A 72,089-nucleotide genomic window follows, 5' to 3' on the forward strand; every position below is an offset into this window, starting at 1 on the left:
TAGTCCATCTCAATCTACAACTCTTACTGCATCTCATCAAACCTTTAAAAATTAAAAAAACACACACACACACACACACACACACACAACTATGTTAATGAATGAACTGCCAAACAAACAGAACAAAATGAAAACAGAGGAAATGGAGTTTGATTACCAGTGTTTGTTGGGACAGATCTCCAGTTCCCAGGGCCATTCTCTTGGATGTAAGACACTAAGATGATGTCCTCCTCTGGAGTCCATGGTCCTTTCTTGATTCCAAGCTTGTCACAACAAGGAGGTCTCCCCATTACCTCTTCTTCTTTTGCTCTCTCTCTCTCTCTCTCTGTTTTCAAGCTTTTACTTTTTCTTTTTTTCTGATAAACTTGTGTGAGTGCTTGATCATATATAGCATGGGCTAGAAGAGAAAATAAGTTTATCATCTCACCTCTCTGACTCATTTGCTTTCCTCATATGAGCCTGCTCAGATATTAAAAATCAAGATGTACTGTTGCTAGTGGAATGTATAATAGTTGAACTGTTTAATATCATGTTTTAAATTTAAATAGTACATGTATTAATTGATTGGTTCAATTTTTATCTTGGCTTAACTGGGTTTGGCCAAACTGCCGACTAAACTATAACTATTACTATTTACACCGAACTATTTAGAATAGAATCATAACTTTTAAAAGAAACTTTAAAGTTCTTGTTGAAATTCTTAAAAATTTAAAATCAAACCGAAACCAAATTTGATGAACAAACACCGAATCAGGACTAAAACCATCTTGAAACAAAAACTTTATAGCTACGAATTTATTTTGATCTTAAAGTTTATAAAACCGAAACATCAGTTTAGAATTGAAACTGAAATGAAATTAAATCAGGGTGGTAATTTTTATCACCATTTTTACAAGGTCATACATATGAATGTATAAGTTTAGGTTTTCTTGTGCATTCTTACAGTACTTGTGTACTTAGACTTTTCTTTTAATAGAAGTGTTTGAAATTTATACAAAATAATGTGTAATTTTATGTGATGTTTAAGGGCATATTTATGAAACTAAATATAAATATATATGGATTTATGGAAGGACACGTACATAAGTTGTGTGCCATTTGTCAAGATCTTTGAAATCAGATGCATGAATGAATGGATTTGTCCTTCAGAACTTATTTGATTGACCAATTGATGCAAGTTATGTCACAGGGACAAATCATTTAGCCATAAATATTTGTTACTTTTTCTTCCTTTTTACAGGGAATAGGAATTTCATGATGGTTAAATTGCGTAAAAAGTTGTAAAGCTATTAACTTTACAGGTTAATGGACTAAACTAAAAAAACAAAAGAATAAGTGATAAAGAGAATACAATCTTAGAATCAAAGATAAAGAGAATACAATCTTATCTTGGATTAATGTTGATATTTTAACTCATAAGTCATGAAATGAGAAAGAATTTTATCGCTTAGATGTATAATATAAATTTTTTAGTACTTAAAATAGATTTTATTTATTTATATAGTAGTCGACAAGGTGAGACTGCACGGATAAATTATCATTGTTTTTATACATATGCTCTTAACTGTTATATTGTATTTGTGTTTATTCATTTATTAAAAGAATTATTTACATAATAAGGTCCAAGGTACTAATGAATGCCAATTTTTGTGTGCAAAGAATCTAATTATATCTTCAATTAAAACATTTATTTTACCACACTCAAATGTATGTAAGCTTGCCAAACTATGGATTTTCATATTAATTTCTAAATAACATAAGAGAAATTTGAATATCAACATACATGTGCTAGTGAGTCCTTGTTGTACCTATGTCAACTGTTGCATTTAGTAATGTTATACGTGCAAATTGGACTTCTTAAATAGATTTATAAAATCAGTACTAACCAAGGTCATTTAACATATAGTAAGCCACCGATAGAATCAAATTTGTTATAGTATAAGTTTATTTTGTAAGTTTATTTTTTGAGATTTCATTTGTCATCTCTTGAAGAAAATAGAATTTGTTTATATGAATCATTTTTATCATATATATTATTGAATAATTTTTTTAACAAAAATATGGACAAACCCCAAGTATCAGAAACCACCATTAAGATCACTATTAAATCTTGAGCATAAGATCTTTGAATGTCTCTCTTGATTTTTAGAATATGACCAATCACTGCTAGACTATGATTTTCGTACTCATTGGATATTTATATAACTGATTTAATAAATAAAATCATATGATTAATTTATAGGAAAAATTACTTATAAGTCCTTGAGAAGTTTCAAACTTCCACTGCAGTTTCTCTGACTTTTTTATTTTCCATTAGATCCCTCCTTTTTAAGCCAACTTCTTTTTAGTCCCTCACCGCTTAGTCCACATGCTAGTGGCATGTGAAAAGTCCGAAATGCTCATTACTTTTTGAGTGAAAAAGTTGGTGGAGTTTTCCCACCAAGTCATGTCACATTAATTAGTCAGAAAAGTTGGTGGAGTTTTTCCCAGCAAGTCATCTCACATTAAATATTTTCAGAGACTTTTTCCTTTTCTTCTCCTCCTTCTTCTTCTCATATTTCTTCAACATCTTATTTTTCTTCTTGCTTTGGGTTGGTGGAGGAAACTGTGAACAAGTAAGTTCTTTTTTTTCCTTTTGTTTTTCTACTTCTTCTTCTTATTTTTCACCATTTTCTTAGTTGTGGGTGGAATCCCTACATTGTATGTGTAATGTCCAACGCTGACACTTTGACCATGTTGACTTGGATTGCTGATTTTTTTTGTTTAGACGGTGGAGCCCACCACTGGCATTTTTTCTCTTCCCCATGTCTCGCCCTCGCCTTTCCCGGACCTCGCTTTGGTTTCCCGTGAGCCGCGAGTCTTGTCAAGCAGCGGTGGTGGAGCTCTTAAGGGGAGAGCAGCCTCTTCTCCTTGCTCTTCTCCTTTTCCTTGGGAGCTTGTTTCTCTTCGGCAGAAGGCTAGAGCTCGGGCTTGGAGGAGATTCCTTTCACTGGCTAGAATAGAGGTAGGATGCTTGCTCTTGTGTTTTGATGATGATTTTGATCTTTTGGATGTTATGTATTCAGTTGGTTAGCTTCTTGTGGTATTCCTCCTGAAGATTTATATAAGCACATTTATATTTAAACCCAAAGCTCATGCTCATGTTGTAAGTGGGTAGATTTTCTACACATTCATGCTTGTTCCCTCGTGGCTTTTAATGTGTGTTATAAGTGATCATTAGAGCTTAAACACTTTCTTTAATCCTTGGTTTAATCATTTTGTTAGTGCTATGCTCACATGTGTTTATGCATGAGAGTGTGTGATCCCCGGTGATTTGGTTGGTTTGGAAGCATGGTTGATGTGTTGAATCTGCCTTTTTGCCACTTGTAGAAAATATATGCTTTTTGTTTACACTTAGTGGTGCCGGTATTTCCCGCAGCACTTTCGCTGAGTGATATTGATTAGATTTGTGTTAACTTAACCTTAATGATGTTTTTATTTCCTCTTTGGTGGTAGTCAAGTCTGGGTCAAGATGTGAGTTGGTTGCCTAAGACCTTGACTTTTTAGTATTTAATGCTTTTAAAACCTTCTAGACCTTAATTACTTTTAACATAGATCATTTTTGGCATTAACTTAACATCTAGACTCGCCATTACCAACACCCTTGTAGGCATGCTTTCTGAAGTTCTTATTTGCTTAATGTTTACAACTATAGTTCTGTAAATTTGTGAGGCTTCCAGAATCATGGTTGTCATGTTTTTGTTCATCTTATACCTGTGTGAGTGTATATTTATAGTTAGATTTATATTTTCTGTTATATTTTGTTAGTTGGTATTCTAATTGCCATCCTTGAACCTTGCATACCAAGTTATTATTTTTTACACATAGGTATTTGATTGTGCTTGACTTATCCTGCCATGATTGTAAATTCTTCCTCCGGGGCCTTAGTCATAGTTAGGCCCGGCCCAAGACTTAATTCTAAGAATAGTTTTTGTTGGTTAGATTTTTGTAGCAAGCCCCTAGTTCACTGGACTTCAGTGAACCTCGACTCAGTAGCTCGGAGCCGTGTAGGCTCTCGTGACTCGCAAAATTCGATAATTATTATGTATTTAAGTTATTTCATTATTTTTAAATTTTATTTAATTATTTATTTACTTACTTGTCATTTATTTATTTATTTATTTAATTGTTCTATTTATTCAAGATTTTTCTCTCGTCTCAGATTTCATATTTCGCGGGTTTTTAATACATCTTCATTCCCCGGCTCGCCCGACTAGGGAGGAGTAAGTCCCTAGGCATGTGCACATGTTTTCCGTGAGTAGCGCCACCCCCGACTCACGGTCGAAGATCCGGCCGGGTACGTTGATATTCCGCTCGCTCGCTCCGACTTCACGATCGATGATCCACTCTTTGCACTGCTGAATTTGCAGTATTAGCTGTGGAGATGTACATGACTGTATTTGCGTGTTTTCCATATTTTTGGATTATTTCTGTATTCTGTGTGTTTTCTGTATTCATGTATGAATTATGATATAGTATTCTACAATATCTCGCTTATCTCGTTGTTTCTGCGATCCCTACTAGGCCCCTGTGGCTCATACACTCGCGAACTCGTCCTCGCAGGAGAAGATCAAGTCTAGGATCGAAAGGGTGTCCGGGAGTGTATTTTTTTCGCTATTATCAAGATCTCCGTAGTACACTTTTCTCGTGAGTGTAAGGCTTTGTATTCTGACCGTATTTATGTTTTGAAAACTGTTGGGTTCGTCCTTGTATTCTGTAGGGATGCTAAAGCCCGTACTTGTAATTTTTCGCCTTTCGAGATCCCTATTTGTGCTCAGATCACTATTTATATTTTACTTGTTAGGGTCTGACTCGACTCGTGTCAAATCCGAGGCTCGGCACCCTGGGACCCGAAATCCCCATTGATGTCGTTGATCCGTCTCGCGGCCCTACTGTAATGGGGCGTGATAAAGATGTTTCATCATGTAGGTTTTTGAAATTTCATGTAGATTTTATCATTAATGAAAACTTTATGTGCCTTGACGCGATAAGGAGAAGGATGTGTGCTTCAATTCACAGTCTTAAGCTTATGGAAAACAGTTATGGGTGAGATATGTGAGCGTTGGACACTTGAAGTTTCTCAAGTAAGAGCGAAGTTCGTGACTGTCCCCGACGATACAAAACGCTGCCCTAATTAAGTCGAATCGCGGACTTTCAACATATGTGTCATATATACCATATTTTCAATAAATTTGTCGTGGACATCACTCGTCAAGAAGTGAGTGGGTCCGGGGACGTAAACTCGTGCTCTTTTGACCCTATCATAATACAACAATGACTGCTAGTGTTGGTTTCTTTTAATTTATGTGTTCATGTGTATTTCTAACATTTCTTGTTTATAATTACCACTTCCTGTGTATTATTAGTTTTTCATGTGTATTGTTTAATGGTTCATGTGTATTTTGTGTTATGTATTGCCCCACAAGGAGTCCTTTTTCGGACAAAGATGAATGTTGATATCAAGACTTTTTCTCCCAACATCCTCCTGCTGTGGCGCTTAGTATTGCTGGGTGTCTAAGGTGGAAAAGAATCGAGTCACATGGTATTAATTTCCGTGATTTACATCGTAGTAGTTACTATCGACCTAGACATAATGTGTCGATCATGTAATGTCGTAATAGCGGACTAAGCAGTCTATGCATAATGCAAGTGGGGTTTATTTCTACTTTTTTTCTTACAACAAAAGGTTTATGTGTAATATTATCTTGAATCAGATATGTTTTGTTGTTGTTGTGTATTACCTACATTCCATGTTCATTATATATGTTTCCTGTGTAATATCTATGTTTCATGTGTATTATCTATGTTTCATGTATATTATGTATGTTTCATGGGTATTACCTATGCTTTATGTGTATTATTTACATTTCATGTGATTTATTTTTATTTTGTTGTTTAGCGCTTCATGTTAGTGTGCATTATATGACTTTCTTGTGTAACATTCGGATTCGTATACAAATGTTGTCATTTATAAACGTATAAAAAGTATTTATACTCATTGTTTACGACACCATACATTAGGTGCAAACGTAGGTGGGGCGTTTAAGTCCACCATTTTATCATACCTCACAGACCCACCTTGACGAAGATGTTATCTTCCTTTATAGCATCGGTCTCCTAACTGTCAGCACCCTCTCGCCCAGCAAAGCCCTCTTATTGGGGAGCCATCATCGCAGGTGCAGACGACCTCCTTTGTTGCAGCGTTCTCATCCCCAACAACATCCTTCTCATCTGCAATAGGAATAATTTTCTCCGCATACCGTCAATGAGTATCCATGCGACATAACGGAGCCGTAGGAATGGGACGTCCGATTGAGGTATGTCCAATGTTTCCCCTGCTCAAAGTTGCCTATAGCAGCGCACTAAAAATACATGCATCAACACTTCTAGAATCTTGTGCCGGGATAGTCCCATATATGACATCCTCCATTATCTCTAATAACTATTCTCGCGGTGGTCATGCTTTTTGCATAACAAGCGACGAGGGTCAGTGGACAACAACACACTTCTTAAAAGCCAGGAGATTCCTCAAAAATTCTCTTCGTCACTAGCTAGCATAAGTTTTAAGAACTACAAAGCAAACACACAACAAATACAATGTCGTCTGTATATCATATACAGCTAATATATAATATACACATAAAAATGAAACATTACACATTAATTACATTTTATAAACAAGAAGCATGGATTCTACATAGGACACGATCAATATACACATGAACCAAGGATTCTAGACAGGAAGCTAGAATTATACACAAGAAGCAAGGATTCTACACATGAAGCTTATATATTACACAAATACTGGGTATTAAACACATAAAACTATTACAATACACATGAAACAACTCATTACACAAAATTAGCAAACATTTTACACAGAAAAAGATGGCACACTTATATGTTTTCCTTTGACTGATTTCAATAGCGGGAATAAAGACGCGGTCTTTATGAAACTAGTCTCCCCGTAACACATTATATGAGGTGACTGTCCCAATCGAGTTTTTTCACACTGCTAATCACCTCATAGAACTAGATGATTAGGGCAATGGCGCAACCTTTCATGTAGCGTGCGGTGGTGTACTTTCCTTTACACCGAAGTTGCACATGGGTGGCTGTTGTATACTCGTACTCATCACTACAATTATGACTAAACTGTATGACATCATTACACATGAGTTAATAAAAATACACATAAAACACATATTCTACACATGAAAGTTATTTGTTACACAGGAAACGTTAAATAAACACACGAAAACCTAATGTTTAAACAGGAAACGTTAAACCTACATATGAAGGGATAATAATACACAGATGTTTCATAAACTCTGATTAATATAAAAAATCCATACCATACAAAGGAAAAAATTACCTGTCAACAGGGGTGTTCAGGTAGATCGAGATGGCTGCTTGTTCGATTTGGTTCACTCACGAAACCCTGCATAGTTCTTCTTCTTTGGGAGGAAACCCTATTCGGACTTCTTTTGAATCTTACTGGAGACCCTAACCCTCTACTAGACCCTTGTATGGTAGCAGTGCAAGCGCCTCGCCTTCTGGTTTATTGTTTCTCAAACCGCTGAGAGACTCAAGTAGAACATGATCATAGATATATATAATTAATTTTTGAAACTCAATGTCAGATGGTATGCCTGGGAAGTTTTGAAACTTTCAGAATCTATAATTAATTTTCCCTATACAAAATATTGTTGCAATCACAGAAAATGATTGTAGATATATATAATTATCTAAAATTTGCATTATTTTAGGGCTATATTGACATCAGTTTTAGTTGACATTATTAGAGTGTTTTTTTTCCCTAAATGTTTATTTTTAATTTTTTAATAAAAAAATCTAGTTTTTATTAATTTTATATCATGTTGGTAAACTAATTTTACAAATAATTTCAAAATATGAAAGGGAAATAAAAGAAATATCAATCAGTCAATAACTAAAAATAAAAAACTTTTATTTGAGTTTTTTAACTTGAGAGGTATAACTCAAGTTAAAAAAATAAGTGACAATTAAAGTAAAAAAAGGAAAGTTTATTCTTAAATAAGTGTCAATTAAAAAAAATAATAAGATTTTAATTTTTATTTCAAACTCTAATCTAATTTTAATTAAAAAATTATAATTCATAGCCAATTTCATCATTGTTCAAAATGAGAAAAGATTGTTGCAGAGAAGAGAATCAATAAAATAATAATTAAGGGTGTTTTTTTTTTTGTAAAAAAGTATTTTATTGTTCAAAGGGCAAAAATATCATTTCAAGAACATGGGTTTGTGTTTCTCCACTTAGGGGTAATCAAGTAATTTTCAATACCATTTAACCTCATGTTTAACATCGTTTGAGGAATATAGATTAAAGTAAAGAAGAATAACCCAATAAAAGAGGGACCTTGAAGGAAAGTGTAAACTTTGAGGGATTTATTGTGAAAATGTAAATTTTATGGGGATTTTTGAATACTTTCCTGTAAATTTATATAATCTAAAAGAGCAAAAAAAAAATTATAAAATTACTTAAAAGATAACAAATAATTTAGGAGAAATGAGGGGGTCTTTGTACAAATATCACTATTCATTTAATATTCATGCAATAATTCATTTTTACAAGTATATATACAATTCTAATAATCAATCACCCTTGAGACCATCCTCTAATCTCAGCCGTTCAATCTCTAACACGTGTCACCATTCTATCAACCTTCTATCTGTCCAAACCCTAACAGCAAATCCACATCCCAATCCCATTTCCTTTCTCTTTCTCCTCTCAAGCCCGAAACCACGCCGAGACCTCTCATCGCCGTTGATCCCCCAAAATCCAACGGCCATGGTTGACCCAGACATCTCCATCAACGGCGGAGGAACGATCATCGACTCCCTCGGGATCGAGATCGTCGGCGTCATGTCCCCCGTCTCCATTTGCATGCTCCTCGTCGTCCTCCTCATCTCCGGCCTCTCTCCGCCGCCATCCTCCTCCCCTCCGGTCACCGCCGCCACCTTGGTCTATCTCGAATCCCCCTCTGATCCCCCTTCTCAGAAGCTCGTCGGTGCTCTCCTCAACGCCGCCGTCTTCATCGCCCTCGTCACCATTGCCACCTTCCTCATCGTCCTCCTCTACTACTACAAGTTCACCTCGTTCCTCAAGAACTACATGCGCTTCTCCGCCTTCCTCGTTCTCGCCTCCATGGGCGGTTCCATCGCGGCCTCCCTCCTTCGCCGTTTCTCGATCCCTCTCGACGCCGTTACCTTTCTGCTATTCCTTTTCAACTTCTCCGCCGTCGGTGTGCTCTCTGTTTTCTCCCCGGCGGTGCCGATCCTGCTTCGCCAGGCGTATATGGTGGTCCTTGGTGTCATCGTCGCCGCTTGGTTTACGAACCTCCCGGAATGGACGACTTGGACCTTGCTATTGGCCCTCGCGATGTATGATCTTGTCGCCGTGCTGACCCCCAAGGGCCCGTTGAAGTTGCTTGTTGATTTGGCTTCTAGTCGTGATGAGGAGCTGCCGGCGCTTGTCTACGAGGCCCGCCCCACCATATTCCGCTCTCCCAATCCGCCAGTCGCGGCCGCTCCGTTGTTTGCTTCCTCTATTGAGCTACAGCCTTTGCCTGATACGCCGAGTGATGAAAGATCGGTCGCTGATCATGCTGTTGTTGAGATTGAACATGCTTCAGACGAGACATCGCCGCTGGTGGGCAATGCTGATGTTGGTAGAATGCGGGAGAGTGTTTCTGGTCAACATTCTTCGGAAATTGAGATTCTTGAGACTTCACCATTGGTTGTCAATGAGGATGTTGGAAGACGAACTAATGGTGCTCAAGGAGGTCATGCTTCAGGGCCGGAGATGTTTGATATTATGAGGGGGCTTAGACTAGGACTTGGGGACTTTGTCTTCTATAGTGTTCTGGTTGGAAGGGCAGCAATGTATGATCTGATGACTGTGTATGCCTGTTATCTTGCCATCATTTGTGGACTTGGATGCACACTGATTTTATTGTCAGTGTGTCGGCGTGCATTGCCGGCGTTGCCGATCTCAATCACATTGGGAGTCGGGTTCTATTTCTTGACCCGGTTGCTGCTGGAGCCTTTTGTTGTTGGGGCGTCAAGTAAATTGGTGATGTTCTGACTGAACTTTGGTTTTAGATTGGTGATTTTCTGACTATCTTTGTTTTTTGTAGTGCTTATGTTTTCATACCCGATGAAAGATAAATGATATTATGAAAAGTTAGTTTCATTGCTCATATACTTGCTTTCTCTTTGTTTTTTGTAGTGCTTATGTTTTCATACCCGATGAAAGATAAATGATATTATGAAAATTTAGTTTCTTTGCTCATACTTGTTTTCTCTTTGTATTCTCTTCATCAGTTGGTGATAAAAGTTTAAACTTTCAATTATGGTTTGCTTGCGAAGGACAGAATTAGCAGGGCTTTGGGTTTAGTGAGGCACACTGTTTTATGTTGACAACTTCTTCATTTTTTATTTAAATTGCTTAATGTGCTGCATATGGAATCAGGTTGAAATAAATCCACCGAAATTCCTTTAGTTTTTTTAGTTTCCTTCCATTTGGTTTAGTGACTTATTTTGTGGTGCCTCAAATCTTGGCGCGATTGAGTTGCTTATTTTTGCCTGCTTATCCCTATCGACGATACTATAATTCACTTTGTCTTGAAATCATATGTACTGAAATGTTTCCTTCCATTTGTTTTTACGACTTATTTTGTGAGGCTCGTCTCTCGACGTGATCAAGTTGCTTATTATTGTCCACTTGCTCAAATCGAAAATATTATAATTCACTGTCTTAAATCAAATGTACGGAAGGGTTTTCTTCAATTTGGTTTATACGGCTTGTTTTCTGATGCCTCATCTCTCGACATGATCAAGTTGCTTATTTTTGTCCGCTTATTCAAATCGAAGGTTTTCCTTCAATTTGGTTTATACGGCTTGTTTTTTGATGCCTCATCTTGCTTATTTTTGTCCGCTTATTCAAATTGAAGGGTGGTTTATACGGCTTGTTTTCTGATGCCTCATCTCTTGATGTGATTGAGTTGCTTATTTTTGTCTGCTTATTCAAATTGAAGATATTATAAGTCACTTTGTCGTGAAGTCATACATGCCGAAGGTGCTTGCATTCTGTATCTACCATGCATGATTGTCAATGACCAGTAACTGAATTAGTCTTACACGTGTCTTTATCAAACTCGAGTTTTATTGGGCAACAAAGCATCATATTTCATAGTGGATAGCAATTTTGTGGCAAGAAATCTTTAATTTAATTGCATCTGTGATTTTATTGAAGTTCTGTGACATAGTTTGCAATATTACCTAAATCAGTCAGAAGCTTTTTGTATTATATAACCAAGTCCCTGTCTGATGCATCAAGCTACAATCTTTGCTTAGTGCAATTATGAGAATTAAGATTAACTTGTCAAAAGTTTCTTTCTATAATTTTAGTTCAGGACACGTTTGGGTTTGGTACAGTTGGCTCTGGATTCAATGGAGCCTGATTAATAATAGCAAATTCTTCATGTTAACAGCTGAAAGTTATTCATAAAAGTACAGCTAATTGGCTGTATTTGGTGTGTTCCCTTCATATTATGGAAAGCAGCTATCAGAGTTGGTTGTACAAAACAATTCAATGAGAAAAAACTATGCTCTTCACCAGAGAATGCAGAGCTTCATGTTTTAACAGTTGGTAGTTCGCTTAATATTGTGGAAAGCTATCAGAGTTGGTTGTACAAAGTAACTCAATGAGAAAAATTATGCTCTTCATTAGCGAACGCGGAGCTTCATGTTTTAGTGGTTAGTAGTTCCCTTAATAATAAGGAAAGCTATCAGAGTTGGTTGCACAAAGCAACTCAATGAGAAAAATTATGCTCTTCACTAGAGAATGCTGACCTTCATGTTTTACTAGTTAGTAGTTATTTTATGTACCATACAACCCTTTTGTTGTTGTTGTTGTTGTTGTTGTTGTTGTTGTTGTTGTTCAAGGAGGCTTTGGGACTTAGACTTGGAGTAGGTGAAAGCTAAAGATGCTGTTATTTTTCATACATCTTGCTTCTTTTGCAGCTATCTTTAAGCATCAGTAAGCATGTTGAGTTAATACAATTTCTTTAGAAGATCAAAGACATTTTTAGCTTGATAAGTTTTTTATGGATGTTGAACAAGCATGATTATCGGTCTTTTTGCAGAGTGTTGTTTCTCTGTGCGCACCTTTTATTTTACTTTTGGCTAGGTCTGCATCTAATGATTTCTTGAAGCAGTCAGGTTTGTACCCTTGGGATTGTGCTCAGAAAGGAAATGAGAGCCAGCAAGCCTGCCATCCGAAGAAACTGCTGCAAGAAGAAAATGTATTTGGTCAACAATATCAGCAAGGCAATGGTTGATGTAATAACAAAAGCAAAGGTGAAGGTGATATATTATTTTGAAGGACATTTCCTTTCATAAATATGAACTTGTATTATGCAGAAGAAGCCACTCTTTTTGCCTGCTCTTAAAATGAGTCCATCGATTGGGTTCAGGAACGTAGAAAACATTATGATAATCTTGAATTAGTGTTATCATCTTTAGAAGCCTCTGAAGCCTCTGATAATTTTAGTAGTCTTGATGATTTTACTCTTAGGGCTCTTTATAACAGACTTGCTGCTCTCCTCAAACTAAACACTGTACGTTGGGCTCAGAGAGCTCGGCTCTTGTGACTTAAGAATGGTGACTTTAATAGAGTTTCTTTCATAATCATGCTCATATTAGAAATCATAAGAATAAGATCTCAACCATTATAGATGATTATGGAAATACTCATTTAGACCAGCAAAGTACAAAGCATTGTTTTATCAATTTTTATTCTAATTTGTGGTCTTCTTCTCGTTTTGTTTCTGTTGATGATCTCATTAAAGTTTTTCCTAATGACCGTAAAACTCTTAATAATAGTGATAGGGCCATCTTAATCAGATCTGTGACTTTAGATTAGATTTATTGCACTATCAAATCCATGCCAAAAGGTAAAAGTCCAGGACTGGATGGCTTGAATATTGACTTTACTTATTTTATTGGGAGATTAAGCTATAACTTTTTTTTTTTCAAACTGCTTCTATGCCTAATTCACGGGGTAAAACATACATTGCTCTGATCTTTAAGATTGTACTAATCATGTGACATAGTTTAGACCTATTTCTCTTTGCAATGTGTGTTACAAAATTATCTCTAAAATTCTTTTGAATTGTGTAAAATGTGTTATTCGTAGCTTCATTAGACCTGAACAGAATGATTTTCTAGCTAGTTGATCTGGTTTTGATAACATTATTGTTGTGCAAGAGATTGTGCATTCTTTAGAGTATGATGCCCACAACCATTGTAGGATGTTACTTAAAGTAGACATGGGAAATGCTTATGATGTATTAGAGTGGAAGGTTGTTCTTGCTATTCTTAAGTTAATGAAATTTCTTGACATTTGGATTTCTTTGATCCATACCTGTATTACCTCACTAGTTTTTCTTTCATTGTTAATGGTCAACCTTCAACTTGGATAAAACATAATAGAGGAGTGAGGCAAGGAGACCCCATTTCCCCCTTTCTTTTCTTGTTGATTTCTCAAAATCTTTCTGGTCTTCTCAATTATGCACTGAGGTTGGACATGGTGTCTGGCTTTAACAGTAGATTAAGCATGGATTTTAATCATCTTCTGTTTACGAATGATCCTATTAGTATCATCATTATTATCAATAGAGCCTCCTGGGTAGCTGCAAGGCATTGCGAGCTATGCCTGGGATATCTACAAAGATTTTACAGGCCAAAGACCAAACCTTGATAAATCTACTATCTGTCCCCTCTTGGTGCAATAGGAAGGTTGCCGCCTCCATTAAATCTATCCATTTTATTAATTTTGGCAGCTTTCCATTTAGATATCTTGGTGTTTTGATTTCTCCGAAGAGGCTGATTACTAACCAATGCCAGCCAATACCTTGTAGATGGAGCCCTTTGTTGCTCTCACTCTTGAAATCACTCTGCTATTTCTACAGCTGGTCGGGCTGTTTTAATTAACAGCTCCATTCTTTCAATCCCAACCTATCTTTTGTCATGTTACCCTGTTCCTGAAAACATGTTGGATAAGATATCAAAAATTGCCAGAAATTTTCTTTGGAGTAGCGCTAGCAATAGTAGCAGCTTCCACGCTATGGGTTGGAGCACTGCTACACTTGCAAAAAATGAGAATGGCTTGGGCATCAGGGATCTTTCGACATGCTAGGATAGCTTTGATGGCTTGAAATGTCTTTGCTCTGCTAAATTCTGAGAACAAACTTCGGGTGCACATTCTTAATCTCAAATATGGTAAGTTTGATATTTGGTCCAGCTATAATTTTGTGAATGTCTCCTAGTTTTATAAAATACTCTGTGGAACTGCTCATAATTTCAGATCCAATTTGTGGATCAATGTTTGCAATCCTAGTGCTTCTAGTTTCTGGAAAGATCCCTGGGTGTTTGATATTCCTTTGATCCTTACACCTACCTACATTAATATGGATTTAGACCTTGAGTCTTTTAAGTATTTCAGATTTTATCCTGGGAAGTGCTTTGAAATCTGAGGATCTGAAGATGTTTCTTGGGAATCATTTGGATTGGAATACAACGGATAGAATGATGTTTGATTCCTCCTGGTTCCAACCACTGGATTTGGTTGCCTAATGTGTCTTGAGTGAAGCGTGGTCTATAGCCACTTAAACTAGGATTCTTTGTCTGTAATGGTAATTGGATGAGCTGGCACATTTTGTGGAGACTTTGTGTGGCTCCACGTGTGAAAACATTCATGTCGAGGGTACGTCACCATCGTACTCCAACATTCAACTTCCTGTATAAACTTAATATGGGCCTCAAATGTTGTGTCCCTTTTGTGAAATGGATTGGGAAACCACTAATCATAGTATTTGGAGATGCAGGAAGAGCAAGCAAAGTTGGACACTTGTTGAAAATTTTGCAGGTATAAAGCTAGGCAAAACTGAGGATTTTTCTGAACGTCAATGGATAGCCAGATGTAACCTGGTGTTTAATAAGAAGAAGCCGGTCTTCCAACAAATGTTTCATTAATCTGTCGAGTATGTTCAGGAATACTCACATTGAATCAGAGACAATATCAGGGAATTGATTCCTTCCTTTCACTTTAAATATAGTATATGAGTTTTTACTGATGCATCTTGGATTGACAACCAATCCTCTTGTGGTCTTGAATTTGTTATTATTGCTTCTAATAATGAAATTGTTTTGGCAGGGGCTACGTCAATGATCATTGAATTGAGTTTGCATGCAGAAATTGCTGCACTTAGAGTTGCGTAGGAGCAATGCAAGAGAAGGAACTTGAGACTGGAGAAGGTTTTCTGCAATTGTACTGCATGGATATGATCAATATTAATGGTCCATATACTGCTTGGAGGTTTGAAAGGGAGTTAAGCAATGTCAAATATCTCTTAAAGTGGAATCCGGCTATGACAATTGAATATATTTTCGTGGATCTTAATGGAGTGGCTGATGTTTTAGCCAATCATGGACGGCAAAATCCAGGAATTGCTTTCTTTCACAAGTGCCCTAATATCTGTATCTGGCTGTTGGAGGCTGCACAGAATTATGGTTTTATGAACCTTTATCTTTGTTACTTGTGATTTTTTTTAAGGCATATGGATTTAATCTGTAAGAATTTGTGGAGGAAACTATGAGAAACATGATTTGTCTTGAGATACCAAGATTTGCCATTAAAAAGAATGACTGCTATCAAGAGATGAAGGCCCTGCAAAATTTTAATCTTTTTTCCGTGTGTTTCTTCTTATCTGAGAGTTATATCATTTTAAAAACCTATCATTGTTTACTGTAGATAACATGGAGATGGTATTGCAGCAGCATTCAGTGCCACACGCTAGGATTTACAAAGTTTGATTTCTTGGTTCTTCAGTGGAATATGCAGGTAATTGTTTGTTTTCCTTGAATCAAACCGGCTTTGCAGTTCAATCATGGTTACCTATGTTTTTTATTTGAATCAAAGTTATTAAATGTTCAGATTACATCTAAAAGTTCTAAATTAAATGTCCATAATTGTCTTGAAAATATATCCAAATTGTTCATTTTGTTTTTTTAAACGCAAAATAGCTTGTCATTTTGCTTTTTCACCTATATTTAAATATGTTTAATTGGAGAATGGAAATTGGTAAGGCTCCTAGATAAAATGGCAATTTATTATGAGACTGTTTGTGGGAATTAATTATTTTATAAGAGCATAGCTATACAGGAAAGAAATAACCCCTAATTAGTCGGATGATTATTATTGATTTAGAAAGTAAAAAATTTACAATTAAGAAGAACAATTGTACAATTGTACCGGCACCGGGTCCATGTGTAGAGCGAGCCTCCTTATTGAGTGAGAGAGCAAGTTTTGAAATTTAAGACACAGAGTGAAAACATTTTGTGTTGACATATTAACTTTGTTTTGTGCATAATTTGGCATGTGGTTTGTTCATATTTTATTATATAAATGATAGTATATCAATTTTAAAGGTTATTTGGTTCGTAATATTTTTTTTTATTACTGAAAAAATTACTATGTTTGGATATTTGGATTAATGACAGTGATAATGTTGATATTAATTTGTGATTATAATCTTGTAATACTACTAAAAAATTTGGTAATTCTATTTACCACTAAAATAGGTGGTTATGTTAAATTATTAAGAGAATAATTAGTTAAAAAAAAATTTTGAAGATATTTAACATTTGATAATTAATTTTAGATAATATTATTTTGGAAATATTCTCACTTTTTAAAAAATAATAATATTATTATTATAATTATTTTTTTATTTACAATTTTTATTTTATTTTAACTTTAAATTTCCTCAAAATTTTTAAATACAAGGCATTTTGAAAAAAAAAAATGTAAAAAATAATTTTTAGTATTATAAATTTGTATCAATTTGAAATATTTGTAGTTAATCAAATAAATTATATTGTGAGAAATTACCACGAAATTCCTTGGTAATTTACTGAAAATTTATTTCTTGTTTTCCTGCATGTGTCTTTCTCTTCAGAAGAGTCTTCACCTTCTTCATCTTCCCAAAGTCAAAGTCAACGTGTCTCTCTCTATTTCTCTCACTTTCCCAAGTCTCGTCTCATCTCGTCTCTGTCTATTGAGATTTGAGAAGAGACACAGACAGAGAGAGATTTGGCAGTGTTTAATCATCGTTAATGGCGTTGCAGTTGTTGGTTCAGGCAGCGCTTGCTTTGTTCGGTGATAAGATCAAGGATAAAGTCTCCGACTTGCTCGCCGACCACGGCCTTTCCACCGCCATCTCCGCCTTCTCATTGTTTGGCAGCGTTGAGCCGGAGGTGGACAAGCTCCGCCACACCTACGATCGAATCCAAGCCCTCTTCAAGGACGCCGATGAGCGGCGCTACATCGAAGACGAAGCCGTCAAGCTCTGGCTCCGCCATCTCCGGGATATTCATTTCGAGGCCGATGACGTCCTTGATGAGTTCCGGACATTCCTCGGCGCCTCCGAGCTCAACTCCAAGAAGAGAAAGCGTCGATGGTATGAGTTTTTCATGTCTATGTTCCCTTCTTGTAGCCCAGGTCCGATGCTCAAGCGTCGGAGGATTAAGGGCACAATTGATGAAATCCGTGAGAAGTTCGACTCGGTTGCTGAAGATCGTGAGAAGCTTAGTTTGAGGCCTGGAGATGCTAAGAGGAAGTCTAACCAGTCAAGAGAGAGCCAGATTTGGCAATCCACAGGTTCGCTTGTCGATGAGTCACGGGTTCTTGGGAGGGAGGATGATCTCAGTGACATTGTTGCCAGGTTAACTGAGAACAGTGGGGATGATATCCAAGTGATTTCGATATGCGGGATGGGTGGGCTGGGGAAGACTACACTTGCACAACAGGCTTTTGGGAATTTAAGAATCAAAGCAACCTTCAGTTCCAGGATGAGGATTTGGGTTTCAGTACGGAAGGATTTTGATGTTGAGAGAACTACAAGGGAGATTATCGAGGCGATAACCAAGACTAACTGCAATGCTTTGAACTTTGATGTGCTGCAAAATATGCTTCTTGATCTGTTGGAAGAGAGATTTCTGCTGGTTTTGGATAATGTATGGTGGGAAGATCCGATGTTTTGGGAGGCATTGAAGGTGCCTCTTGTTCTTGCAAAGTCAAAAGGGAAGCAAGGTTTTGGTGACAACTAGAAGCAGAATTGTGTGCAACATTATGAGTAGAGAGCCTCCGATTCTTTTGAAGGGACTCAATTTTGAATCTTGCTGGTCCCTTTTCAGAGAGCGAGCATTTGCACTAAGGCAGACTGAAGATCAAAACTTGGTTGCAATTGGGAGGCAAATTGTTGAAAAGTGTCAAGGATTGCCTATGGTAGTGAAATTGTTTGGTTGCCTCTTGCAGTCAGTGACTGATGAGGATGAATGGAGGAGTGTGTTAAAAGAGATTTGGGAAGTGGAAAAGGGAGAAGACAGTATTTTGCAGACTCTGAAGGTGAGTTACGACCAATTGCCATTGCATTTGAAGCAGTGTTTGGCATACTGCTCTGTATTTCCTGTTGGTCATGAGTTTGATATGGATGAGCTTGTCAAGCTGTGGATGGCAGAGGGGCTTATCCCTCCTAGGGGCAACAGAAGACCAGAAGCTGTTGGCAACAGGTATTTCAATTACCTTTTGTGGAGATCCTTCTTTCAAGTTTGCACTGATTGTCATCAATCAAATGTAAAATACAAAATGCCCACTATGATTCATGATCTGGCACAATCTGTTAGCTCACAGGAATTTTTAAGGGTGGAGCATAATGAAAAACAAGGGGGGGATAACATTGTCCGGCTTGCATTCTGCTCTCTTAACACTGCAGACCCAGTAGCATTCAGGCAGATTTGTATAAGCAAAAGTTTGCGGACTTTTATACTACATTTGGACAGTGGAGCACTCTCCAAACAGGTTATAGGTTTTCTACTGCCAAGATTTAATTGTTTGCGTGTGCTAGATTTGAGAAATAACCAACTGGAACAATTACCAAATTCCATTGGTGATTTAACACATTTACGGTACCTTGGCCTGTACAACACTCAAATAAAATGCTTGCCTGAATCAGTCAGTAATCTGTACAATCTGCAAACTTTGAATCTCGATGAGTGCTACAAGCTTCTTGAGCTGCCCAAGGGCTTGAGTATGTTAATTAATCTACGGCATCTCAATTTGCATATTGACTGGGATAGATGGACAGAATTGAAGACCATGCCCCCTGGTATCCAGGATCTGAAGTCTCTGCAAACAATGTCAAGGTTTGTTGTGTCCGCAAAGAATGGGTGTGAAATTAGAGAATTGAAGGACCTGAAACTTAGAGGAGAACTTTGCATCTCAAAGTTGGAAAATGTGGAAAATATTGAGCATGCTGATGAGGCTAACTTGAAGGATAAACAATATATTGAAAAGCTGATGCTGCGGTGGAGTGAGGCTACACACAACAACAACAACAATAACAACAGCAGGCCGTTAGTCCCAACTATTTGGGGTCGGCTAAGGAGTGGGGCTACGTCTAATATACAAAACACATTGAGGGCAGAGGAGTTAATCAAACACCTTCAACCTCACAACAGGCTAAAACAATTAAGGATAGAGCACTATGATGGCACACATTTTCCCCAGTGGCTTGCAGATGGATCCTTCTTGAGTCTAGAATCCATAACACTCTCAAACTGCAAAAGATGCACAGTTCTTCCTGCAATGGATCAGCTGCCTAATTTAAGAAACTTGGTTCTAAAAAATTGTGAGGGATTGACGGCTATTCCTCATCTTCGCAACATTCATACTCTAGTGGTAGATGGATTGAACAAGTCAGTATTCAGTATGGTTTCTGGTCTCAGTTCTCTCTCCTCTCTCACCATTTCCAGGTGTGGGGATACCCAGGTGCAGAAAAGCTCCTTTGAACAACTTACTTCTCTTACGAAACTGAAGATCGAAGGGTGCGCTAGTCTTGTGTCAGTAGCTTCAGAGGAAGACTTGCAAACCCTCATTTCCCTTGAATCACTTGAGGTTTCTTCTTGCCATGAACTCGTGTCCTTCGCTGTTGCAGGGCTGCCACAATCCCTTAATTCTCTCCAACTTTGCTCCTGTGAAAAACTTGAATATTTTCCCATTCAGTTCAATTTATTGGCTTCTGGACTACGAACACTGACACTTAGCAGATGCCCTTTACTGAAACAACAGCTCCAAAACAATGAAGCTTATTTAGCTCACATTAATGAGAAAAACATCCAGTGATTTTCTCCAAGATGATGAGGGTGATTGTTAATGCACCAGCATCGAAACACAGTGTCAGTAGCAATATCCAGGTTTGGATGACAACCTTTCTTCTCTGGTTGTTTACATGAAATAATTGTTTCTAGGAATATGTTATGAAGAGCATTCTATTGATTTCCAGTGCGTTATGCTGCTTATCGTTCCCTGATTGCTTTGGCTCTCTTGTATTTCTCCTGATCTTTGTCATAATTTGCTGTACTTCAAATGATTTTTCTGTGACCCATATCCAGAAGGTCATTTTACTTCCTTATTAAATGCCTAAGAATAAAAAAAAAAATAAGATAAACTGGTATTTATAACATGTTTGCTAGTCTGAAGAAAAATGGAACGTAGGACTTGCAGGTAAATCCAGAAGAATAGTTTCAGTACATTTTTTTATTCATGAGGCTACATATTCTATTAACTTTAGAGGCCATGCTTCATTGCATTAAGCACACTATTGGAAGCCTATTTATCAAATCAAGTCAGTTTGTCCTGTTGAATGTTTTATTTTCTCAATTTGAAATGCATCTATTGGTTTTGATTGTATTGAACTGGAGTTCTTATCTAAATTCTACATTTTGTAAAATTGATATTATCTTAAAAAATTTAGGCAAATCAGCTTTTACAACCAAATAGCCTGATCAAGTCTCTGTAAATGTGTTGATTTCTACTTGGTTATGGATGTTTCTTGATATATCAAAAGCCGCCAGTCACATCCTTTACCTGCAAGATCTCAGTGTGCATTTTGACCAAGGCAAAAGGGCCAATTAGATTTTTGTGCATCTGTATGTTCATCAAATATGTTTCCTTAAAAGATGATTTATTTTCACTAATATTCACTTCACCGCACAAAAGCAGATGCCACTTTGCTTATGTGCTTCCTGTTTAATCAGTTCATGACATCAAAGATTGTATAAATTTCATTATCAGTTCTTGTGAAAGTAAATCTATAATCAGCAGACTCCAGTTTAAACCCTGTTTCAGTTATTGTCATTGTTGATCTTCATTTTCCACTTGTTTCATAGCGTACATCTCTACTTAATAACCATACAATAGCTGTAGAAAGAAAATGTGTGCAGAGTCTGTGTGTGTTGTTCCCTTCATGCCTCTTTCCAACAGTCTTTTATGTGGATAATCTTCAGCCATGTTATCTTTTGGTCGCTGTCTTACTTGGCTGTTCTTTTTAGCAGGCATTTGGATGCAATCTCAACGGTTTCCCAAGTCCTAGTGAAGGTGAAGTGTTTAAACTCTGGTGCAAGATTTTTGGGGTAAAGATGACTTATTAAGAGGTGAAAGAAAAATACCATATTATTCTTTGATTTATTCTTTCTGCGTGGCATTTTTGAAAAATGTTATTGTTGCAGTACTCATTTGAAGAATAAACTGAGTTGAGCTTGAGCCAAGATTTTTGATTTCTGAGACATATTTGTACTTAAGGGGTAGATTACATAACACGGATAAAAGCTGATTAATAACTAACAATTTATTTAAAAAATAGTAATTGTAGATTTTATTTTGGCATTGTATTGATGTTACTTAGTTTACTGATGAAGCATTATTGTAAATTTTATTTCGACAAAGCGCCTTGATATAATCTCTGTAGAGGTGGTGCCTGAGTTTGTGGGCCGAAATTACTGCAATATTAGTATTCCACTCTCCTTTGGTGATCACTAACATTCAATATATATATTAGTTTCCCGGTTCCTTAAGTATTTTCACGAACTTTAATTCGAGTTATCATTAACTTTTAGAATTTCAATTTTGTCTCGCAAGGTATACACATTTTTTAGGTCAAAAGTTCCATTAGGGTGTTGCTTCTTGAGAGTTATGCTGAGTTAGCATAACATATTACTTATACAGGTTTCAAAGATGTATATAAACATAATATTTTAAAAATGTAAAAACATTGATTGAATAAAGAAAAATCTCTCTAGCAGTCTGTTAGGCCAAAAACATTTCTGAGAATAAATGATAAAGAAACACAAGTTTGAGATGATAAAAAGTCCTATATGCATTTTGCTCTGTTGACACTGCATTGCATATTCTGAAGCATTCAAGTGGATGTGTGAAAGCAAACATTTGCAGGCACTTATCTTGCATATTCACAGCAGATAGCAATTACCAAACTTTATTGATGGTTTAACACACCTACAGCACCTTAGACTTTGTATGTCTCAAATAGAAAGCTTGCCAGAATCAATGAGCAGCCTCTACAATCTGCAAAAAATATGGATCTATAGCAGAAGATTTGAGTAGTTTAGCTGTCTTGGTGAATCAAGGCCACCAACTCAACACAAAAAACCAGAAATGCATGGCTTCATTTCACTGGTGGTCACAAACATTTGTAACTTATATCGATGTGATCACAAATGTTTTTTTTTTAATCGGATGGTCACATAATTTTTTTTCCGGGAGCACCCGTGACCATAAAAGCCTATTTGGAGTCTATTTTCGGCAACTTGGCTAACGTGGAGTGGTTTTTTCCAGCAATTTGGCTGATGTGGAGGCTAAAATAGCCTCTAAACAAGCTTTTATGGTCATGGATGTTCCCAGAGACAAGTTATGTGGTCATCCGGTTATAAAAAAAAACATTTGTGGCAACAGTGATATAAATTATAAATATTTGTGATCATCATTGAAATGAACCCCAAATTGTGAGGCGGTTCACCTTTCCTACAGCCTCAAATGCTTAAGAATAGATATGGCTAGGAAGGTGCAAATTTGCCATAATGGTTGGGAGATAGGTTCTTCTGGGATCTAGTGTCCGTAAGTCTCAAGCTGCAGTAGATGCACAGGTCTTCCTGGACAGAAACCACAACCATGGGAAAGAGAACATGAGAATTAAGAAATAGTTCACAATGTGTAGTTGCTAACAACATAAGAGCTATTAAACTCAAGATATTGGAATTTGGAAGCTTGAATTGCCCGAGGGTTAAGCATGCATTACTATAGAATAAAAATAAATAATTAAATCAATAAATAAGAGAGCATGGTTCTTTGTGGACAGACAAGTGTTGACAAACAACACAAGAATCAAAACACTTAACAAGAAAAAATTAATAAATAAAACTCCACACCAGAGGATCAGGGGCTTGCTGATACTCTTTTTTATTTGTCCCATTATGAATGCCCAATTTGTTAGAATTATATGTTTTATACATATTTAATTTATTATTATTATTTTTTTATTCTCATCAATTATTTAAAATGATAGTGATAAATAACAATGCATTTAAATAGATTAATAAAATTAAGAATGTAAATAGATTATTTGGGACACTAAATACTGCTAAAAATGGACACTTAAAATTGAAACTAAAAGGAGTATTTCTAAAGCAATTATGAGTGCCCCTCACAAAAATAAAATTTATATTTGGAAAACTTTTGAGTTTTCTTACAAAACTTGTGTTTATTTTATTTATTTCTTTTTTATGAAAAACCTATGATATAAATTTTACCATATATATGGAGATAATTATTCAAAAAATTGCCATGGGTGTTCTTTGATTTTGCTAAAAATAAAAATAATAAAAAAATAAAAAACCAAATAGTCTAATGGTAAGTTATTTGAATTAGGAGTGATGTGAAGATGAATCTTATGTGTTGTGTACAGTGCGGTACTATAATAACATTATCACAGTATTGTTTATTAAAAATGTTCACTAGATCTTTTGTGGGATAAGTCGTATTTTTCACTGCTCCAGAATTACAAGACATGGGATTTATTAATATGAGTTGTAATCCCTGACATATAATCTTGGGCGCACATGACAGACCGTCATTATCCCACGTATTAACTCATTCTACATGGTAAATCCATAGATGGTCATTAAGTCATATAGTTGATGCACTATTGTACCTATTTATCTCATTGAAAACCCCATTACTATAGTTAATTTTACATGAAAATAAGCATCTGGGGTGGTCCATTTTCACTTCTACAGTTCTGGCCAATGTGTTTGATATTTGTTTTTGTTAAGCATTAATAATTCGTTCATTTTTCATCTGGTTCATTTATTTTTCCAGCGGATATATAGTAGCTTCAAACTCTGAGGATTAGTTCGTGTACTCTGAAAGTGAACTTGCTCTTCTTTCTCTGCTATATTTATCTGCTTTAGGATTTGGTTTAATTATATAGAACCTAAGCCAAATATTGCATGCATAATCACTGCATATGCACCTTATCTTAAGCCAAGATATATTGCTGATAAACCAGGATGAAAGGAAAATTTTCCAAGGCAATGCATGCTCATAAGACTATTAGTTAGATTGTATGAATAACTGCAGTTCAATGAATCAAAACCTAATACTGTTGTCAAGAAATCAAATGAAACTTAGGTATGAAGCGGTACTGGTAATATTATACTAATAAATATATATATATCTATAGAATTCAAATATATTCAATGTATCAAAACTCTAGAAAGTAGCAATGAATCATTGATTTCTTAATCATAGTTCATCATGGAAACAAGCCATGAGGCCATAGTTGTGAAGTAGGTTCTTTCTAGGCTTCCACACTGTGCTAGACAGCACAGAGAAAGAAGCCATGTACTTTGCTACCTGCCCCCATTTTTCTGAAAGCAATAATGACACTCAAATCAAATCAGCATTTCATTTGCTTGTTGTTGAATGGCTTTGTTAGCAGGAAAGCTGTCCATTTTGCTTCTTGTTCTCTGAGAATGAACACTGGACTTTGTGTGTCAGTCAGTGATGAATGATTGCTTGATTATAACCTAGATGTGTGATTGCATCTCAAAATGGTGATACTCACAAGATCTTATCAGTCAAAGCATTCTAATATAATGTACTATTTTTCAACTTTCAAGAGATAAAGAGAGGAACTATGTTTGTATAGAAAACACTGTTTTCTTGCTGAATTTAATTAATAAAGGAAGTATTCTTTTGAACCATATAACTTGCTTTCAGTTTATCAATAGCCCTTCTGGTTTTACTTAATTCAATTAAAAGTATATATTTCTATATACATTCTCTGCCCATGTTTTTGAACTAGCTTTACACAATTAACCACATGTTTATGGGACCCACAATAAATTTTTTGATTTAAATATTAATGTTAGGTGGTTACGTATAAAACCTTTTATATTTTATATTTTCAGTTTCGAAACATTAACCACCTCTTTGCCTACTTCCGATTTAGATCGTCATTTAGAAAAAGAGAGATCTAACGTCATCTTTCTTGCCCTATTTGTAAGTGGTGCCGGCGGCAAGAACGGGAGAAGGGTCTCGTCATCCAGGGTTAGCTTGCTTTTATTATTGAGATAAGCATCTTTTTCCTCGGACCTTTGGCTAAATTGTAAAATTTTTATTGTTGTTTTCTAGATCTTGATTTGTTAATGTCATATGTTAGTGATGAATGGGTTAGGTTACCTTCTTGTTTAAGGACTTTGAGATTAATTTAATAGGTTTAAGATTTTCATTTTTTATAATAGCAGAAACCCCTCTTCGAGTTTAAGGGTTTAAAAGACAGAATTTGGAAGAGGGTAAAATAAGAAACTTGTAGAGTTCGGCGTTGGCTAAATGTCTGCAAAATTTAGATTTTATACATCTATAGTTTGTGAGATATAGCTTTATTAGTGTAACTGTCTCGGATGGTTTTTGTGTAGAACATGAAGATTTATGGGTACTTATTGGGTAAGGTTAAAAATATGAAAGTTGTTTTTTATTAAGTTACTGTGTCAGTAAAATATTATTGATTTAAGAGTTGTATATTGAGAGATACGCATGTTTGAAAGAGATATCTGAATTATATGTCTGTAGAAATAATCATAGATTCAATTGAATGTTGTAATTTGAGTAGTATTTCAAATAATGTGAATTTCGGATATGTCATAGTTTTAGGTGTTTACTTTTCTCATAATCTTGAATTTTGTGATTTGGGAAAATACAGAAAAAGTTATGCTAGATTCAGTTCTCAATGGGATGAGTCCTACCTAAATCATGCATTTGTTAATCTTCTTGTATATATTTCTATTCTAGTGAGTTTCTTTGTTAGTGTACAGAATGTTTGATTGCTCAAGTAGGGAGATTTGATCACTCTAGTTGAGGGTTAAGAATCCAGTGTTATGCGCAACCTTTCGATATTGTTGCAATGCTTTAGAAGTTAAGTTAGGTTAGCATAGCACTCTATTATATTTTCTTGCTGGCGTTAAATAGGCTTTTGATATCTTTAGAAATTATTCTTAAATATAGGGTATTATAAGGAAACTTGTTCGATTTAGGATTTGGAGTTTTTGGGTGTTAATCAAATAAATAAACCACATATAAATACCCATATATGTATATACATTTCGACTCTTAATAAATTATCATTTTAATTTCTTCACTTATTTTATTTAATAATTACGTATCTGTTAATTATTCAGTTTGTTTTAATTTAATGATTATTAAATTTCTGATTACTTATACTTCTATGAGTTATTAAATTATTTAGTTATAAATTCTGGTTTATCAAATGTTTATTAAATTTTTGATGGTTTATATGTTTCTGACTTATCTACTCATTCGTTAAAGTTTTGTTGATATAATTTTTTTTATATTTATTTATTTATTAAATTCTTGGTTTATTAATACATTTTTGTAAATATATGATCACTTCTGCATTTCTAATTTATCTATTCATTGTTTAAATTCTGTTTATGTAATGTTTATATCAAGGCTTTGGTTACCATGTTTTCCTCAATCATTTTAAAAACTTCAATTATTGGAGATTTTTACGAAGTATTTGTTCATGTTTGGATTAGAAATAATTGGCTTATTTAGATATTATAAAATTGGGATCATACGAATAATGAAATTTTTGTTTGAAGGATTACTCTGTACTTTGTTCAATTTGAGTTTTGATAGTTTGTTGTTTTGTGAACATGAAGTATTTTGACATAGAATTTAATCCCCAATTAACTAGGCACTAACCCTGTCATTGGGGGTTAAACACTGACCGTGTCAACATTTACTTCTGACATATAAACTATAGTTTCACACCGTTCCGTCGGAGGAGAATAACAACCTCTAATATTCTGGTTTGAGTCACCGAGAGTAAATAAATGAGCTCTGAAATTCTGACTCAAGTCACCAAGTTTAAATATATGAATTTTAATGTTTTGTTTTGGCATTAATTATTTGGGACCCATATACACTCGTTCAATTGATAATTTATATTTGTTTGAAATTTTCTGATTTATGGTTTTTAAGTCTGATATTTATTGTAAAATGTCACTCTTGAGTTTGATTTTGAAGGTACTAAGTTTTTCTATGATCCTGATATTTTTAGTGGCTGTTTACTGGGCTCCCAAGCTCATAAAGTTGTTAATTTCTTTCAGATCATAGTCAAGTTTTGGCTATATCTTAGCGGGCAGTCCAGTATCATGTTTCCTCTAGTGTAGTCAAGTTGTAAATTATTTTCTCAAATTTGTATTTGATTTCCTTGTATTTGATTATTTGTAATTCGTGCCTTTGTTAAATTGTATTTTTGCTTTGAGTCAGGTGTGTAGGCCTCGCGTGCCTGCGGGGTTCCCGCCTTGTGGGTGCACGACCGTTTGTCTGCCACGGGACCCGACTCGAGATGCGACAATGTTAGTTCATGCATACCAAACAAAACTGAACTCATGAGAAAAAAAAATAGCAAACTCTAATTTTTAAAAAAATATAATAATAAAATAAATAAAAAAAATCAATATATATATCAAAAACTAACTTGAGGACAAGTGGACAACCTATTCAAACTAGAATAAGAGTAAACAGCAGTAAGAAATAGAACAAGAACACGGCCTAATAGAAAAAAATAAAGATATAAACATATCTTCTATACAACATATATGGCCTCCATTTTATTTTTCCTGGAAAAAATAAATCAAGTTTAGAAAAGAGACCAATCAAGGATTACATCAATTCATTAGTGCATCAAAGAGGGGTCCTTGTGTTTTCTTTTGATAAGGATTGGGTGATGGATTATTGAGCAAGTAATGGGATGCTTAAGGGAACACATGGTGGTGAGTGTTTCATGCCCTATTACTTGCCAAGCCACTCATTTGCTCGAAGTTATATAAATGATTATTAGAATAGAAGATAAGATGCATGAGATTCCCTTCTTTTTCCTTGAAGGTTTGTTACTTGTTAAGCCACTCCATTTGAGCCTTTTTTCTTTTTCATCTGTTTAGTGACTTTCTTGGACTGAAGTGCTTTACTAGTGTTCCCTATTTCATCCTTCTATAATTTAGGGTTTTACAGTGTTTTAACACAATAATGGAACTGAGAGAGGATGAGTGGCAGGAAAAGAGTTCAATGGATTTGGGTTTCACATAATCATATTGTGTACTTTAATTAGTTGTATATATCATTAGTGTTCTATTGTCTCAGTCTCTCAGATGTTTGCTAATCTATTTAAAAAAAGAAGAAAAAAAAAAACAATGTACACTGAATCAATTTAACTTTTTAAAATAGTTCACCGACACTTCTACACTCATTTGACTTTTGATTATATGGATTTGTCTATTTCAAAATGCACAGTATTTTTTTTTTTAATAAATGATAATAGATTTTTTAATCATGGTTTTTATTTATTTACAAAAATGATCCCAACACACAAATTATAGGGTCGTCAAGACATGTGCATCAATTAATTACGGTGGCTTGATCAACCCTCTAAAAATTTATTTACTCGGCTAAACATCACATGAGGTAATTAAAAGTCCAAAAGATCATGGTATAAATGTCACATGACTCACATGAGATAATTAAAGTCCAAAAGATCATCGTATAATTTCTATAAAACTAGATTCTTTTAATTATATACTTTTTTATCTTGTACCTTATTACACTAATAATAAAATACAATATATATGTCTCACCGCACCTTCTTAATTTCAAATACCTATATCCCTTATATTTCTCTTGAAATACTCCAACCATCCAAGAATTGTTTATTCCTAAATGGTTCATGAGGTTTCTTTAAATAAAATAAAATTTTTAATATGAAAAAAACTATGCACTTAATTTGTTTGAATTGATTAACAACCTCTTGATCCATTGATATCGGGTCCTTTGCGTAAAGTGTTTATTTCAAAGAGAACTCGAGATCGAACCCCAAAGCCTACGCAAAATGAAAGTGTAGATATTTCTTGAGTTCATAGTTGCACTCCACCCTTATGCTTATCCTTGACTTTTTGTAAATGGTAGTCACTTATCACTTTTTTGTATATATATATATATATAAGTTGCATGTGACATAATTATTACAGAACTCTAACATTTAAGAAATTGCATATAATAGTAAAAAAAAAACGATGTATTTATGCATTGAAACTCATTATGATTATGGTAAATAGATAAAATAGTATACAAACAAACACATACAAAAAACCATGAGTTTTAGGTCATGTAGAAATAAATTATCAAATTATTTTTTAACCATTTTTATAATGAATAAGCAAACTAAAATAGCATACAAAAACATTCCAATTGTTACATGTAAGTCACAGACACACACAAACACACACACACACACACACACACACACACATATATATATATATATATATATTGACAATTTACATTTACATTTACATATATACACACACTCAATGAATAACATGAGTTACATGATAAAACATAAACCCCATACATGCAAACACATCATCATCATCAAATAACAACAAAACAAACATGTATGTACACATATGTCAGAGTCTACAAATAGATCAGATCACACACTCTCTCTTTCTCAGTCCCTGCAACCACCTGCCACTCTCTCAGTCTCTCAGTCATCTCCACTCCTTCCCGGCTCCTCTTCTTCTTCTTCTTCTCCAATCTAAATGGACAGATATAGAATCTCAACCACCTCCATCAATGGAGTCCCATCCCCATCCATCTCTCCTCGTCCCACCTCCTTAACCCGCTCTCCCAAACCTCTCTCCCACCTCCCCAACCCTCGCCGGCTCGACGACGACGCCGAGCTCAGCATCTTCGACGCCCAACGCTACTTCAGCGACTCCACTACCACCACCACCACCACCAATGACTCTTCTCTCATCAAAACCCAAAATTCCGACCTTTCCATCAATCCTCGCGACTCCTCTGTTTCCTCCGTCGACACATTCTCTCGCAACTATCGCAATATCTCCTACCATGCAACTCCGACGGCCTCGTCGGAAGCCAGCTGGAACAGCCAGTCCGGTCTTCTCACTAACCCCCATGGAGCCACCGCCATCTCCGTCCGTGCTTTCCCCTCAAACGATCATAAAAAGCTGCCACCTTTCTCAACTCGCCGGCGATTCCCTCGCCCCTGCCCGTGCTCCGGCAAGAAGAGCATCGACGTCGAAGAGAAGTATTCTGAACCAAAGACCCCCATGACGACGACAACAACTGTGACTACTACCTCGTTGTCCACTGCTGCCAAACTTCAGACCATAAGAACTGAGCCCATCCCCGCCGACGTTGCGTCGGAGAAGGAGACAAAGATGAAAATTTTAGCCGATAACTGGGCTAAAGAACGAGCTATCTTCCGCCCCGCCGGCCGTTTCTCCCCCGAATCCCGTTTCACGACCAGCCGTTTCCTCGAGTCGGGTGGGTTCTCTTTTCCCGTTTTGAAACCACAAGCTTCACTTGATGACCCGGCGAGAGACTCACTTGAGGTTTTCCGGCCGAACCGACATGGGGGGTTCCCGTTTCCGGGGAGCCCGAGAGCCGCCGACGACGACGTGGGCAGCGATGCCAGCTCGGACTTGTTTGAGCTCGAGAGCTTCTCGGCTTACAAAAGACGTGACTCCCTCGACGACACGGCGGCGGCGGCTGGTCGGCTTGTTAATCTCCACCGGAGCATTGAGATAGCTGCGGCGGCGGCAGAGCCGAGCGAAGGCTATGCGCCGAGTGAAGTCAGCGTCGAGTGGAGCGTGACCACAGCCGAGGGGTTCGACCGCGCCAGCGCCGCAAACTTCTCCAGCGCCGCCTCCGACTACGACGAGGCTCGCTTCGTCCGCGCCGCCGAGCCGGACCGAGCCAGCGGGAAACGACGGGGAAGCGGCTTGCTGAGCTGCGTTTGCGAGAAAGCCGTCAGCGTTGGACCCAGCCCAGTCCGGTTCGTTCCTGAACCTCAACGTTGGATCGAACCGGACCGGGTTCATCCTGTACTCGTCCGGTCCAACTCGGCTCGCATGTGCCGTTCTATGGTCACCAGATAGACCGGACCTGAACCGGTTCCCACATGTGTGCTGTGGGATTTGGGGATTTAATTTTAGTTCATTAATACTTGTGCGTGTGGACAAACTATAATAAGCCTTGGGATTTATATGATTCGGAGTTTTTTTTTAAAAAAAATTATTATTTAAATAAGTTTTATATAATAATAATACTACTAATAATTTCCTAATTTTTGGGAAAATACGTCAGTACTTGATGGCGCAGGATTGGTTTTGCATGCTTAAATCATAATTATATTAAGTAAAAAAATACAAATACATATATATACATAAAACAAACTGAACTATTAGTAATTATCAAAATATTAGATTATCAAAAACTGAATATGAAAAATATAAAAGTAATCAATGGTTGTTTGACCTATTGGTACAAGTCCCTTATATAAGATTTTCATTTCGAAGAGGTCCCGAGATCAAAACCTACGCAAGGCAAAGGTAAAATATTATTGAGCTTGAGAATGTGCTCCATATTTGTTCCCGTCTCTAACTTAAACTTTAAATAGGGGTGTTTATCCCCTAATGTCCAATATATATATATATATATATATAATATTGAGACCTTCTACATGACTAGTGGTATAAATTAAACTAGGGCCCCGGACAACCCTAAGTTTAAATACTGACCACTAGATTTAAGGGTATTTCCATAATTTAATTCATCTTTATTATAAGAAAAATAGGAGCTAAGACTACATTTTTATTGTGGATATTAAATTTTGGAGTGTAATTTTTTTTAGCATGAATAATAATTATTATTTATTTTTGGATGGAAAATCTAACTCTTCTATATATGTATGATAACCTAACATGGGATTACTACTTAAAGTAATACAAGTGAATGAGCTTGATGCCATCCTATGAATGAGACTGTTTATCCAACTCTACTATGGTCATTAACAATATATCATTATTTTTAATTTAATGAAAAAATCCAAGTCTTTCTACATATGATATATATAAGACTGATGCCTTCCTCTGAATGAGACTGTTCATCTTGCATGCTCCCCAATCATTCAAGTGAGTGAGCTTGCCAGTATCATAGGGCCTCTATGCTTTGTCTTTATATCCTCTCAAGTCAAGCTCCAATGATGTGAAATCACAAACACATAATTATGCTTATCTAACTCAATAATTAGACCTAAACCCAATACTTAATTAAAATATCATAATTCCAAAAGCATGCATGCAATGTCTTTGTTGGTAAAAAACATGGGATTTGTTTGGAAGTTGCAGTAGTTATCAGTGGTGTCAATCTCATGTTTGAAATTGAGTTCACTCTGGGATTAAACAAGCCCCAGTTTTGCAGCAAAACAATGACTTGGTATTTATTGTGAAATAGACTGTGCTAACATTTCATGCAACACTGGTCATGCGCTGTCATTCTCTTGAAGGAGAACTTCCATGCTTGAACTTTACTTGTTTATGGTTAAGAACTTTCCACAACTCTCTACCTTTTTCTCTCTGTGTCCTTCATTTTGGATCACTAAACTCATAGCTCGAAAGTGCTGCCAACTTTATTTGGGATTTCTCCAATCAAAACCAAATCAGTGCTTTGTCTTTGGCTTGTGTTTCATTCTATTGATGTAATTATGATGCAACAGCTGGCTAACAGATTTGGTTCAATAAATGTAACTGGTACAATGAGAAGAGAGATCAAGAGTTGAGGGAGGGAGAAAAACAAAAAAAGAAATTTCTAAAAATAATATTGTGTAACAATTAAAATAATATTGTGTTTCATTCTTGATCAGTCATCTCTTGATATTCCTTTCACTCTTGAGGAAGTTAGACGGGCAGTCTTTGATTTGACTGCTGACAAAGCCCCTGGGTCGGATGGGTTCTCGATTTTTTTCTTCCAGAAATATTGGGATATTGTTAAGGATGATGTCTTCAATCTTTGTGAGGACTTCTATTGGGGTAGAGCTAATTTAGAAAAGATTAACTGGGCTAACATTGCCCTAATCCCTAAAAATCATTGCCCCGACAATCCCTCTCAATACCGTCCTATTAGCTTGATTAACTCCTCTTTCAAGATTATCTCCGAGATCTTGGCTAATAGGCTGAGAACTAAGATCGATTCTTTAATTGATGAAACTCAGTCAGCGTTCATTAAAGGGAGATGCATTACTGACAACATTATCATTGCTAATGAAAAGTCATTTTCTTCATGCTAAAGGATCGATCTCCTGGTCTGATTCTCAAAGTTGATTTTGAAAAAGCTTTTGATACCGTGGATTGGAGTTTCCTCATTGAGCTTTTGAGTGCTAGGGGTTTTAGTGAAAAATGGATCGGGTGGATTAATGCTCTCCTCTAATTCCTCATCAACAGTAGCCAAATGCGGCTATGTCAGATACCATAGAGGACTAAGACAAGGGGACTCTCTTTCCCCTCTTCTCTTTGTCCTTGTGGTAGATGTTCTCAGCACGATGATCAATAACGCCTTGAACTCGGGTGTTCTTCACGGGGTGGTTCTTGGAGGGGTCAATATGTGTCACCTTCAATACGCAGATGATCTTCTCATTCTCACGAATGGAGGAGGTGAAGACCTGCGTCTCATCGAATTAATCCTCTATTTATTCGAAGGTATCTCGGGCCTCAAGGTTAATTCGGATAAGACCTGCCTGTATGCCTCCCAAAAAAATCTCACACCACACACTATGCTGTCTAGGACGATCCATTGTAATTCTGGTTCGCTACCGATCACCTATCTTGGCATTCCAATTTCGGGTGGAAGGCCAAGGAAGCAAGACTGGGACATCCTGTTGAGCAAAATTCGCTCTAGACTTACTTCTTGGAAATCCAAGTTGCTTTCGCTTGGTGGAAGGCTCACTTTGCTGAATTCTGTTTTTGACGGCCATCCCCACCTACTGGATGTTGATCTTCAAGCTGCCGGCTTGGGTAGCCAAAAACATTAAAAAGATCTGTAGAGACTTTCTTTGGTCAGGTCCGGACATCCAGCATAGTAAAATCAGGCTAGTTAATTGGGACGGACTGTGTCATTCTAAAGAACAAGGTGGATGGGATATCCTCAATCTACATACTTTCAATAATGCCCTGCTTGGAAAATGGTGGTGGAAAATCGCTTCTGGTTCTCACTGGTGCGGTGAGAATATTATCCGGGAAAATTATTTTAGGAATGTTCCTATATGGAACCTCTTCCACAAGCAAAGTAAAAGACGGTCCTTCTTCTGGAATGGCATCCTACGCTCTCTTCCAGCTTTCATAAAAAACATATCGTCACACCTTCACAATGGAATCCAACATCCTCTTCTGGTTAGAGAATTAGGTTGAGGGACGGGCTCCGACAGAATCTGGCCTCATTCCTTTCTTTTAGCCCAACATAAAGAGTACTTGATTCAGGATTATGCGATGAGAACACCTGTGATCCCTCTAAATGAATTTCCAGCTTGGGGAAACTTCTACAATGCCATCTTAACTTGTCCTCACTCCATTAAGGATGTTAAACACTGGACCCTCACTGCCAATGGTATTTTTTCGGTGAGAACCTTCTACAATTTTTTAAATGATGGGGGATTGCGCTGCCTGAGGACGGCTACCATATTGAAAAGTCCTTACCCGAAGAAAATTAACATTTTCAATTGGTTAGCTTGGGACAACAAGATTTTGACTCTTGAGAACTTGGCTCTGCGTTGCTGCAACCTTCTTTAGACCACCACTTGTGTTATGTGTCATGCGGGGATTGAAAATATTGATCATCTCCTCTTGCATTGCCTTTTAGCGGCGCTCATCTGGTATTACTTTGGACAGCTTATTGGGGACTGTGACCCCCCAAGATCTCTCAAGGACCTTTGGGGTGACTGGAGGCACAGGTTACCCAAAACCTTTATCCCCTTTTGGGATGTGCTTGTTAAAGCTATCAATTGGAATATTTGGCTTGAAAGAAATGCACGCGATTTCAATTCCAATTGTCTCTCGACTGATTCGATTATTGGGGACTGTGACCCCCCAAGATCTCTCAAGGACCTTTGGGGTGACTGGAGGCACAGGTTACCCAAAACCTCTATCCCCTTTTAGGATATGCTTGTTAGAGCTATCAATTGGAATATTTGGCTTGAAAGAAATGCACGCAATTTCAATTCCAATCGTCTCTCGACTGATTCTATTATTTTTAAGATTAACCGTATGATAATATTCTGGTATAATGCAGCTCCAGAAACCAAGAAGGCGAAGCTCGACGACCCTTTGGCTAAAATCAAGAGAAGTCTGGATTTTCTAGTTGCCAGAGATTCGATGCTTGGATCCCCTTTACCGCGTCCCCCTTCCCCAGGCGAGGAGTAGTGTCTCTGTTCCCTTGCTTCCTAAAGGATCTTTGATCCTTTAGTTTTCCCCTCTTTTCTCTTTCTTTCTCTTTTGTCGGGCCTTGGTTCTGTTTCCCACTCTTTGTGGATGTTTTGTTGAACCTGGCCCTTTTGTATTTTTCTGTACCTCTTTTTTTATTTCAATGAACGTGGTTTATCCACTTTTTCAAAAAGAAAAATAATAATAAATAAAAAAATAATGATAATTAAAAGAAAGGAATATGTCATCATTTGCTATCACGAAGAGCATAACAAAATTCTTAACTTTTATACCAAATTATTATATTTTATGTGGGTTTGGCTGAGAGTTGAATGAGATGTTGTTACTAACAGGGTCTACACCATATATAATATTATTTTTTAAATTGGTAACAAAACAATATCTTAAACATCCAGATTTGTCTTCTCTAAATAATATTAGATATTTAAGATTTATAATTAAGATGCATTATTCAGTCCAAGTTGGTAATTTACAATTATTATCTTTGATGTGATAAGCTTCACAGGTACCATAAAAAAATCATTTTAGTCATTCTCTCTTTCTCTTTGCATGTGAGAAGGATCTTTGCAAAGCTATCTACATAACCAATCGAGTTTGTAATGTTTGTGAGACCATGAAACAATATTGGTACCAATTACATTATCATGTCACATCAATCAAATTAATAGTTTCATATTCTATTAATTACAATCCTATAAATTTTTTTCTTTTATCATTTATGTTTATAAGAAAACTGTGTAGAAAAAAAAATAAATGTTTTTTATTAAGAAATATTATTTGAGTATGTTTAATTATCTAAATTGAGTTTGAATAAGATTAATTGGTTAACTTGAATTTTACTGATTTACATGTCCTATGATTTTATATAAACAATAGTAGATGTTGTGATATATCACCGACCTTTTCAATGTTGAAGAGTTATTGAATTTGGTGCTTGTTTCTTTAAAACAGTTATAAACTTCTTCTTCCGATTTTCAAACATAATTAATAACCTTAATCAATCTAAGACAGAGCTATACTGTACTACATCCATCATTTCTGAACCCACTTTAAATCAAAAAAGTTTTTAATGAATTCCAACTCCGATCCAAATCATTGTCCCACAAACTCAACCAACAAAAATTATCACAAAAACTCACACCAAACAATCATTGGCCTCCAACAACCCTCATGCACATACAGTAACTCAACCCATTCCTCATCAACCCTAACAAGTGAAACTAATCACACTAGATCCCAATAAACATATATCAAAGCAAATTAAATTCAGTGAAGAGATTGAAATGAAATGGCATGCATGCATGGTCACATGCACGTGGAGTTTCTATTCATTGCCGTTGTTGATTGAGTACATATCTGTATATTGTCTTCAAGTAGATCAAATATGTGGCTAAAACAAGACCACATAGCACCATGAGACACTCAAGTACCATTATCTAATTAAGCTCCTTCCAAGATCCAAATACAACCACTACCTTATCTCAATGTCTTTTTAATTTTTTAATTTTTTTTAATATATGCATTGCACATCAAGGGGCATAGAATCCAACAATCACAGAATAACTATTCTTCAATGATGCATTCATGCATCTTGATCTAATTTGCATTATATAAAGCAAGTTTAAGGAGTGGATTGAATAGAATTATATATGGGACATGGGACTTTGAATGATGGGTCATGAATGCATGGAAATTAAATGTGTGTGTTGTGTTGTGGTTAGGGATGGGCCACCATGCATGTCACTTGGAGTTAGTAATTTTCTTTGTCAGAGTGGTGTTCCTTATGGATTGTGGGACATGCCCTTGCATATGCCTCCTTGGATAAGACACCTATCTTCCTCTATTTTGTTCATGAAAGTTATCAATGGCCCTTTGAAAAATTCTTATTTTTTTTTATAATTTTTAAAATTTTTATTACTTTAGACGCCATATTTGACATTTGAGTATTTTGATATATATTCTTAATTATCGCTGAATTAGTGAAATTACTACTTAAATGTCCATGATATTGATTAGTTTCTCTTACCTTGATAGCCATAATATTTTTTTAATTATAAAATAAAATAATAAAGCCACATTAAGGGCATACACATGTGACGAATTAATATCTCAATCCATCTGTACTCTCACTTTGTATTAGGTGAGGTTCGAGTTCTCCTCTTCGGTAAAGACACAAATATGATCTTATACAAAAAGTCTGATGTCAATAGACTAAGAAATTGTTGACAACTACTTAATTCAAGAATGGAATTGAAGCTATATATTGAGATTACTCCAAGAACTATATGATTTATTTTAGTTTTTTATTTTAAAAATTTATAGTAAAAATTTTTAAATTGATAAAAATAGTTATATACTAATGAATTATGGGATGCAAAATTTATTATTACTTTGATGTACGTGTTTTTAATGATTTTCTAAAGGTCCACAATAAGTATTAAAAGTACACGATATATAATTAATATATTTACATATTTACAATTTGAATGATAATTTAGTCTTTATTATAATTATCCAATCTTTATTTTATTTTTTTTAACCACTTTAAAAGCCTATAATGAAATAGAAACATAGATCTATTTATTAAGAAAAAAATTACTGTTAAGACGGGTATTCCAATTATGTCACATCTCTTGATTAATATAAATTTAAGTTTATTGTTTAAATTAAAATACGAATTAGTCACAAATCCTAAAAAGAATATATATATATATATATATATAAAAGTAAAGTTGATAAATTATTAATTTATTAAATAGGAAAAAACAAAACAAATAAATAAAAAAATACTACCAACAACGAGATCACAGGTCCATAAGAGGACGAGACCACGTAACAAAAAAAAATAGTGAAAAAAAGAAATTTTGTAAAGTATCTTGTGATTTACCTCTTTATCAATTAGGAATTTATGGTTATAGTTATAATAATTTAGTACCTTGATATTTATACTTTTTGTAAAAACAGTGTCAGAATTCTTAATTCTGTTAATTTAAACTTGAATTTACTTTTTTGCTTTTATTTATATTACTAAAACACGTACTAACTAAGAACTATTCAACTCTACCTCCAACTATAATTTAAATGGTTTTTAAATACTATGCAAATCGACATGAATGGTTATTATGAGTACATATTTTAATAATATAAATAAAGACAAAAAAATAAATTCATGTCTATTTTTTTTTACATGTTAGTAAAAATTAACGGAGTTAAGCATTTTAATATTTTTTTTACAAACGGTTTAGACTACAAGATAATGTTAAAACTCAAACCATAAGTCCTGAATTAATAAACAGAAAAACCATAAAATAATTTGGCAAAATTTCCAAAAACAACACAGCAGAGACTAGAAGGCAGTCACCAAAAGTAATGCTTTCCATAAAAAAAAACTTACAAACAAGCGAGAATATATTTAACACCTACGCTCATTTCTTATCCATCCATATTTCCCAGTCAATGGGCTTGGTTGGACTTAGGCTAATGCAAGCCTTAGCGCTAAGAGCTAACTAAAGACAACATTCCTTACTCTTAACACAATTCCAAATAATGTGATCTATAGTTTACACATCTAAACCATAAAATGGGCAATTCATTTGAGGACCAACACTGAAGCTATAAAGATAAGCAAATGTTGGACTACTGCCATGGAATTAATAGCCTCCTCATGAAAATTATCCTGCTAATTAATTTCCTGTCTGAATTTAATTCCCAGTATAACAAAATAACAAATAGATGATAACCATCATGTTGCATTTAATTATCCTGTTAATTTTCCAGATTAACTCATAATCTGCATACAAACTGAAACTTTTTAACTTTTAAGATTTCACAACAGCAGTAAAACCAACTCCATTCTTGTCCTCTTTGATCTCATTTTCTGAAACCAATTCCTTCTGTTCTGCAGTTTTTGGTGATGAACTGTCACCAGAATCATCCTCTGAAGAAGTCTCAGACTGAGTTTCAGAAATTGAAAACTGTGATTCCTGCAGAACAACAGATCTAGACACTAATTGTCCTTCTTGTGATTTCAGCAATGCTTGCATCTTCATATCATCCTCTTTCATCCTTTCACTGAATTCAGCTAAACTAAAACCGACCGAATTCCTCCCTCCGAATGCAGTTTCAAGTACATTCATGTCGAAGACCTCCGTCATTATCTTCTGGCTCTCAGTAACATCAGAATACACAAACTTAACTTTCTTGTATGTCTTAGACTCAAGAAATGGCTTAACTACCTGCATTCAATTGTATCAAGACACTAGTACTAATAGTATCACAGCCATTAATTCAATCTTCGACAATTAAGCAACATACCTTCCAAAAAGATTCAAAGATTTTTGGAGGATTGTAGAGAATAGCAAGACCAAGTCTTTCAGGGTAATAATCCTGTAAAATATGTGCTGTTTCGCGCGTGACTTTCAATGATACACCACCCATTGTCCAACCTTGAAAATCAATGAGCCAAACCATTTGTTCTTGATCATCTGCCAAGTTTAAAATAGCATGCTCCATACTGTAAACCAAGTATCTGATTTGTCCCTTTGTCGACTTTGTGTTCTGTCACATTCACACAAGGAATAGTTTGTGTTTGATATATTAGGATACTAAAATTGCCTCGATTCCTAGTAGTTTGTGAAGTTTCAGTGTATTTGCAACCTGACTGAGTGAATGATCGTCTTACCTGAAATCCTGGTCTCATTACGAGAACTGGCCTTCCATATTTATCAAGGTAGTTAGCTCTGTATATTTTCCCGGTCTCCGCTTCATGAGCTATATCTTCCTAATAATTTATCATATTAAACACATGTTAGCCGAGCTCGATTCAACTTAAAAACTGAATTTCTTTTACATGCATACCCATTTAATTGTTTCTGGTTTGTACTGCAGTCTCCATTTGAGTGTGTCTTGAAGCATTTTGCATGCTTTTTCAGTTTGCCAATTTCTTGCTCTAAGATACCTTGATATCGAAGAATCTGAGCAGAAATTCGGCAGTTGATCTGCCAATGGACCCACTAACTTTCGAACCTCATTGATCTGAATACATTGAATCATAACAAATCATGCAAACATAACACAAAGAAAGACAAGCTTTTTATCTGTTTAAAATCTTTATGCTCACCTTTGCTTGCTGCTCTTCAACGGACAAGGTTACCTCTGCACCATTAGATCTTGATTTCCTTAAAGGCATTCTCAAATAATCTATCGAACTTCTCAGTTATCTGCAAACATATAATTAAATTGAAAATGAAAAAGTTGCTGAATTTTATGAAGCTACATCTTCTTCAGTTATTCATCTCTTCAGAATTTCTTAAGGCAAAAGGATCACTCAATTCCTTAATTCTAAAACAGAACAATGCTGGTACCAGTTCCTAAACTCTAACCGGAATTTTACTCTACATCAAGCAACTAAAATTCTAATACATATAATCTGCATTAAATCAAACATTGGTAAACAAATAGCATCTATATTAATTAATTGCATACATAGAAAATACATTCTGAATTTCATGAATCAAGTAAATAATGTGATGATTTATTGGTGAAACAACACAATATGTAATGTTCAAATGATGAATGAATAGAGAAATAGAAAGGATTCAATGAAAGGGAAAAAAAAAAAACCTTATATAAACTACATAACTTTAAAACTAGTCCATGAAAAAAAAAATACCTGAAATTCAAGAAAAAAATAAAAAACTCAAATGAAAGAAGGAGAAGAAGAAGACATACCAAGTTCTGTTATATATATATATATTCCCCTGAGTGATTAAAGGATAATGTTAAATAGGATCTTGAGCAAGTGAATTTTTCATAAGGAAAAAATGAAAATGTGAATGTGGATTAGGTGAGCCAAGACTTGGAAAGGTAGCAGGCGTGTTTGAATGGCAGTTGGTCTTTGTTGAATACCAAAATTTTTTTTTTGCAAATATACCCCTGCAAAACTACTAATGAGTAAATAAATTGTTTATATGTAATTTAGCTTCGAAGTTTAGAATATGTATAATTGCAAGGTTTGGCAAGCGTATATATGAATAACAGCACCCTGAGTAAATAAAGCAAGTCTTTTCTCTGGAATGCGCTGACTTCTTCTTCGTTGATATAAAATTAGGATCAAATCATAACAAAGTGCTGTTGGTCAAACAAGGCATATAGAAGGCCCCTTCGGTCTATGTCTTCGCTTTAAAATTTAAAGATTAACTTGGATTAGTTAGATAATTAGATTTAAATGGCGTGATTAGTAATTTATAATTATCATATGTGTTTATATGTGTATGTGTTATCATGTTTTTATGTTTATTTTATCTAATTTATTTTGTTATCATACAGATTTATCATTTACTTATATATCTTTAGGGTCCGTTTAGTGGATAGAATAAGATATGGACAAATATGATATAAGGACTAGATACGAGTAGGAAAAAATGTGAGCATGATAAGCTATATGATGCGCACCGGATAAACCATCAGATAGGATTTTGTTATCCTATTTTATGTTTGAAGTGGATCGGATAATGACATAATATGATATGAATGATATGTAAATAGATATAATTACCATTTATAATATAGTTATATGTCCTTTTTTAAAATAGATTTTTTTTTAATTTTTTCTTAATGATTTATTTATCGGTATATTTTAAATTTTAAAAAAATAAATAACCTATAAATAATGTCCACAAATATATAGATTGCAATATCACCAACTTAAAAATATTGTAGTTCATACCAATTTTTTTTTCGAGAAAATCATATACAAAGTCATCAACATGGCATAAAGCTAGAGTAACAAACTCATTAATGGAAAATAAATAGATCACATTAAAATCATTTGAAAAAAAATTCATTGGACTAGATAAACTAAAAATAAGACATGATTAAAAAAGAGATTTAGATGAAAAATAATCTGCTCAAACATGAGATCAACGGAAAACACTTTAACCACTCTAAATGGGTAAAATCCTACTTAAATAGTGAAATTAGTGTATTATCTAGTTGTTGACAAGTTTTTTTGTCCTAAGCATCATGTTTAAAAGATCAAAAGAAGATATACAATGAAATCCTAGTAAAGGGAGAGTAACCAAATAATATGACAAAAAAGTAATTTATTTTTTTATCATGTCCTTCCCGTTTCTATCCTGACTCCCCCCATAGGATTCATTATCATAGGACCGGCATGATAAAGTGGGCCAATAGAATAAGACTATCATATCCTATTGGCACACCAAACAAATTAAGGATAATAGCAGGATAGGATAGTATATCATATTCTATCGTTCTTATCATGTCCACCAAACGGGCCCAAAGTCATTTGGTGGATAGGATAAAAACGATAAAATATGAGATGAGGCAACAGGATATTATAGTCATATCGCATTAAGTCACTTTATCTTACTAATCATGATAACTAATACTATTGGGAGATAGTGATGCAAGTGGGGAAATTCCCCCCACTCACTTCCAAGCGGGATCCCCGCCGGATCGAGGAATCCCTACTAACCAAAATTTTTTTCTCTAATTACACACATGTAACACATCATATATGAAATTAAAAAAAAATAAACAAAATATTCCTTAAAATAAGTATTATTTAATGTATGAAAAAAAAACAAACTAATGAAGTAATTGATGGTATGAAGAATTGAAGAAGGAGAACTGCGGAAGTTGGAAATTCATAAGAGATTTCTACTTACAAGTTGATATTTCAATAAAGTTGATAATTAATTAATTTAGTCTTAATTTTAATATAACATATTTATCTATAATAGGAAATAAAAAAAGTTTTGATTAAAATTTTTATAACAATTTTTCATATAATTATCTCCAAATATTGTATTGGAGTAACACTAATTTTTATTAAAAATCTAAAAAATTAAAATTTTTAAAACCAAAATATTTGGTCATTATAATATTATATCAATATTGAATTTTTTTAATAAATAAAATTAATTGTATGAGTTATTTTTAATATATATATATATATATATATATATTTAATTTAAAAATTGGGGAATCCTTTTCGCGGGGATTCCCCATAGGTATCCCCGTAGGGAGCGAGGCGGGGAATGGGGCGGGGAATATATTCCCCGCCTCGCCCAGCGGGTTGGGGAAGGGTTTTCCCCCATTCCCCGCCCCATGAGGGTTTTATTTCGGGGAATCCCCGCCCCGTCGGGGCGGGTCTCTGTGGGGAATGGGAATTCTCCGCCCACTTGCATTCCTATTATGAGAGTCAGGATAGAAAATGGTAGGATATAATAAAAAAATTAATTTTTTTTTCCTTTTTTATGTGGTTTCTTTTCCTCCTAGGGTTTTATTATATCCCTTTGATTTTTAAACACAAGGCTTAAGACAAAAAGCTTGTCAACAAACACCAATTTTACTATTTTAAATAGGTCTTCTTGCATCCGGTTAAAAGGTTTCTCTGTCGATCTCATGCGTAAACAGATTGTTTTTCATCTAAATCACTTGTATGATCATATCTTATTTTAAATTTCTCTAGTAGGATGTTTTTTTTTTCTAATTAATTTTGATGTGATCTATTTATTTTGCTACATATATGGATTATGAATTATTTTAAAGGGAAATTTTGTCTATTTACATACAATTCATATTTTTAGCATGTCATTATCTGGTCAACTTCAAATATAAAATAGGATAATAAAATACTTTCCAATGCTTATCTGGTACTCATCAAACATATGATAAAATATGTGCTTATCATGGCCATATCCATTCCGACTCCTATCCAGTCCTCAAATCCTATATGCCCATATCCTATCATGTCCACCAAGCGGTCCCTTAATATACATATATATATATATAGAGAGAGAGAAAGAGAGGACCAGTAATCTAGGGACGTCCCACAACAACCATTAGATCATCATCAAACGGTTGTTGTTTTATTATAAATATAACTCCAGATGTGGGGTTAGCATCACTAACCCTACTTCTGGGGTTAGTAATGAAACAACAGCCGTTAGATCACCATCTAACGGTTGTTGTGGTGACGTCCCCAGAAAACATATTGTCATATATATATATATATATATATATATATATAGTTATATTATATTTTCGGGCCCTTAATATATATATATATATATATAGGACCGGTAATCTAGAGACGTCCCATAACAACCATTAGATCATCATCTAGATTGTTGTTTTATTATAATTATAACCCCAGATGTGGGGTTAGCATGACTAATCCTACTTCCGGGGTTAGTAATCAAATAACCGTTAGATCACCATCTAATAGCTGCTGTGGAGACGTCCCCAGAAAACATATTATCATATATATAGCTATATTATATTTTTGGGATATTAACTTACTAGTTAAAATCTAGTGACGTTTGATGGCAGTTGTTAAATTACGATCTAACTACTTCTATTTGTAGAGATGATGTGCATAATTTAATCACTGCTAGTTACTATGTTACATGGTCAGATATTATTAAGCACTGTGATATATTGTTAACCCATGTTATGTACTATACACAAATAGATAGTGGTCATTAGATGATTTTAAATCTATAGATGTCCCAAAAAGACAAGTGCTCATATATATATATATATATATATATATATATATATATATATATATAGCGATGCTGTTTTTACCGAATAGATTTCAGAATATAATTTCCAAATGAGGTGGATGCCAACTTGTCATCCACATTATCATCCATATCATTATTTTTTATATAAACTTCAAAACCGTAAAAATCCTTAAATTCTTAAAATTTAAAAAAAATAAATATAAACCATATCTAAAATCCTAAATCCAAATACTACAAAATCTAAAATCCTAAAACTTAAGCCCTAAACCTTAAACAATAAACCACGGGGTTTGTGATTTACACTTGGGTTTAGAGAGGTAGTTTTAGGTTTATTATTTATGATTGAAATGGTTAAATTTTGGATTTAGATAATATAGAGAAATTATTTTTTAAAAAAAAAAAAGAAAAAAAGAAAAGATAAGGATAGAATGACATGATACTGACTTGGATGCCAACCTGGCATCCACGTCATTTGGAAAATCTATTTGAAAAATTTATTCCGTAAAAATATCATTATTCATATATGTATGTATGTATATATATATATATATATATAGTGTGATAATGAAATTTGGATTATTGTTTCTTTTGTCATAAAAAAAAAAAAGAAAATGTTCATTTTATAGGGAATTACCCGGATTTAATATTGTTTCCCCTTTTATATATCATGGTAGTTGATGTAACTAGTTAAGTAGGACATTTAAGTCAAACACTAAAAAAATGAACAAATATAATATTTGTTATGAACGCTTAATTTTGCAGATTAGTTGCCATTCATTTAAAAATTTTGGAGCTACAAGCTTATCCATATGTGGAAAAAATAATATCTATTATTTATTATAGAAGAATATTTGTATAATTTCGTATTTCAAAGTTGCCCGAGAAATAACAGCTCATTAAAACAACTTAAAAGCTTCGGTAATGAGCTACCATCCATCACATACTCCTGAAAAATGAAGCTCATGTCTTTGATAGAAAAAAAAAAAATTGTCATCATTCATTATTAAAAAAATCATAAAATTGTGAGATAAATGGCAACTTATTAAAATTAAACAAATATATTTTCCTAATGAGTTACCATGGATCGGATCACACAACCTTAGATATTATTCTATATTACTTCGAAAATGTCTATTACTTTAATAATTTTTTTATTAACCATGGTTACTCTCTAATATAATTAATATATAATTCTACTTTTATATATTAGAATTAAATTTTCCTATTGTGTGTTGTGTTAAAATTTCTTATATACTCAATAAATTTAAAACAGATCAACCTTGTATAATAACTTACTATAATTTGTTGGTCAAAATAATACTAAAAGCTTTGAGTAAAAACTATTTTCATTATTAAAATATATCAAAATGTTTTCGATAATTATAATATTTTAGTAAAATTTATTTTCAATTAACTTATTTGATAGCAATGGTAGAAAAGCAAATTATTTTGAATTTTTTTGTGGTATATAACTACACAAGAGGCCCAGCCCAAAGAAGAAGCTTAACTCCATTGCTCAACAACCAGCCCAATCCATTCTGCAAACATTAGTGAACATTTTTAGTCTGAGAGTTTATTTTTATTAATTAAAATATTATATTTGTTCAATACTTTATTCTAAAATCTAAAAATAAAAATCATGTTTAATGAACAATATTTTCATAAATAAAAAAATAGCTTGAATTATTTCCTGAACATTACCATTCTTTTTTTTTTTTATTTATGTATCTATTTGTGTAATCTTCACATTCATCACTGAGTGATGTTACATGATTTTATTAGTCTTTTAAGTACATTCATCTGTTTTTATGTAATTTTGTTATTGTATTTTTTATATTGAAAATTTGTTATTTTAGGTTTAAATTGGTATGCTATTTTATAAATTTTTTCAATTAAAATTGTAGTTTATTTAAAATAAAAAAAATTAAATAAATAAAACTTGCAATTAACTTAGTCTATGTTGTACACATATATGGCCAACATTAAGTTACACTAAGGGTTAAATAATTCATCACCATGCAAAGAGTCGGAGGTTCAATTCCCACCAATACATGATAAGCAATGCCCCCTGTGTGCACGAACAGTGTGGGGTTCTCCATACATATGATAAAAGCACATGATATATACACAAATCACAAATGAATGTGACGTTAGGTTATCTATAAAAATCATTGTAATTTATATATTGATGGAAAGAGCCATCTTGATTTATTGAATCTCATTTTGAAGGTATTATCAAGCTTCAATTACACTTTCAATTAGTAGCAGCCAGCGAGACGTGAGTAAGCAACACTACTTGATGTTATATATGGATTGAGATATGAGACTAGGCTTAGCATGATTGGACCAAGAGCTTTCAAAGGACAAGGTCATGTCCTCCAAATGAGGGAATGACCAGTGTGACAGGTTTTCTTTTCTTTTTTCTTTTTTTCTTTATATATATATATATATATATCTTGATAAAATGGAATTCCCTTAAATAGACATTTCACCCATTATTGCTTTTTAAAGGAAAAAAAAAACTTCCTTAAAAATATAAGTTTAGGATATTTATCAGTGAATGTGCATTTTTTTTTAACTCGTCTATACAGATTTAATTTTTTAAATTAAAAAATAGTCTAAAATTAAAATAAAAAATCATTTAATCTTGCTGCCCAAAATGGATAGAGACATAGATTACTCATAATAATTTTACTCTAAATAAATCCATTAATTCTTAGCCTGGGTTATCACAGCATAATAAGTTATGAATTTTTCTCAATTTGTTTGATATTCAAATTCTACTTTTTTCAGCTCAATCATACTATCATACTCTTAGTAGACTAAGTGAATTGTTGTAGCTTTCTCTCAATTCATTTGTGTCCATGTTTTTTTTTATACTTTTCTTTTTTACCATTTTTTATTTAATAAACTTGGTTTATTATATATATATATATATAAAATCATCCCTACAATTAAAGTATTTGATATTTTTTTCAATCTTAACTATGGTTTATTCAAAATTTTCAAAAATAAATAAATAACTAAATAAGAGAAAAGGGACAAACAAAATCTACCAAACTCTCACACTCCCCATGACAAAAAAAATTAATGAATATAACAATATATCAATTTCTACTCCTATTTTCCATATATATATAAAGTATATATGAAGTATGCAAATTTGTAAATAAGGCAGATAGTTAGATGGGGTGAGTGTAGCAATGGGGCCTAGTGGTACACAAAGGATGGAGGAGCAACAAGTTGTTGCCTTTGTTGGTTGAGAAGGTCTCTCTTCCTCTCCACATCAAAGTTAGGTTTGCGTAGAGAATCTTTCATTCTTTTGCCTTCTCCAATCACTGCTCTCCATCCCTCCCTCCCCCCAACCTTTTGTTCTTATCCTTTTCATTTCCTCCTATTTTTAACATCCATTCTAAAAATATTTTTAATCCTATAAATATTGTATACATATATTTATATAAATAATGTTGTAATTGTCAAAGTCTAAGTTTAATAGGATAATAAAAATTAAGGGCTACACAAAATTTAATATTCTAATCAATATGCAATTATTATTATTATTATTATTAAGCATCATAGCAAAATAGAAAGTTTATGCAAAGTAGGTGAATGATGCCTCCACTAAGCATAGAATATAACATCTAAATCAATACAAATTGAAGCACATGTTCTTTTACCATATATTATTTCAACCATTGACTCCACCCACCCTTTCGTTACTTCTTCACAAAAACAAACACAAAGCACCAATATTTCCTAAAAGCTATGACTAAATATTTAAAGCATTCAAAACAAGTCTGTCTTTATCTCTTTCTTAAACCATTCACATTTGTTACTTTAGAAAAGTAAATATTAATATCTTAGTAAATATATATATACATATATATATATATATATATATATATGCATATAAAAAAACAAAAAAAGAGTAATACAAAAGAGATTAACAAGGTGTCCCACAAGCCCATACAGACAACATACTTCGGAGTGTGATGCATGAGATCTTTTGTTGCTAGTTATGTAAAGTCTACATCTTTGATGTTGATGAGGTGAGACTATGTGAGAGCATTATTAGGATCCATCCGCCATGGATTTCCACCAAGCTCTAGCCCACCATGTGAAGTGTGTGTGTGCTTGTAGTTGTGGGGCTCTCTTCTAGTCCTTATCCTGAATGTGAAGAGAGAGAGGCCCCACTAGTATGAAGTATGGCATGGGGTGAGATACTGAGATGAAGATGACATGCCCGTGAGCCATTGATGTAAAATCATCATCAAAGCATGAGAGAAGTTTTTCAACAAGAAAAAGAGAAACAAAGTTGATAAAAATGTACACTAGAAACAAAATCCAAAATACTGTTCTTCAATCCCCCCCACAGAGAGATTAATTAAGTTTACAACACCAACAACCAACCAACCAACCAACCCACCCACCTATGAACAAATTTCAATGTGGGAGTGAAGTTTTGAGCTTTTGATCAATTCTCCCCCACAGAGAAATAGCAGATACTTCAAATCAGTTCTTGTTCTAAAAGAAAAACAAAACTATAGAACTAGTTTGCAGAAATATTAATTATCCATCACCTGGTAATACTACACTATAGGGAAGTTGTTTCTGCAATCCTGATTTTGTATTCCATTTGGGCATAACATGAATGGAACACTAAGAACAAGATGCATTTGATCCAGGTTTTTATTGAGGGTATCAGAAGCCCCAGCCAGGGACATCCTGCTTTCGGCAGAGAATCTCCGATCTGCCTGTTATACGCCTCTGCAAAGTCAATCGCTGACAGGTTGAAAGGCGAGCTGAATCTGAATTCTCCATTCATGTCGTTGGGTTGATCGAATGGTTGCGGAAACTGGATATCATCACAAGCAAACAGATTAGTAGACTGCATAGTGTTGCTGCTGTTGTTGTTCGGTTCCTGATAGGTGTTGCCGCCATAGAAGTGATTGTCTACCTGGTTTGGGCTCCTGTTTGGATTAATATTCGTCTCGTAGAGACTCATGAGTTCATTGATTGACTTCTGCCCGTCCAATGGAATCCCCAGATCAGCAATGTTGATAGGATTGACACTGGAACCAGCTGCATTCGGCTTCGGCTGAGCATACTGCATGGAGAACACTGAAGACTTGTTGTCGGACATCGGGAAACCAGCTATCGGGACTCCAGAAGGAAAGTTGTTCCTAAACTTGCAAACATAGTGATGATTGTTCCTCGCATTCCTGTCAAAAAATCCATAACGATAATCATGATGGGGGCAACGCTCATTCTCACAAGTAAAGATGTTTCCATTCATCCCAATCTCCGGTTCTGCAGGAGCATTCCTTTTCTGGATGAATTCAATGTTGTTCTCTTCCTTAACAACATTGGGAGCAACCAAGTTGAAGGAAGGAGAATCAAGAGGCTTGTGAACGATCAGATCATCATTCTTCTCATCATCAACACCATCGACATCGTATTCACTGCAGCTGCCACTGAAAGATATAGCACCATTGATTGCACTGCAAGACGACGGAGGAGGGCAAGCATCAGGATGAAGCTGCAAATATAGTGTCTCCTCTTGTTTGAGCACAGCTAACCAAGTTGCGCTCTCCTTCGCCGTCATCTTGTCTTGCAGGCACTTAGACTGCCGGACAAGCCGGCGAATCTTCTCAATATCAGGAGACATATGCTTGATCACAGCAGTAAGCACGCTCACCTTCCACGCCTTCTTAAGATCATGTGGTTTCTTGTAAGGTGGCGGAGCTTGTTCTTTTGTGAAGCCGAGTTGAGGCCACCAGTCCTCCTGACCGTTGGGCCACCATGGCGGTGCAACGCCCTTTTCCAGAGGAAACCTCCTCTGAGGAGGATCACAATGTTGCATCAAAGCAGACAGAAGAGACCCCAGTGTAGTGTCCTGCAGCTCTTGCAATGAATGAGGGCTCAACGACCCAGAATTCATCTCATTGTTAACACCAGGGATCGCATTATCAGCTTGGTACTTTGCAATGGCAGCAGGACCGTTTCTATCAAACCGAACCTTTTCTTTCCACCAACCTCGCAGATTATCAGATGCACCACTCACAGGCTTACCCTTCTCTGGGATAATCCCGTAAACAAATCCTTGAGCTTTGCAAACTTCCATCATCTTCAACATGTACTTGAGAATACCATCTTGTGCTCGTGACATCTTTTTCCTCCGCGCTTGCTCTTGTGATTGCCGTTGCTTTGCTGCATCACCCTGCTCTTTGCTTTTGTTCTGTTGTTGTTCCTTCAGGCGTCTCAGACGCATCCTGTCTTTCCACATACGGCGTTCAAGCTCATCAACATCTATGTCTTCGTCACTATCATCGTCAGCCATGGCTTCGGGGAAGTTCTCCGGCGGAGGGTCCACAAGATCACCCTCTCCTAGAGCAGCATCTGCAGCAGTGGCATTTGGTGGAACAAGAGAACCAAAGCAGAAATTTTTCTCATTGTTGGAAGGTAGGAATTGCATGAAATCAAGGTTCCCAGAGAATTGAAATTGCTCAACGCTCAATCCACCCATCTTCAAAAAAAAAACTCAAATGGATCTGTTCTATATCACAGCAAACACAAACAGGACTGAAGAACTTGACTACTTTTTTTTTCACCTGCAATATAATAAAAAAGAAGAACATTTAAAAGAAGTTCAATTCCAGTTATCTATCATCAGTTATCACAGGAAAATTGTGTGAAATGAAGTGTGGAATCAAAAAAGAAACTTTTATTCACAGAAAAGAAACAATAAATAATGAAAGCTAACCATATTTATCAGAACACGAGATAAGAACAAGGATTTTTTTTTTTTCTTCCTCTTTAGCATGAATAGATCATAGATGTGGAAAGTAAAATGGACATCTTTCCAACAGATGAAAACCACATAAGGATATTTCATTAAATAACAAGAGAAGAAGACCAAATTTTCCTTCTAATGGAAAAGTAGGAGTCAATATCATCAAGCCAGCTCATAGTTTATCACGGGTAAGGATTGAAGCAGAAAGATCAAATGAAACATGTATATATATATATATAAATCATGTTACCAGATCAAATGAAAGAAAACTAGCTTTTTTATTCAGCTTAGCTTGTTTCTTCTGAGAAACAGCTTTTCTGCCCACCAAATCCAGCACAATCAGCAAAACAAAGACTAACAGAAAAATGATAGCCTTGGGAAAATCAAAAACTCAACAGGACAGTGTCAGAAAAATTAAAATCTTGGCAAACCAAAATAATTCAGACATCCACCGGATCAGACCCCACAACAAAATTGGCAGAGAAACAGCAAGAAAAATCAGATTTTTCCTCCATCAATCATCAGAAAACACAACTTACTAAGGAATCTCTTTCAATCCCAGATCTCAAGTGGAAAAGAGAAGAAATCAGGCTCAATCAACAAGAAATGAGCAGAATACTTTCAAATCAAAGACGTTAAGTGTAAAGGGAAAAAGATAAGGAATGAATAAAAAATTTAAACAAACAAACAGTCACCGACGCCACAAGAACTCCCAGTTGCAACGCGTATATCCGATTGAAGATTGAATCAACACACACCAAAAGAACAAAAGAAAAATCAAAACTTTGACCACTTGAGCAGAAAAAAAAAACTCAACAAAAATCCAATCTTTCCACTCTCGAAACTTTCCAGCAGAACCGAACGAGAAGAAACCGAGCAAAAGACCCCATCTTTTGCTCAAAAACGGAGTAGAAACAAAGGCAAAGGCCACACAAATATCAAAACCAACCAAAGGAACTCCAAAACCACCACACAAACTTACATATCAACAATTAAAAAGAACAAGAAAAATACCAGATAAAGAAGAACCAGAGATACAAGCAAGACACCCTTCTTCAAAGCATCAGGAACACACTAACACCATTAGAACTCCATCTATCTCCAAGCCGTGGTCCAAAAGACAGGGAGGAAGAGCAAGAGATACACGCAACAAGGTCGCCAGCTTACTCTCTCTCTCTCTCTCTCTCTAAGTTGAACGAACCTCCAGGGAAGGTGGATTGATGGTGGTGGAGGTGATGGTGGTGGGGATGAAGCGAAGATGTGAGAGGCTTTTGGCGTGGGGTGGTAAAACTAAAAGAAAAGAAGGTCCAAGGTACCAAAAGCGAAATATAAAGAATATGAGGGGCCAAACTGATTAATTATTAATATTTTTTTAACCGCGTTTAATTTAATATAAGTCTCATTGTCACGTGGGATCCTCATCCGAACGTGCGCGTCTTCTTCACTGCCTTCCTCGAACCACAATATGGTTTTACCATTTTACCCTTCACAACCCCTCTCTCATGCCTTGCCGCTCCTCTTTAATTACTTTCTTTAAATAAATAAATGAAAATTAATACCGAATAGTTGTACTTAATTAATGAAATTTATTTTTATTATTAATTTCCATTAATTGTTCCAAATTAATATTTTGTGTGTTCGTTGGTAGGAAGAGTTGCCTTCATATATACTGATATTTTGTTTAATAAATTGGTATTATACTCCCTATCCCCTGTCCTTTTTATTAAAAAAATTAGTTAAAATTAATTTATATTTTAAATTTTATAAAAAATATATATTAAATTTCTAATATTTTTTTAATAAAATATGTAATTGAATATAAGTTATTAAATATTATAAAAATATATTAAATATAAGAATAAAATTTTAAAAAAATATAATATTTAATATTTCATAAATTTTCTAAATAGACAAATAAAAAACTAAAAAACATCTAAAATAGGACAAATAAAAAAAAATAAGGAGTGTTCATTTATATTAAATCAGTATTATTTTTCATTAATGAAAAATTGTGGACCGAAAATATTAATAAATAATTTGTCGTGTATATTTAATTCAACTATGAAATAAATACGAGAAAATTTTTTGTCATATTTCTTTGATTTGTCATGTTATTGTTTAACAAAAAAATACTTAAATAAATGAATGGTCATACCATGACCGAGTTTTTCTAAACAATTATAAAAAAATAGTCAGTTCTTATCCTTAAGACAAAAAAATTAAGCTCACCGTTAGAACTACCAATTTAAGTTTATTTTCATAGATTATAAATATCTACTTAGAACATTTAGGTGTGGATAAGCATCCCATTTACTTAAAAGGGTTATAAGGGAAACAACGAAATACCCATCGGTATTATATATATATATATATATATATATATATATATATATATATTCACTTGTTAACTCTCTTATATAAATTACGGATAAACAAATGCCTCTTACATTTTTGTCGGCAAATATAAATCAAGACCCATAAATTTTCATATTATTATGATTTATACCTATAACCCAGGAATGAGGTGATTTACTGGGTAGGTGGCATGAACCCAGCTAATTTATCGGGTCTATTCACCATTTTATTCCATCAACATTAGCTAATTTACATATTTATTAAATATTGTATGTACTAAACATGTATTTAATATTTTTTAAAATATATATTATATTAATTATTCAACAAAAATACAAAAAAAAAAGGGAAAAATAAAGATTAATTAGAGTGGGGACTTTGAAGTTTGAAGTCCGTGGCCGCCGCCAACGCCCATGTGACACTCCAATCTTTTTTTTTTCAATTTAAGATTAAATCAATAATTGAATTAAATAAATAGAAAAAGAAATGCCACGTAGGCATCCTCGTCGTTGTGCACCCCACGTTGCTCCTAAATGTCCACCGTCCCCTTCTCTCACCACTTATATCACCTTTCATTCTCAATTGATATATTCTTATTAGTATTCTTATTATTAATAATAAAAATGATAAAATTCTTAAAATTTTAACGTAATTAGTAGTGCTTGTGACCACATCCTTGATAATATTTAAAACTATATCTTATCATCAATTTACTAATGTCATATCATTACATGTCACAAATATCAAAAGGTCAAAAATAATGTAAACAATATTCAAAAGAAGATGAGAGAAATGTAAGAATTCGGTATTAATTATATTAATTTTTATTAATAAATATTTCTTGTGATCATTAGACATACAAATTAATTAAATTTTCAATTTTTTATCTTTCAAATATTAATAACATTTTTTCCTCACAAATTTCTTGCCTTTATTTTATTTTATTTTTTTGGGAATAAATATAAGATCAGTTTGATAATATGCCAAATTAGATTAACAGTAAATCATGTAGCTTTTTTAATATACAATGTCATCAATTATTAAGGGTGAGAAAATGATATATTGGTTGTCTTGACATGGTTTATGTTTAGATTATTATATATATGATCCGATTTGATAAGAAACTAATGAGAAAATTTTTCAAGTTAAATATAATTATAAAATTCAAATATCCATGATTATTAATTATTATTATTATTATTATATAAAAGAAAAGAAACGTGTTATTTGACTCTTTCGCTAGATAATAGCTTATGTCATTCAAACCTTTCTAGCTAATGATATAAGGACGCACTCACAAATAAAATAGCTAAAATATTTCTTTCTTTCTTTTAACATTCTAATACCAACTTTTAATCTCATGAATAAATTATGTGAAACAAGATAAAAACTAAACAGTAAGTTATCAAAGTCATTAAGTTCCAAACTCAAAAGAAAAATTAATCATGTTTGGTGAAGGTCTTTTCAAAGTTCGGAATACCATACATATATATGTTACCACATTTCAGGAATCTAAAAACCCTAACTCTAAAAGCCCTGACTCAAAATGGTTGCCATGAAAGCCCCAGAAGATAGAATTCATATATATATATATATATATATATATAATTGTCCTAAAGAAGGGACATATTGCTTGCTTTGGAAATTGAACTGTGTAGTTGCTACATGCTTGCATGGAATGTGGGAGAACATGTCATCAATGAAATCACAGCCGTACAATGCTACAAAAGGACGAGTATCAACCGTTCATCATCATCATCATGCATGTCTTTCATTGCCCCCAATTATTTCCTTCATGCCCACACTCTTATGTCCCATCTAACCTTGTCCTCTCTTTCACTCATGGCCATCCATTCATTGTTGCTCCCAATCATATATGCACATCCAAAGCTCTATTTTATCTTTCTTTTTTCCCCCTTGTGGTGATTTTATTGCACAAAGTGATGGATTGGTGGGATTTTTATGGTTAGATTTTTTTCACTAACCTTTTCTTTTTTATATTTTTGGCTACTAGGGAGCAAGTAGTGTATGAAAATTTCTTTTTATCAATTATTGGTTTCAAGAAAAAGAATATGTGATCGATGTATTAAAACTATTAAGTTTGTAGATTTTATTTAATTCGAAGAAATATAGTTGTTCTCTCAACATGGGATCATTATATGATTTGATTGGGAGTTAAAAAGGAATATTTTTCAAATTTTGGGGTTTAAAGAAATTTTTTTATTATGTTGAACATTTCATCTTAATTATTTTTAATAAAAAATAAATAATTTAAGATTAAATTTTTATTTTTATAAATAAAGTAAGTATTTAATTAATTAAAAAAAAGTAATTTATAAGATGTTTTATAACATAATATGAATCACTTGATAAGTTTGGGCTCTTTGTATATGTGTTTTAAAGTTTAAAAATGGAATAAATTAATTATTTTGAATATTTTATAATTAAAAAAAAATAATATAATGGTGATGTGGGAGTTAATGGGCAATGAAAGGCATATATATTTATAGTGGCAGGCCAACAAGGTTGGAACAAGGGATGGAGAAAGTTTTGAATATAACTCTTTAGATGGCACTTGATACACTTGATATTGACCACCCCAAGATTGTGTGCAATGAACTCAAATATTAAGTGTCATACTATTGAAAATGAAAATATATAATTAGGGTTAAGATGAAGTCTATTAATTTGTTTTTTTTTTTAAATTAATTATTATGTTTTTTAAAGCCTATATATGAAGGTGCATCCTCTTGAACCCTAATAAGAAGATTAGAACTAGATTCCATTTTATTGGCGTTTGGTGTGAGTGTGCGTACCCTTTAAACTATTAGTGAGTAGTTGGTGACCTTTTATCACATCTTAATATACAGTGTGCTTTTGTAATCATAGAGCAAAAGGATTTTTATATGAAAACCTAAATAAATATGAGGTTTTAAATACCATAAAATAATATAATTTAATTATATGGTCCATGATCACTATATTATGATAACTTTCGAATAAGGTGGGTGTCACAAAAGATTAGATGAGATGTAAAGAAACAAATACTGTCTAAAGCAGTGAATTACTTAAATGGTAAATAAATAGACACAAAGTTAAATCTTTGGATTAGAAATATTGTTATAGTATTGTGCAAATACTATAGCAGTATTGTTGATTCACTATTTATTCGATTCTTGTGAGAGGATGCCATTTCTCAAACCCTCAAGGATTGCATGATAAAAGTGGTTTATTAGCTCAATTTGGTTTTTAAAAATAATCTAGATGTGCATGTAGTAGAATTTTAATAGCCCTATTTGACATTTGATCAAGTTAATAAATCTCTAGAGGATCAATAAATTACTGTAATTAGTATATTACTGTATCTATTTGTCATTTAACAACCCTCTTTGAGCTGGTGGCCTTTGTAAAAAATAATAAATAAATAAACAGTAAAAAATTTTGAGTGCTATTAATTAAAAAAATAATAAAATCGTATGATAATATAATTAAGTTAAATTTTGTTTCAATGAATAAAATTAATTTTCCTTCTAACCAATAATTTCTTTGACAACACACAAAGAACGAAAGTGTATATATATCTCATGCAAACAAATGAAATTACGTGAATTGATTAAGATTTTATTTTTATCAATCTCACAAAAACTCAAAATCCTGTGAGAATTCGGCAATGTAAGACGAATGATAAAAATATATATTTAAAAGAATGAATTATAAAAGAAAGATGGCAACATATATGGTACTGAGTCTACTGACTATGAAAGGATGAAGCAAGTCAATAAAATCCATTAGGAAATAATCAAGAAATACTTTGCACTTTGAAGACATTGAATTAATATAGTAGTTTCGATAATGCCTTGGATTCAACGCTATAGGATTTGAAGAAGGGTCCTTTTTCTTTTAGTTGGAGATTATAAAAAGTCAATCAATTTGCAGTCAACTTCATTGATTGTGCTAAAAGTCAACGCAAAAACCCAAAATTAGTGGCAAATGATATTATTGCTATCTCATTGAATGGCTAAGTTTGAGGCTTTTGTTATGCTTAGAGTTTCAGGCGTCATGCATGATATGAAGGTCCAACAAATGATTTTTTTTTTTAAATTATTAAAATTAATACAATAAATAAAAATCAATTGGGCAAATGCTTCAATCCTATTTACTCATAATATATCAAAATCAACATTTCAGTCTGGTTACATTTATTTAATGATGATAAGATTTACATATGAAACATTTATTTATTTTTTTCTTTGAATTCCATCCACTTCACTCTATTTTTCTTTTAAATTTTTTCTTGTTTCTCCAAATAACTCAATGATTATATTATATATATAAGTTTTGTAATTATTATTATTAGTAGTAGTTGCTATAAAATTTACTAAATTAATGTAATATAAAAAATAAGGTTTTATGTTATAATTTTATTTGCATGAGATACTACAAGCCTATTTGAGTGAGTACACATTAATTATTTTTTAGTAGTTTAATTTGAAATAAAATATCTAATATAAAGTTTTTTTTTTAAGAGTTGACTTTGTTCAATTTCATGCACTTTAATTTTTAGCTTTGCTGTCATAGTCTTCATATGAATTTATGATAAAGTTACATTTTTTTTTTTTGAAAAAGATAAAGTTACATTTCAAACATCAGCTTGATACATTAGTCCACTGTAAATGACGATTGTTCATTAATTTTTTCTTTAATTTCATTATTTTTTTTAATTTAAGGGTGATTTCTTTATTTTCTTAAAATTTAATTTATTATCATGCTGGGGGATGTTAAAATCTTTATTTATTAATTTTTTTTTTAGATTTTATTTTGTTATTTTGTAGTTTTCTATTTAGAAAGTTCTAAGGTGATTTTATTTTTTAATTATTTTTTTGATAAATATGGACAAATCACATGTTAGAGATGTGACATAAATTTTATAGTATATTACATATCGTTACTTTGAATAATAGAGATTCGATCCTAATCTTTATAAGGAATTAGGTTTCAATAGGCTAAAATGTTGTTGATAATTTTATTATTATTTTTATATATATTTTTTTATATTTTAGTTCCTTGTTGAGGAGATTTTGTAAAAAAGCAACCTATTATTTGATTTGACACAACTTAAAAAAGTCAATGGATTTGCACTCAAAATTTTAATGGAGTTACATTTGTTGATGCAAGACATAGACAACCCTCAAATAAAATGCTGTTTCTTCGAATTATCTACGAATTGAATTTTAATATAAATTATTTAAAGACCTATATATTTTCTAACTAACTAACCTTCTTGCATTTATGTAATTTATATAATTGATTATTTTTTATATGATAGAATGCATGTTTAACACTCCGCAATCAATTCTTGAAAGCTTCATAAATAAATTGATTAAAAATATTAGATTTATTTAAATATTTCCATATATATTTATATTATTATCACAGTAATAATTTATATGCACATATACTTTATATAAGATTACCTAACGTAATATTTCTCATTTTCAATCAATAAAATAAAATAAAAAAAATCAATATCAGTTAATGTAAGATGAAATTAGACAAACAAACATGTTATTAATAACAAAGTATGAAGTTTAAAGAGTTTATAACCAATTTACATGCAAAAAATAAATAGATAAATAAAAATTTAATTCCATAAGCTTCCACCACTACATCATGGTTGTTGCAACTGATCATGCACATATCTATATATTTTTTTTGGCCTGCCATTACATCAAAAAGAAAAAGTTTTTCAACAATAAAATTTTCTTCTTTTCTTGGATTGATTCTAATTTGTTTGTGTGGAACGAAAGGCCAATACTTTATCATCAAAAGGAATCCCAACACCACAAAACTTAAAGAAAGATTATTCTCTGCATATCAGCACTGAAATTTCTAACTCTCTTTTAATATGTGGGAATTGTACTATATTGCACCATAATCTTAATAGTGGAGAAGATCTAACTTTAGTTCTCACAAATATAGTTAAGCTTTTGCGTCAATATCAATACAATGTTAATTTACTTATGAGCTATATATTAAACATGATTTCTTTAGAGAAGAGATAATTAATTAACTTTTCTCATAATTTTTCCCCCATTTATATAACTAACCTCTCTTCAACTGCTTATTGCATGCCTTGTGTGTCCATCTTTTGTTGGCTTGATGCTATGCATCCATGTTAAATATTCATAACTAAATGTTAATATAAACCCTTGAACCATGTGCAACTAACACTTCATTTGTTTCTTTTTTTTTAAATAAATGTGGATTCATTTGTTTCTTCTATAATGCTCTAAATAATACACTATACTGCTCTTGTGACTCTTGATTATTTTATTAACTCCTAAACCAACTTTTAAGTCAATCTTGAGACATCTGGCTTAAAAAACTAACCAACACTTTGGCTTAACTTAACTTTTATATATCTAGACCACACATCCCATTGAAGGTTAAGTTGTTTTTTTTTTAATATCTTTTCAAAGAAGTAGATTGAGTGATAATTATTGATATTAGTTTAATTAATTAATTAAGTAGATGCCTTCAGATTAATATATATAGTGGGTTTCACATGTGAAAACTTGATGTTGTCCACCAACATCCAACCAAAAGAGGTTAGCATGATGGGCATCTCCTTAACATAAGATTACCAACATAATAATAGAATATAAACACTAATTCTCCATTAGAGACTTAAAAACACATGATTATTTTCTTTATTATTATTTTTTTTTTTATAATTACTCTTGTGTTCTTAATGTTAAGAAGATATATATATATATATATATATGAAGAAAAAGACACCGAAAGTGCAAACACTTGACATGAAATATCATCTTCATCTCTTGCTTTTGAGAAGAAGACATAGATAGATGCAAGGGAGCATGCAAACACATGCTATATGCTTCATGAAAGTAAAACAAGAGGTCTTTGAAGCACAACAAATGCATATGATAATGAGTAAATTAAGTAAACAAGTGGAAGTACATTGGGTTTTGGTAAAGTAGAGAGAGAGAGAGAGAGAGAGAGAGAGAGAGAGAGAGTATCTAGGGGCCTTTCTCTTGTGGGATGCTTTGTGTTAATGGTGTTCCCTGCTCCCTTGGTTCATTGCATTGTGCTAAGCTTTGGGGAACTAGAAATAAGAAAGCCATGTTTCATGAGCATTGGAGCCATATTGATGAACATGTGCATGTTCAGAGCTTTTGGAAGTTATCAATGGACATACATGCAGTGTCTTTATTTTTCCTCAATCATATTCATAGACTAAACTAACCCTTCCAAATCTTAACATTCTCTTCTCTTCACTTCTCTTTCTCTCTTTCTTTCTGTTTTTTAATTAGAAATTGTGCATGGCTTTAAAGTTGATATAAAGTTAGCTACTTCTTAATTTCTCATTTTGTTGACTAGATGGATGGTTGTATATCATTCACAAATTATTTGTCATAAATCATAGCCATATCATTGAGTAGTATGTTAAATTAACTTCTAATTATTTGTGAATCATTGTACTTGGTCTAATATTGTTGTTGCTTTCCTCTATTGTTAAGCATATATTTGTAGGAAATTCGAGCATTATGGAGAAGAAATTCTTTTTCAAATTGGCTCTTTTCACTTTTTTTTTATTAGAACATTAAGAAAATGGAGAAAAAAAATCGTATCTTAAAACACAAAAAAAGGGAAGAAAACAAAATGTACAAATTTATAATGAGTTTTACAATTTAACATTAGAGATTAATTTTTAAATTTAATATAATTTTATTTATTATTATTATTATTATTATTATTATTATTATTATTTGACAATGTGGACAAATCACCATACACTTTATTTACGCCTCAATCAAATATTGGGAAAGAGTTCAATCCTCAACCTCTTATGCAAAAGTCAAATGATCATCGCTCGACTATATATTACAACGATGGCTTAACTTTAATTTTTACATAAACTTATAACATAACAACATGAGTTATTAAAGGTTTGACAAGATGATTAGAGTTTAATTAATATTAATTTTAATTAGCTTTAACTTAACTTTAACAAAGAATATTGGAGCTTATTTGGTGTTAAATTTTCCATTTAATTTTATTCTATTCTTCTTTCTTTTGTGTGGATTAATGTTGTTTCTTTACCCATCAAAATAACTATCCATTTTTAACATATGCAGTCATGACTCATCTATCAATGAAATCTAGATAAATTATTTTTATTGCTATAGATATACACATACTATTACCTATTTGTACCATAAGGTAGATATACATTTATGTGAAACATTAACATGAAAAAATGGAAGGCAAGGACAGATTCATTGAGAGAGTAATTAGTCCCATCCACTGAGTGGGACACAATATCCACCCTGTAATCATTCTGTCGGCCAACCAATTTGATGAACCGACCTAACTCAAATACAACCTTGAATCAATTTGATTAATATTAATTCATCATTCATTCAACTTGGTTAGAATTAGTCTTTGATTACCATTATTATCACTCAACAACATTATTTACATTACCAAGCACGTTGTGCGCGCTTTAATAAATATTTATCACTTAATTTCAAAAGCTAATTATTAGTGTTGATGATCTTTTATTTATACAATGTATTAGTGAGTGTTTATAATTTTTCTAAATGTCACTTTTAATCCCCTATCCGAGAAGTAGCTTATTCCACATTAAAAGTATGAAAAAAAAATTGCCAATCCTCCAAACCCGAGAAGTAGTTTATTTCAAATTAAAAGGTATACAAAAGAATTATCTTTATATTTTTCTCAAATGATATATTTTTTTTATTTTTTCCATTAATCAGTGCTAATGACACTTTTATGCAGTGTTGTCAAAACCGGACCGGCCTGGCCGGTTCGACCGGAAAAACCGGGAACCGGCCATGAGGCCGGTCCGGCTACCCCCTTCGACTCGGTGTTGAAGTAACCCGGCCAAAAACCGGTGACCCGGCCGGTTAACCCGGAAACCGGTTGACCCGGCCGGTTAACCCGGAAACCGGTTGACCCGGCCGGATCTACCGGGTTAAAAGAATTAAAATTTAAAAAAAAAATAAAAATTTTCTATGGCGGGAGAAAGTGAGATTTTCCATATATCAGCCATAAAAAATTTCTATGGCGAGTGACTTCAAGCAACGACGGGGAGCGCGAGAGAAACAAGGGAGAACCGGAGAAGAACAAGAAGAAATGAGAGAGAGACGCCGGTGAAGGCCACTAGACCAGAAGAATGAGAGAGAGAGAGACACGAGAGAAAGAAAGAGAGAGCACTCAAATAGTTTTTTTTATTCCCTCGTTAGTGAGTCCCAAGAAAGGGGGATGTTTTTAATTTGTTTTTCTTCTTTGTGAGTCCCAATAGAGAAGTGTGGGAGATGATTAGGGCTTTTAAATATTTTATTTTTTTAATATTTTATATAAACCTAAAATTTTAAATATTAGATTTAATTCTATTTTAAATATTTTTAAAATCAACAAATATATATAAAATAAAATTTTAAAATAACATTTTTTAATTAATTGTGTTTTTTAATTATTAAAAATATAAGTTATATTATTTTTTTTATCATTATTAATTATTATAATATATTTTTTAATATTTTATTATTGACCCCGATTCAACTCCGGTTCGACCCGGTCGAACCCATTGACCCCTGACCCCTAAATTTGGCCGGGTCAATGTCCGGGCCGGGTCTGACTACCTTGCTTTTATGTACTATTATATTAAAAATATGAATGACCACGGATTTGATTTGATGCTTATTTTATATAGTTATATTTTAACCATATCGTAATGTTTTACTATTATATATAATAATTGTTATTAGATATATATATATATATATATATAATATAATATAAGTTATTCAATAATATAAGCATTTACAAAAAAATAAAATAGTAAAAATATTAATGAACCACCTTCAAAGGAGGACAACTTTCTCCCTTACAATATGAGATTTGTGAGATTGATTTGTTGAGATGAACAGTTTATTTACCTTGTCAAATAATAATAATAATAATAATAATAATGATAATAATAATAATAATATATTAAATATATTATTAATAATATAATGATGATAATAATATAACTATAATCGTTTCTTTTATCACTGTGTACCCCATTCGAGTGCAATGAAAAGGTCAAAAAAGTCAAATTTAAAAAAGAAATCTCATCAATTTAAATCTCCACTCCCTCCTGTCTCAAACACCAATTTTTTATTGCTTCTTTCTAGTACCTTAATCAAATCTATGCTCTTCTTTTGTATCAAATCTTTATTATACATAAATTCTTAAATTATTACATGGTGAGCATTTACTTTTATAAATATTTCTTTACACACACATTTTTATTTAATTAACACTAATAAATGATTAGATTAGGACATAATAACAACCACCTGTAGATCTTTGTGAGAATACAAACAAAAGAACATACGAACACAACACAGTCAAGTGTGTCTGTTTTGTAATCCATCGTCCAATATATCTCTATATGTTAGGCTCTAAACACTAGACCAAGTTGTAGGCTCCCCTATTATTGTCATTTTTAAAAGAATTATAAGAAAGAGACGTTAATATTAAATTTTAATTTTAATTTATATATTAGTAAATAAAGATGTTTTGGAGAAATATATATAAGAAAATATATATTTTCTTTATATAAAAACATTAACCATTACCTATTTATATGAAAAATATATAAAAAAAAATCACCGCAATTATTATCTTAATATATAATCCAACGGTACTTGGCTCATATTGTGAAAATCAAGGGTGAGACATTCAAAGATTTTGAATTCAAGACTTGATAAAAGTAACATGTCGGGAAGTTGTGGACGCGGATTCGCAACCCAAACCTCTCAATCCCCAATTAATTAAGATGGGCATGATGGATTATCAATCTCTAGCCCGTGTGCACATTCATTAAATCCAAAATACAAAAATAATTAACACGTGTGTCACTTCATCTAAAGCACATCCGATCCCATTGGTTTTGCACAAGAGAGCCTAACACTTAATATCTAAAAACATGTAATTAATGTCTATAAACAAATAAAAATAAAAAAAAAATACTCTCTTCATTCTATTACATATGTTAACTTCTAAAAGCTTTTCATACCCCAAATTGTTAATTTACATACCTAAATTAAGAGTTAGTTTTCAAATTTAATCTTATAGAGAGAATCCAACAAAATTAAAAAAATAAATTAAATGTGCATAAAAATTTTAATTGTAACTTGTTTATATAAAAAATTTTCATTCCTAATCTCATTAGGAATTTGGCATTCTACGTCGAATTAAAATCAAACAAAAAAAAGGGGGATAAATAAAAATAGTGATGATGAATTATATTCTCCTACTTCAAATAGAAAAGGAAAGGGGAGATAAGGATTATCCTATTCCAAATAAAAAGTAGGGAGTGTAAATGAAAAAATAATAATGATAAAGAAGAGGAAAGAGAATATATATATATATATATATTCGTTCGTTTGAAATTAAATATATTTGAAGATATATATGCATATATATATATATCTATATTCGTTTGAAATTTCAAAAAAAAAAATATATATATATATATATATTTAAAAAAATATATATGTGAATAATAATAAAAAAGGGAGGGAAATTCATAAATAAATAAATAAAAGAAGAGAGATTATGGATAGGGATGGAATTTTTTGAATTCAAAATTTTTTAAAAAAAATAATCTCTCCCCCGGGAGTTGAATATTCTTCGGGGTGTTGAGGATTTTTGGGGGAGGCGAAGAAAAGAGAGATAGACAGAAGAAGAAAAAAAAGAGAGGAGAATTTACAAAAAAAAAAGAGACAAGTGAGAAGGAAGGAGGAGAAGAAGAGGCAAAAGAGGTCAGAGGAGGTTGGTCCGAAAAAAAAAAACGAAGAGGTACTGCAATTTTTTTTTATGAATATGATGTCTCCATGCCTCTAGATACATGGGCCCCTCTTTAAAATTGATACATTTTATTCAAATGCATGTCATTCCATGCCATGATACTTTTCACATGCATTTAAAAGAAAACAATGTAATGGGTCCCACCTATGATTCTCTCATGCAATGCTTAAAACCCATGTACGTGCATGCACCCATGAAACCCGTGAGTGTGAATTTCTTTTCTCTTCTCTCCCTCATGCTTTCTCTCTCAAAAATATAAAAAAATATATATAAAAATCCTTTTTTATGCATTTAAAGAGAAAGATACATGCACGTGCATGAGATGAATTTTCTTTTCCTCTCGTTCGTGCTTTCCCTTTCTCTCCCCTATCTCCGAGAATTCTCTCTTCCTCTCTGTACCTCGATCTTCAATGGGGTCGGTGGCGTCACGGATCAACTTCATGTCGCCACCGTCATGGGGCCGTAACCTCACTATCAACATCGCCAGAGAGTCTTCCCAATCTCCATCTACAACCGCACCACCGCCAAAGGTCGACGAGACCATCGCTCGTGACGTTGATGGTGTTTTTCCTTCCCTCTTTGCCGCCATTACCCGGTGAATCATTACCGTGCTCATGTCCGATGATATGGAGATCTTGCCAGTGAGTTTGAACAAGCGGATCATCCCGAGATTTTTCGATTTTTTTCTTTGAAGACGACACTCGTATTCGAACAAAAAAGATCGGGCTCTGCGTGAAGCAAATCCAACCCGTTGTTGCACTACCATGCTCGAGAGGAGAATTTCACTCAACGCCCGAGATCCTCGTGGTGTTTTCGGCATGCTGAGAGCACAGGATCTATACGCTCTCAAAGGCTTGTGCGAGGGTATTCATTTGTGGAACTAATCGGTTTTATAGGTTGATTGAGAGGGTCAGAGACTTGGGTTTCAAAGTATCAAACTACTTGTTCGTTGTCGCGCTTCAAATGCGTTCCCTGGTTGAGCGCTGCTACTTGGGAAAGGTGGGGTGAATTGGTCGCCGGAGTATGTAGTTTCAGAGCCGCGTCCGCTTGGCTTCAGCCTCGAGAGAAAGTTCTTCGAGAAATATGTGATGAGGTATCAGGATGAGCGTCCTCAAGTGCTGGACATCTACCAGGTTACACTAGAACAATAGCATTAGAATGATGAGACTTCTGGGGACATTGGATTTTCTAAGTGTTCTCAAGGCTCTTCACTGACCAAGTAAATATTTTGAAAGCATTTCACTTTCGTAAGCCATGAGAAGCATGAGATGAAAAACATCCTTTTTATATAAGTTCTTCAAAAATTGTGAACTTTCGTTGGAGGATCTTGTGAGCTGGAAATGAAGTCTATAGAAAATAAATAAATAAATAAAATGGTGAGAGAATAGAATCAACACGATGATCACTGCATATATGAAAAAGTTTTGGTCCAGATGAGTGTGGAAATTATCAAGATATTTGATTGGAATCTCAGTTATCATCATTTTCATGTTAAGTATGTTATATTATGGATCTCCGATGCTTGCTCTTGGGCATTTAAGAAAAAAATGGAGTGGTTCGTGTTTTGCTCGTGAGCTTTTGGTCATGTGGAGTAGAATATGCAACATCGTGACGTCACTGACTCGGGTTTGTGAGGCTATGTTTGTGATTAAGTATTTGGTGAGTAAAAAAAAGAGAAGAAAAGATATGGAAAAGATGAAGGGTGAATTTAAAAAAAAGAGAGAAGGAAAAAAATATGGAAAAATGGAAGGGTGAGTTGAAAAAAGAGAGAAAAAATATGGAAAAATGGAAGGGTGAGTTGAAAAAAGAGAGAAAAAAATATGGAAAAATGGAAGGGTGAGTAAAATGAGAGAAGAAAGAAAAATATGGGGAAAATGAAAAGATGGGTTAAAAAAAAACAGAGAGTAAAAAAATGAGAAAAAAAGTAAAGGATGAATTTGAGTGGGGGGTATTTTGGTAATTTTCATTTTTTGCAAGGCCTCCTATGGGAAAAATCTTATGAAATTTCTCCTCATTCCACCATGAAGCTTTGGCTTTTTCTTGGGAGTAACGAGAATTTCTATGAAATTTCTCTCATTCCACCTCAAGTCTTGACTTCCTTAGTAATCGAGAAATTTTTCTATAAATTTCTCTCATTCCACCCTCAAGCCTCGCTTTCTGGGAGTAACGAGAAATTTTTCATGAAATTTCTCTCATTCCACCTCTGAGTCTTGACTTCCTGGGAGTAACTAGAAATTTTCTATAAATTTCTCTCATTCCACCCTTGAGTCTTGGCTTTTCTGGGGTAACAAGAAATTTTTTTCTATAAATTTCTCTCATTCCGCCCTGAGTCTTCACTTCCTGGGGTAACGAGAAATTTTCTATAAATTTCTCTCATTCCACCTTGAGTCTTGACTCCTGGGAGTAACGAGAAATTTTCTATAAATTTCTCTCATTCCACCTCAAGCCTTGGCTTTTCTTGGGGTAACGAGAAATTTTTTCTATAAATTTCTCTCATCTCACCTGGAGTCTTCACTCTGGGGGTAACGAGAAATTTTTCTATAAATTTCTCTCATTCCACCTTGGAGTCTTGACTTCCTTGGGGTAACTAGAAATTTTTTTCTATAAATTTCTCTCATTCCACCTCAAGCCTTGGCTTTCTTGGGGTAACTAGAAATTTTTTTCTATAAATTTCTCTCATTCCGCCTGGAGTCTTCACTTCGGGGTAACGAGAAATTTTCTATAAATTTCTCCTCATTCCACCTGGAGTCTTGACTTCCTTTGGGGTAACGAGAAATTTTCTATAAATTTCTCTCATTCCACCTTGAAGTCTCGATTTTCTAGGGGGTAACGAGAAATTTTTTCATAATTTCTTTAATTCTACCTCTGAGTCTTCGACACTCTTGGGGTAAAGAGAAATTTTTCCATAAAAATCAAACCCTTTCTCAGAAGCTCACTTTGAGGTCTTTTCGACACTCATTAGAGTAAAAAAAGTGAAATGAAAAGGAGAATAAAAAAATTTCTGAAGTGATAAAAAAATATAAAAGAAAAATGAAAGAGTTCACAAAAAAATATCTCTCATCAACACTTATAAAAAAAGAGAAAAGTTAACAAAGATTTCTGAAGCTCACTTGGAGGTCTTTTGACACTGCTGGAGTGAAAAAGAGGTGCAATGAAAAAGTACATCTTTTTCTTGAAATGAAAGGAAGAGTAAAAAAATGAAAAATTTCACAGAGAGAAAAATGATGATGGATAATAAAAAAATGAATGAAAAATTTTTCATAAAAAAAGAAGAAAAAAATGTTTTCTCGTCAACACTCATTGAAAAAAAGTTGAGTTGGCAAAAGATTTTTCCTAAGCTCATTATGAGGTCTCAAAAAATGAGTTTGAGGTTCATTTTTAAAGTCAAGTCAAAATTATCAAGTTAACGACCCTAAGCATGCTAAAGGTCACGACTTATCAAATGGTCAAGGCTCAAAAGCATCAAGAGCTAAGACCTAAATGCATCATGTAAACGATAAAATGCAACTCAAGTTTTTAAGGCACCAAGAAGCCAAAAAAACTTGAGGGAGTTTCACAAGTCAAGGAGCTGGAGATTTTACAAGCACAAAGAGCCAAAGTCTTCAGTGATAAAAGAAGCAAAAGAGGCCAAGGAGGCAACTCGTAAATGTAGAGTGGCCGCAGCTTGGACTAAGCTATGTTTCAAGACACAAACCCACATAAAAAAAATCGAGGAGAGCTACATCCACAAAGCTAAAAGGATCTTCCCGACACACTTTTTAGTATAGGAGCTAAGAGCGCCAAACTAAAAAATAAATTTTTTTGAAGAGCATGATAAAAAAATAGCTCTTTCTAAAAATCTCTTGTTAAGCTCTCTTAGAGAATAGCTCTCTACTTTTTGTATTCTTGTCTATGATCATGTATTCGCATGCATCTTTTGAAATTAAAATATAAAAAAATTATCATGTTTATTCGCTTGCTTCTCATTCACACTTGTTTCTTAATCGGAGGTTCCCATGACATCGTTCTGGGTAATTAATATTAGGGGCTTGCCCCTAATAGGAGTTATGAACCCGCAATCATCTGAAATAAAAAAAAATTAAATTTTGATTTGTGATCCATGCTTTTCAATCGGTTAATCCCAATTAAAGGCCGGGTGGAAAGAAAGGAGCCCACAAAGTCTGGCACGCCCGGTGGGGACTAACTTCTCCTCCCATCTTTGAAACAAAGTGTGAATGAGAAAGTAAAAAAAAGTAGATAAAAAAATCACCATTGTTGTTAACGCAATGCTTTCCTTTGTAGGTTTTTGCAATGGCACCAACAAACAACACCAACAACTGCACATGATCACGCACCATTTTCCTCTGGTGAAGGCACTCAAGTGAAGCTTCCCTATGCTTCGCTGTACATCGGCATAGCCGGAGTCGAGATCAAATTTGGGAACTGCTTCGTAATATGTCAACTTCGTGCTAAGCCCACCGTCATCACCAACCGAGGTTCAAGTCCCACGCTTTGCCATCAAGGGACGACGGTCGAATGTTATACCACCTGCTGAGGTCAAAGAGGATGCCGTTGCTGCTAAAGCATCTGTTTTTGACCGACTCACCTTCCCAAAGAAATTCATGAGCATTAAGGGAGGAGAGGACTGAAGAAGAACCTTCATTCACAATCACGATCAAGGAGAAAAAGAGTGGTATCTTCAAGAAGCCCAAGGTTACCTCAACAAAGATCCTTTATGATGGGGCGCCCAAGGTCGAGCTAAGAGGAAGACACCCCTCACCTCAAGAGAAGGCGTAGTTTTGTCTCATTCCAAGGCTCGGGAACGGCTCTTCAAATTCATTTACCAACTCTTTCACAATCACCGAGAATGGTGAAGGAGAACTCCACAACCGGTGAGCTTCGGGTCTTCACAAAGTAGCATGATGAAAGGGGCAGGCCACCAAGGTCCTACAATTCCAAGAACACTTTTTTTCCAAGAAAAGTTTATGATAACTACACCTCCCTACAGTGAAGCTACAAACCCGAAAGGATGACACCGAGAGAGTTCTATCTAAGGAAAAAGAACTTACTTTCAAAATCGAGAGCTTCAGATTTGATAGGCTCGCCATACCAAAGAAGCAAGCTTACAAGAGGACCATACCCTCTCGCTCATCGCTCAAGGTTCCAAAGTGGATAAGGAAACCGATGAAGAAATGGAGGATCTAGAAGTACACACCGTACGCGTGATTACCGAGGGTCTCGAACACCCACCCGAACCAGAGCGCCCCTTCACTAGGGCCGAGAAAGAAGACAACAGTTGGTACAAGTGGCATGCAACAAGATGATTTTTGATCAAGTATTACAAGAAAGTGGCACAAGAAAGTGGCAAAATCCTTCGCCCAAGCAAATGGGTTTGAAACTCCTCCTAGGAGGAATAATGATTCAAGTGAGGAAGAAGATGACAACCTTATTTTTTTACATCAAACAAAGATCCAATGTTTGCAAGATTAAAAAGCAATCTGATCAAACGAGAGAAAGATCACATATCTATGATGCGATCGTCATGCGTTTTTAATCGGTGTGATCTCTCGCTTGAGTGATCAAGTCCGAAAATATGCTCCATGATAATTCAAGGGTTCATA

The 72,089-nt window shown here is 33.9% G+C and overlaps 7 protein-coding genes across 11 annotated transcripts in view; 4 read left to right on the forward strand and 3 right to left on the reverse strand.

Annotated features, from left to right (window-relative positions):
* Window positions 1–334, reverse strand: part of LOC120264578 (transcription factor MYB60-like) — a 1,244-nt gene extending 910 nt beyond the window's left edge. The window contains 2 exon segments of the mRNA XM_039272401.1: window positions 1–42; window positions 158–334. The exon segment at window positions 1–42 is cut by the window's left edge and continues 14 nt beyond it. Of these exon segments, the coding sequence (XP_039128335.1) occupies window positions 1–42; window positions 158–290 (175 nt within the window). The 5' untranslated portion in view covers window positions 291–334.
* An 8,364-nt stretch (window positions 335–8,698) lies between these two features.
* LOC120264900 (presenilin-like protein At1g08700) lies at window positions 8,699–15,807 on the forward strand. The gene has a single exon (XM_039272790.1). The coding sequence runs from the start codon at window positions 8,870–8,872 to the stop codon at window positions 10,163–10,165; it is 1,296 nt and encodes a 431-aa protein (XP_039128724.1). The 5' UTR covers window positions 8,699–8,869; the 3' UTR covers window positions 10,166–15,807.
* Window positions 15,808–17,132: 1,325 nt separating this feature from the next.
* LOC120265405 (disease resistance protein RGA2-like) lies at window positions 17,133–18,289 on the forward strand. Its single transcript, XM_039273294.1, has one exon. It carries the CDS (start codon window positions 17,260–17,262, stop codon window positions 18,250–18,252), a length of 993 nt encoding a protein of 330 aa, XP_039129228.1. The 5' UTR covers window positions 17,133–17,259; the 3' UTR covers window positions 18,253–18,289.
* LOC120265404 (putative disease resistance RPP13-like protein 1) lies at window positions 18,247–21,826 on the forward strand. Of its 3 annotated transcripts, XM_039273292.1 has the most exons (3): window positions 18,247–18,714; window positions 18,829–20,397; window positions 21,538–21,826. In XM_039273292.1, the coding sequence occupies exons 1-2, from the start codon at window positions 18,275–18,277 to the stop codon at window positions 20,324–20,326; spliced, it is 1,938 nt and encodes a 645-aa protein (XP_039129226.1). In that variant the 5' UTR covers window positions 18,247–18,274; the 3' UTR covers window positions 20,327–20,397; window positions 21,538–21,826. The 3 variants fall into 3 exon arrangements, with proteins under 3 accessions (XP_039129226.1, XP_039129225.1, XP_039129224.1); XM_039273291.1 differs by having other exon boundaries at window positions 18,247–20,397; window positions 21,535–21,826; XM_039273290.1 differs by having other exon boundaries at window positions 18,247–20,397.
* Window positions 21,827–30,177: 8,351 nt separating this feature from the next.
* Window positions 30,178–31,542, forward strand: LOC120265262 (protein PHYTOCHROME KINASE SUBSTRATE 4-like). The gene has a single exon (XM_039273142.1). The coding sequence runs from the start codon at window positions 30,178–30,180 to the stop codon at window positions 31,540–31,542; it is 1,365 nt and encodes a 454-aa protein (XP_039129076.1).
* A 7,956-nt stretch (window positions 31,543–39,498) lies between these two features.
* On the reverse strand, window positions 39,499–41,717 carry LOC120264595 (phosphatidylinositol transfer protein 3-like). 2 transcript variants are annotated; one of them, XM_039272417.1, is made up of 6 exons: window positions 41,608–41,717; window positions 40,997–41,096; window positions 40,735–40,911; window positions 40,559–40,657; window positions 40,192–40,434; window positions 39,499–40,112 (listed from the first exon to the last, which is right to left on the reverse strand). In XM_039272417.1, exons 2-6 carry the CDS (start codon window positions 41,063–41,065, stop codon window positions 39,696–39,698), a joined length of 1,005 nt encoding a protein of 334 aa, XP_039128351.1. In that variant the 5' UTR covers window positions 41,066–41,096; window positions 41,608–41,717; the 3' UTR covers window positions 39,499–39,695. The 2 variants fall into 2 exon arrangements, with proteins under 2 accessions (XP_039128351.1, XP_039128350.1); XM_039272416.1 differs by lacking the exon at window positions 41,608–41,717 and adding an exon at window positions 41,549–41,581.
* Window positions 41,718–49,738: 8,021 nt separating this feature from the next.
* On the reverse strand, window positions 49,739–53,520 carry LOC120264751 (protein ETHYLENE-INSENSITIVE 3-like 1a). 2 transcript variants are annotated; one of them, XM_039272575.1, is made up of 3 exons: window positions 53,242–53,520; window positions 50,392–52,045; window positions 49,739–50,289 (listed from the first exon to the last, which is right to left on the reverse strand). In XM_039272575.1, the coding sequence occupies exons 2-3, from the start codon at window positions 51,958–51,960 to the stop codon at window positions 50,029–50,031; spliced, it is 1,830 nt and encodes a 609-aa protein (XP_039128509.1). In that variant the 5' UTR covers window positions 51,961–52,045; window positions 53,242–53,520; the 3' UTR covers window positions 49,739–50,028. The 2 variants fall into 2 exon arrangements, with proteins under 2 accessions (XP_039128509.1, XP_039128508.1); XM_039272574.1 differs by having other exon boundaries at window positions 49,739–52,045; window positions 53,242–53,519.
* Between the last annotated feature and the right edge of the window lie 18,569 nt (window positions 53,521–72,089).

Source organism: Dioscorea cayenensis, chromosome 7, assembly GCF_009730915.1.
Source record: "Dioscorea cayenensis subsp. rotundata cultivar TDr96_F1 chromosome 7, TDr96_F1_v2_PseudoChromosome.rev07_lg8_w22 25.fasta, whole genome shotgun sequence".
Classification (NCBI taxonomy): domain Eukaryota; kingdom Viridiplantae; phylum Streptophyta; class Magnoliopsida; order Dioscoreales; family Dioscoreaceae; genus Dioscorea; species Dioscorea cayenensis.

Coding starts and splice junctions, on each gene's coding strand:
- LOC120264900 (XM_039272790.1), top strand. CDS start 8,870: ATGGTTGACCCAGACATCTCCATCAACGGCGGAGGAACGATCATCGAC.
- LOC120264751 (XM_039272574.1), bottom strand. CDS start 51,960: ATGGGTGGATTGAGCGTTGAGCAATTTCAATTCTCTGGGAACCTTGAT.
- LOC120265405 (XM_039273294.1), top strand. CDS start 17,260: ATGGCGTTGCAGTTGTTGGTTCAGGCAGCGCTTGCTTTGTTCGGTGAT.
- LOC120265404 (XM_039273291.1), top strand. CDS start 18,275: ATGAGTAGAGAGCCTCCGATTCTTTTGAAGGGACTCAATTTTGAATCT.
- LOC120265262 (XM_039273142.1), top strand. CDS start 30,178: ATGGACAGATATAGAATCTCAACCACCTCCATCAATGGAGTCCCATCC.
- LOC120264595 (XM_039272417.1), bottom strand. CDS start 41,065: ATGCCTTTAAGGAAATCAAGATCTAATGGTGCAGAGGTAACCTTGTCC. Junction 40,912..40,996: donor TTGAAGAGCAGCAAGCAAAG/GTGAGCATAAAG, acceptor CAATGTATTCAG/ATCAATGAGGTTCGAAAGTT. Junction 40,435..40,558: donor TAATGAGACCAGGATTTCAG/GTAAGACGATCA, acceptor TGAATGTGACAG/AACACAAAGTCGACAAAGGG.